The 72,089-nt window shown below is 37.6% G+C and overlaps 1 protein-coding gene and 1 non-coding gene across 2 annotated transcripts; one reads left to right on the forward strand and one right to left on the reverse strand.

Moving 5' to 3' along the window:
- Positions 1–6,528: 6,528 nt before the first annotated feature.
- Positions 6,529–56,058, forward strand: klf5l (Kruppel like factor 5 like). The gene is made up of 5 exons (XM_069893251.1): positions 6,529–6,844; positions 21,755–21,853; positions 25,393–26,266; positions 31,945–32,004; positions 55,714–56,058. The coding sequence occupies exons 1-5, from the start codon at positions 6,677–6,679 to the stop codon at positions 55,890–55,892; spliced, it is 1,380 nt and encodes a 459-aa protein (XP_069749352.1). The 5' UTR covers positions 6,529–6,676; the 3' UTR covers positions 55,893–56,058.
- On the reverse strand, positions 49,604–49,705 carry LOC138742177 (U6 spliceosomal RNA). The gene has a single exon (XR_011343968.1). It is a non-coding gene; the product is annotated as a U6 spliceosomal RNA (small nuclear RNA).
- Positions 56,059–72,089: the final 16,031 nt, after the last annotated feature.

Below are 72,089 nucleotides of genomic sequence, written 5' to 3' on the forward strand. Positions count from 1 at the left end.
GCTATGCCATAGGTACTTAAGGTGGCGTGTGTGTGGAAAGAAAAAGTTTAAAAAAAAACACTGTTTTCATTGTACCTAATTGACTGGTTATGTGCATGGTTTCATAACTCTAAAGAAAATGGACCAATCACAATTTTTCTCAAGCAAAATATTTCAGTAACAATTGGGTCTAGAGCAGTGATTCTCAGCCTTTTTTCCCCCACTCACATACCACCTTAAGCAATCACAGTGCACCTATGGTATGGGGATTACTTAAAGTGGTATGTGAGGGGAAAGAAAAAGGCTGAAAACCATTAGGATAGACAATATCGCACACACGCTGAGATAAAATTATCATACATTCCTCTCCTCCAAGTTTTCTCTCTGATTTTAATTGGTAAAATATACAGAAATGGCTGTCTTTCATGAGGCCAATCAACCTATGCTTGATCATAAAATCCTCAAGGGGATAGAGGAAAATAATACTAAATACCTCCTTCAAGCTTGGGGTTAGTTCCAGCCTTTTATTTCTTCACCATTTCAATACCTCAACAACTGACACAAAGATTTCAATATACATAAGCAATGTCAAGATAGATCAAAATCTGGTAACTGAGAATAATATTAGAGTCAGTTATGGGCATGATGGACAGAGTGACCTCTTACTCTGTTCTAACTTTCTAATCTTCTGTAGTTTTACGATTCTATCACATGCCATAGATATTAATGAAAGTAACTCTCCTTTGAGGACACCTCTGAGGTATAATTTTTTTATTATTGTAGACCCATTGCTGAGAACTTAGGCTTCCCAGCATCTCCCACCACGCTGACCCACTTAGGAACACCTGGCAGTGCCAGAACACCGATAGAGGACGGAAACCTAGAGATATTGCGGTTCAGGAGTTTCAAACATCCAAGTCACAGTGCAAGTATATGAAGAAACCAAACAAAAATCTCAAGGAAAAACAAACTCTGCAAGTCAAGCAGCCTCCATGGAAGGAAGTGAAGAGCTGACGTTTAGGGTCAAAACCCTGCTGCAGGACAGCTATTCGGAGTCTGCTTCCCTCCACGGATGCTGCCTGACTCAGATTTCCTCCAGCAGTTTGTTGCTTTCTCTAGATTCCAGCAGTCTCATGCCTCCTATTGAGATTGCCAATATGGATGCCAACTATTACTCCTTCTACCTTCCGACTGACAGCTAAATACCTGCATTATCCAACTGTGAAGTTAATCAATGTGCCCTGCTTCATTTTAGTTCCATGGAACATGACAAAAACAAACCTTGCTCAATGATAGCTCAGATTTGTTTAATACATTTGAAGACAGATGCAACAAATACATTCAATGTGAACTTGGAAGGATGCAGAGATATAAAGTTTGAGGAAAAAAATTACATTTATTCTGAATGACTGTGTGTATTTTCCATAGAGCATGTGAGGTGCAGATCTCAATGCAATAGATTGCAACTGCTTTCTTGTTGGACAAGAGGCTGGGAAGAAGTTCTTTCCACCACTGAAAGTAGGTTGAATATTACTGTTATTTATGAAATAATTCATAGCTGTCCGACACTTATTTCTAACCTTAATCATACTGCCTGGTATAAAAATCTGCAAAGGTACATTTTCATTGATCAAATCTTCCAAAGAAAATGGCTTCCTTCCCACAGTTGGGATGAAAACAAGAAACCTGGGCATTTAAGGCTTGTATGATTTTTTTTTCCACAGAAAGTGCTTAAGATAACAATGACCAATAAGCTCATATAATTATTACTTGCTGCAATCTACGGACTCAGTTCTCATCATGGCAATTTATATCTTTGGAAAACAATCTTTCATTTTCTTTAAATTGAACAAAAAAAGGTTTCTGCAAAGCAAAGGCATCAAATTGTTAATTAATTCTAAGATTCCATACTACAAATAGTGAGGCTCCGTATAATAAAAATAGTGAATGCCTAAAAGAAGTGATATTTTCGCTTTGCAATTTGAACTTGCAGAGGAAGAGTTAATTGTGTGTTTGTTGTTAGGCTGCCAAAGCAGAGATTCTTCTTCAATCCAAATGTAGCTGTTGATAGTTGAACACACCAGTCAAACCTGTTTTGTAACTGATATCACTTTCTAAAAAAAAACAAAGGTTTCAGTACATTTTTGACCAGTTCAGTACCACCCATTCAGACTGTCTTATTCCAGAGACTTGATGATGTTGTCCTCTTTAATACACTGACAGTTTATTGAAAGCACAAATCTGGCAATAACTTTTTTGACTGATGGTTTGTACTTCAAAGCTGTTGAATGATTTGTTTCAAGCTTGACATATCACCTTTTAAGCAGCCATTCAGGTCTTTTTTTCTCAACTCTGCAGAAATGGTGATGAACTTGAAAGTAATATCACCATAGCCAGCCCAAATAAATAATGTCTCCTCGTCATTAATTTGGAAGGTTTGCCAACATGGCCATTGACAATATTCAATGAGAGGCAGGAGAGGGGTCAATTTAGGTTGAATTTTAAAATTTGCACTGTTGGGACAAATTCTTGAAATTATTATTCTTATCACTCAGTAGAAGGTAATGGATTCAAGCCCAACTCCAGAACTTGATCAGTTGATAGTCACTGGCAATTCGGTGCAAAGCTTAAGATGCCATTACTCATATTTTAAGCTGGTTCCATTTCCCAGTTCTGCTGAAAACAAATTTAATTGCAGGAAACAAAAAAAAGCCATAATACCCAAGAGCAAAATTTTGCAGATGTTTTAAGATTGTAAAACAAAAAAAGCTGAAGATACTCAGCAAATTAGACAACATCTGAGGAGAGAGAAAAGTTAATATTTATGATCTTTCCTCTAAAACAAAATTAGTGAGAAAGACAGTTGAAGCAGTATTGGAATAGATTACACGCGGACTGAAGAACTAAAGCAGGGCTTGTACAATTTTGGGTGGGAAAAGGTCCAATTGAATGCCATTACCAACACAAAACTGAGTAGCAATTATGAAAGGCATCAGCCCTTTGATTTCAGATTTCAGATTTATTGTCAGAGTACATATATGGCATCACATACCACCCTGAGTCTTTTTCTGCAGGCAAGGCAGAATTACCACGTATTGGTAGTCCAAAAAAAAAACTGGTACACGGATGACGAATGTAAGCAATACAGAGAGAATTTTAAAAAATCAATAAAGTGCTCAAGTAAGAGTCCTTAAATGAGTCCCAGATTGAGTCTGTTGTTGAGGAGTCTGATGGTGGAGGGGGAGCAGCTGTTCCTGAACCTGGTGGGGCGAGTCTTGTGGCACCTGTACCTCTTTCCTGATGGCAGCAGTGAAAACAGGTGGTGTGGAACCTTGATGCTTTCTGCTGCTCTCCGACAGCAGAGTTCCCTGTAGATGTTCTTGATAGTGGGGAGAGTTTTGCCTGTGATGTCCTGGGCTGTGTCCACTAACTTTTGCAGGCCTTTACACTCAGGGGTATTGGTGTCTACGTACCAGACTGTGATGCAGCAGGTCAGCACACCTTCCACCACACATCTGTAGAAATTTGCAAGGGTTTCTGGTGTCATATCAAACCTCCTCAAATTCCTGAGGCACACTCCCAAGCAAACAGTCACTGTGAGTGCATTGTCATGTGCCCAGTCGACTACAGAAGATGACAATGTGCACAGAGTCATCCTTGAAGCTCTTGCTAGGGGTTGAGTGAATTCATGAGACCTTGAATTCCACTCTGGAGGCTAGCATCTTTGGTTGCAATGGTTTAGTAACAATATCATCACATAGATCCTTCTGGTTCAGCTACTAGCTGCTTCAGAGGTACAGACTGAGGCTCAATGTCTGGTCTTTACCACTGTGGAGGAACTAGAAGCTCTCAAGAAACAATGAGATAAAACTAGAGAACAATGTGATATTCTCACTGAGCAGCATAATGTTATCATGGACAGATTACTGCCGTCAATAGCCATGGTTGTTCTACTCGAGGAATACTGCACAAGAGAAGCTAAGGTTTTCTCAAACAGAAAGACTCTGCAATGTTATTTCTGCATTTACCTTCTCCTTAAACATGATAATTTGGCTCAGATTGCACAAGGAGCTGACTCTGAAGAGAAGGGAGCACCATCCACACACTTGTGATTTGGAATTTGGACTGAGCAGTCTGATTGGCCGCAAATTATTGCACATTGACTTTGTCCTTTGAGAGATTGCCAGGAATACAAGCTCAGAATATGGATGCTCCCACATCAAACAGCACCAATTCAATCGCTACATCTACAATGCTGATTATCACAACTTCAATCTACCAGTGACCTTCAGCAACAGAAATTTGCCACATGTTGACTTCAGAGTTACCAGCTGGATTTATCAAGTCAATTTCCACTTGCATTTTAGCAGCAGAAGAGTGCATAATGTTCTCTTTCTTGTGTTACCACCCAACAACTCTCCTACACAATCAAAAACATATCAAATAGTCATGCATGTATCTACAGGATATCATGTCATGTCTCAGTTACCAGCCAGTCTTGTGCTTGCTGCAGCACATGGGTTAATGAAGATCCAACTTGTAAACATTCTTGACCTGGATTCACAGATACTAAATGCCCCATCTTTGCCTATTTACAGCCCACTAAAAACACTGCATTATCTCGACTCCAATCTCTTGTGCACCCCACTTATTTTGATAGACTAACCAACTATTCCTTCAATAATCTTGCCCAGAATATGTGGAATTCCCTTATCCATTTCACCCTTTTAACCTTGCCATTCAATCACTCGTTCTAACTTTTCTTGTGAATGGGGAATACATTTTTTTTATCTTCAGCTGATAAAGCCACAATTGGAGCGTTATGCGCAGTTCTCATTGCCACATTGTCAGCGGATAATAGATTGCAGAGGGGATTCAGCAAGAGATGCTCAGGAGACTGCAGATGCTGGAATCTGATCTTAACACAATCTGGCTGGAGGAACTTAGAGGGTGAACTAGCATCAGTGGAAAAGAAAGAATGGTCAGTGTTTCATGTTAGAAGGCCTTGGTTGTGTTGATTAGAGGAATGGATTTAGTTATAGAGGCAGATGAAGCAGGGTGGGCTTGTTTTCCCTGGTCTGAAAGCTGAGGGATGTTCTGGTGAAGGAGTATAGAATTATGAAAAACATAGATTGAGTAGATAGTCAAAAATCTATTTTCCATTGTAATGGAAGGGAGCTTTAAAGAGGATTGAGGGTTTTTTTTTAATGCAGAGAGTTAATATCTGAAAATTGCTACCAAAGGAAATGTCTGAATCAGATACAGTCGCAACATTTAAGAGACTCTTAGTCAGACACATGAAAAATAAAACAAGGTATAGAAGAATACAACCTTATGGAAAGAAGTAAGATTATTTTAGATTGGCAAAAAGGTCAGCATGGATGTGTTGGGCTAAAGGACTTAATTCTGTTTGCTTCATTGCTTTATGGGAAAATTGTTAATGCATTCTTCTTCAATTCCTTTCCCTTAATGTATTCGTTTATAAACTCCTTGCCAGTGAGATCAATAACAAGTTCATCAGTAAGCAGAAACTGTACATTATACACTGTCAAAGCCATGCCAAAGGATACATAGATGCTCACTGGTTATTAAGGGATTACCTAAGATGTTATGTGAGTGGGAGAACCACTGACCCAGTCGCACTTCGACATCCATCCCATTTGCTTTAAATTCTCATATTCTTGTCTACTCACCACAGAGTCTCACACTCAAGGAACCTGGAGTATCTGGATGAATGGAGGGGAAGGAAGAATATGTAAATGGTTTTCTTGGGATAGTTTAAGGCAATGGTTCTCAACGATTTATCTCCCCACTTACATACCACCTTAATCCCTTACAAATCAGAGCACCTATAGCATAGGTGAGTGGGGGGGGGGGGGGGGGAGGGGGAATGTTTGAGAACCAGGGGTGTGAGGTCTTTGCATTATTGAATAGAATCTGCCTTAAATGAAGAACATCTCTTCAAGCATATCACTACTATTTGAAGTGTAGATATATTCAGTACAATTATAAAACTTAAGTTCCACTTCGCGTTCCATGGGTAAGTGCTTGTTTCTTGTTAAAACTGTCAATAAACAGATGACAAACCCTGTTAATATCCAGGGGAATTTGATTTAATCACCCTTTTCATGTTTTTAATCCAAGAGTTGTCTTCCAGCCAGACAAGTTCTGCGTGCTCTCACTGCCTGGACGAACGATAGTGGCCCCCTCACCTCCAGCGAACTGCTGCTGAGGCTTCAAAGTACAGTTACATTCATGTTCAGATGAATCTACTATTTGCAGAAATAGTAGAGCATGAGTTACGATGATGAGAAAAGGATATCGTGACCAAACCAAAGTCAAATCCTCTTCATTTCGCAAGGACCGGCATTGCTCAACGCACCTTTGAAACAACCCACCGCAACCCCGCCCACCTGAGCTGAGCCCGCCCCGCCCCCGACATGATCGACAGTGCGACCCGACCCTCCATTGGTAACTGTGCTGTCAATCACCAGCATGGAACGCAGGTATAGCTCAGGTGAGTGACAGATGAGATCAGAACCAGGGTAGCGGCGCTTGGTGCGGGATTGCTGCGGGGAACTTTGGATTCCATTTGATTTTATTTGCATTTTATTCATCCTTTTTTTAAAAAAACGTCCATTCAATACGTACCTCGAGGAAAAAGAGAAAAGGTGCAGAAGGCGATTGAAAGGGAGTGATGTCGAGCAGCGGGCTGGCTCTCAGCGTCCCCAACCCTGAAGAAAGCGCTGTTTTTGCTCAACTCAAACCCGTGGCCATGGCCGACGGCGCCTCGGAGGAGCAGTCGGTGTTTGAAGATATCAAACCGCCAGCCAGGATGCTGGAGACTCAGCATGATTTGGCTCAGGTAAGACCAGAGCAGCCCGCTTCATCTCTTCTTAAAGAAAAAGTGTCCAACTTCAGGACAGGTACACAACTGAGCACGACACACTCCAATAACTGGGGTGGGGGGGTTTCAATGAGAGGTTCGAGAGCTTTTCGTCTCCTTCCAACACGTTGGGCATTATGCACGGTCGTGGGGCGGGAGGGGATTCGTCCCCAGCGCCACCGGAACGGGCCAGGTACGGGAAGGAGGGAGGGGGAGGTGTCAGACTCCGGGGCACACCGATCAGGCGGCCTTTCCACCCATGGGCTGGTGCCAGGGCATTTGATTGAGACGGTGGGCAGCGTTCTGGCTGCCAAACAAAACCAAAGGAGGTTACTGAACAAAAAAGGGTTTTGCAAATGGGGTTTCCAATCCGCGGCGTTCGCCTCCTTCGTATTATTCTACAATTGTCTCTGTTCCGTGTTGTTGTTGCAAACCTCGTGGCAACTTGTATTTCACTTTATTCAACCCGAATTATTTGAATTTTCTCCCTTTAAAAAAAATGGAACGAGATTTAATACTTGAGTTCATGTTCTGTCAAAGGGAGGAAGTAGGAGAAAGTAGGTCACCCAGACATAAGATTGTTGAACGTGTTTGCTTACTCCGCTATATATTGTCTACACACATAATATTTTCATACTCGTTTAACATTTAAAACTGAGCCTCCAATTGGTTATATGATCCCACTGGAAATGTTATTTGAAGTCTTTACCTACAATCCTAGGAAATGGTCAAAGATGAATTAATAGGAAAATGAAACAAAGAAAAACTGAGGAATGTGTGTTTAAAGAAAGTTTAAGTCTCTGCTTTCTGTGTCTAGACTTCTTATCTCGATGCTGCAGGCATTCAGGTGGGAAGCATTAATGACTTCAAAAGTTTGCATCAACTCTTGAAGTTCGTTGAGCATTTCCTATAATTCGCATTGAATCGAGGTTTCAGACAATGAAAGTGATTTTAATCTTACTTTCAAAATCCTCCACTCTCGTGGTCCTCGATTAGTATTTAGAAAAGATTATTGGACAACTTTTTCAGATATTGAAGCAGGTTGGGGTTTTAATCTCCAATACTGAGCAAAATGTTGCTTTTAAAAGAAACAGCGAGATTGTTGTTGACATGGTAAATTGAATTGGGTAAATCTAATGGTTCAATAATCTCCTCGCTGGCCATTTTACAGTTGCTGAACATAACTCGTGTTACATTTAGTATGGGAAAATTATCAAGAAGCAGTCAAGATTTATAGTCGACTTGCATATTCACTTATCAGTGTTAGAACTTGTTTTTGCATGTTCTATTCAGAATGTCCTTGCTGCATTTGCTCTTCCTCATTTTAAAATTGCATATTTCCCCTGAACACAAATGGATATATTTTTATTTAACTAGGATTTTTTTTTAAGTAGCAGAGCACTCCATTACCTAAATTCCTCTGCATTCATCAAGCCAGTTGTTACGATTCATTATTTGGGAAACATGAATTGGCAGTGACCACATCTACAATCAAAAACAGGGACATATGTGTCAATCTTCCATTTGATCTTGTTTTTCATTAAATATTTAATGGGTGAACAAAGATTGAGATCTATTTTCAACAAGGCTAACAGGGGGAAAAAAAGCATCATTTATGATCTTTGTTTCATTAGAATCAATTTTGGACATGTTGCCTCCTAAGAGATTCAGTAAAAATTATAATAAATGCTTGTTTTTCTTTATTGTATCAAGGACAAAAATAGATTATTTGTGTATTTGTACAGAATGCAGATTTAGTAATATTTCAATAAAGGTTGGAATGTAAATAGAAGCATTTTTAAATTGTGCAGTTACCTGATAAATGAATAATTTTTAGATAATTTCTTTGAAATATTATTTTGGAAAGAAAGTTTCTTTTGATGCAGCATCAGGAATATATGATCCATTTACTGTATTTTTTTTACATGTACCATTTTCATTTTTGTATGTTTATATCTGCATGCACATATCACATATCACCATATACAGCACAGAACAGGCCAGTTTGGCCCATGCCGGAACAAATCCCCACCCTCCTCGTCCCATTGACCAGCACCTGGTCCATACCCCTCCAATCCTCTCCCCTCCATGTAATTATCCAGTCTTTCCTTAACTGTAAATAACCTCCTTGCTTCAACCACCTCTGCTGGAAGTTTATTCCATATCCCAACCACCCTTTGCGTGAAGAAATTTCCCCTCATAATTTTCCCCCTGCAATCTCAAACCATGGCCTCTGGTTTGAATATTAATACACCTACATTAGGAACAAAGTTTAAAAGACGAAGACAATACTGAGCTTACATGTAAAAAAACTTCACTTGCATGAATATATAAACTTTAAAGCATGCACCTGTTAAATGTGTCACATGTACACATTCATTTTGTACATAAACACTTCTGTAAATTAATGAAAATAAAGAAGTCACCTTGAATATATTCATAATATCAAACATTTTTATTTCAATTTGGCATAACATTAGGTTGAATAATAGGAGAGGGAGTTGTGCTATTAAGGATGTTATTTGGTGTGTTTCTGGTCAGGTGTTGTACTCATCTAATGTTAATCAGGCTGTAGTTGTGGAAGTACAGAAAGAAACAATTTAGGAATAAACCTCAGTAAATGTATTTGCATTATTTTTCAAGCAGTTACTACATAGTGGTAGCAAAACTGTTGAAATATAAAATGTATTATTTTCCAATAAAAATGCACCAACAAAGGCTTTTGCATTTTTATGTTGGAAAATTTGAGTGTAAAATTTTAATTCAGTATCGATAATTTATAATATTTGCTGAAAATCAAGAGTGTGTTTTCTTTTAGAACTGAATATTCTGTTGACTTAAAACATTCTAATACAGAAAATGCCACATATGCATTTTTATTTATTTAAAATAAGGCTATTTTGGATTGGAGATGTCTTGTATTTCCAACACATTATGGACCAGTTACATTATGTGCAGACTGATTAAAATGCCCTTGGGCACTAAGGTGAGGACATTTTTAAATGTTGTCTTGTAACATGCTTTGGAATATTTGTTTTTCAATGTAAGCACCACCTTCACATGCCAAATACAACCCTCTCTGTTAATCTTTTTTAATCTTTACCAGTCCGTAGACACCAGAAAGTCAAGATAGAAAATCCTGATATGTTCCAATAGCTGTATTTCTAGTAGCAGGAAAAGTATGATGTAGTCAAATCCAAGCTTCATTAAAATGTCAAAACTCAGAACTATTTCCATTATCTTTGCATTATTGTTTCATAATAGTTTTTAAAACATGAATAATGTAAAACATAATTTTAACATGCTTTCATTTTAATACTATGACTCAATTTTATGCATTTTATTGATATTTTTAAATTGATTATAGTTTATTTATTAATGCAACTTCAAATAATATAATTCCCACACTTTCTATGTTATTTTGTGCTTTTAGCTCCTGAATGACTTTTGAATGATATAGAAGTAGACTGCCAACACCTTAATACATCAGACAAGTTCTTTTATGAATTAAATAGTTTATTCAAAGATTTTGAATGCGAATAACTCTGCTTTCCCACCCCAGCATCATAATCCCTGGATCCAGATATTGGTTACAATATTTTCATAATCCCTGGATCCAGATATTGGTTACAATATTTTCATTGAGCCTTCCATTGCTGGAATTCTATTGAATGTTCTTTTCTGTACCCTTTAAATTATTTACTTGCAATCGTGAGCATTTTTCTAAGCATCTGATGTTCCGTAGATTAATTTTCCTTGTTTACTTTGTCATCAATGAATTTTTTTTACTCCATCTAATCTTGATTTTTTTTTTAAATGGAGTATTCAAATGGTTTAAATTTATTGAAACTTGAGCTCAGTAAATCACTGTCAACTAGAAAGATGCACCATCCTTCAGAGTCAAAAATAACATTTAATGAGCAAGGTTTGAGAGGGAAAATGTATATTTTGCTACACCTGCTTATATTTCTTTTCTTAGTTCATTAACTCCATTTCCTATCAAGTAAAATTCAATTGTTGGCAGAAAATACAAATTAGCTTTGTTGGAAACTAGTGGTGTTTTTGTTCAAAAGGCACTCTAACTTGCATTGCATTATCCATTTGATCCTTGTGTTGCCTGAGTTCATGCATAACTGCTTTTCCAATGAATCACTTTTATAATAGATCATACATTTGCTGGGCCTGAATCATGATTTAGCTTATTTGAATGTGCTGTATGTAATAAAAATTCTCTGTAATTGACTGAAATGTAGAGTTTTTAAAGGCTCTTTCATGGCAGTGAATTTGTTAGTGCAGATTCAAGCTAACTATATGGTAGGACACTAACAAGTCTTTGTCATGTTTTAGTGACAGTCCTAGTTGGCTTAATGCATGCACATTCCACATGTAAAATTTACAAATAATTGTTATCTCTTTACATTTTTTCTTTTGTAAAATTACAATTTATCTCTAATAGTCAGTTTTGTATATGTCAAATACCTCTCTATAATTTAATTATTTTTATCATTATATTTGGTTTGGTTCCTCTCTTCATGATGGTAGTTGTCTGACTTTTGAATAAAACTATACTAAATAAAAACTCTACTAAACTATACTAAATAAAAACTCTTCACTCAAACTGTAGAATTACCACGGCTGAGCTGATTCTAAGTTTCACACAATTTATACACATCAGCTCTCCATTTGGCATTAGTAATCGGGATGAAATCTGATCATCATGAGCGTGGGTTCACACACAGAGTGTTGGATATGTGGAATGAGCTGCCAGAGCAAATTTGTATGGTCAGGTACAATCATCGTCAAATGCAATTGGTAAAGGTTTATGGATTGGAAAGTTTCAGTAGGGCATTGGCCAATCATGGGAAATGGGATCAGTTCAGGTAACTTGGACAAGTTGGGCAAAAGGAACTTTCATTCTATATAGCTCAAAAAGAAAATAAATTTGACACAAGTTGAAGGCAACAACCTTATTTACAGATTTGGTTAAGGAGAGCCAAGTTAAAACATTGAACAAAGAAATTAACACGGTCCATCTTGATTGGTTTAAAATATTAGACATATTACTATCAATTATAAAATGTTCATATGCAGCATGAACTAATTAAAATTCTTTGTCATGTATTATCATTTTGGACATGTGTGGGTCAGGCAGGAAAAGTAAGCCATTACAACAACCCACCAGATAAATCCATATTTTGGGGAAGAAACGATTGTTGGGGGAGCAGGTGTGAGGGAAAAGTAGTCATAATCTTTACTCAGTGAAAATTGCATCAACAAGTTTTTTTTTGCAAATGTAGTTGAATGCAGAAATTTTTATGCCATTGATCCAACGTGTCCTCACAGGTTGTGCTATTTGCAGTCCCTTTCATTACAATTATAGTAAAAAAGCATGAACTAACATGATTATTTAAGATTTTTAGGTGCCAGACACAGTAAAATCCATTGAAAATCTTACACTGAGTTATGTGAGATATAATTGAGCTTAAAATGGAATATTCAGCTGTTGTTACTATCTTTATTTTTGTATGTTTATTGTAATTTCCTTACAAGTATATTTTAAAGTATTAGGAATTTTAAAAATAAAGCTAGCAACACATATCAACCTTTAAAATGTAATGTACAGGGGTGTAGATCAATTGTAGGTGTAATTGGGTGGCATGGGTTCATGGGCCGGAAGGGCCTGTTACTACCATGCTGTATGTCTACATTTAAAAAAAAAATAGATAAGATATCTTATTTTCTGCTTTCAACACATTTCAGTATATTTTTACTATTCTGTTTGACCTATGAAAAATTATTTACAAATTACTTTCTGGTCTTATCTGCTGGGGGCAGAGATATTCTTAAACTGAAGCTTAATAGTAGTGAAGGGAAGTTTGTGCCAGAGGTTGTTTGGTCTTTGCAGGGAATATTTTTCCAAGTGCTGTCACTTTATCTTGGCCCTATATTCTGGTGTAATATTTTCAATTGTCACAATCTGTTTGTATTTTTATTCTGTACTTAGCTTACAAGTAATATCAATCAATGTTCCTGGACAATTCAAACCAGATAGACCGCAGCAATCCCATCTACGTCCACTCATACTGGTCTTCCTACAACTATAAGTGCCTTTTGAACTTGAGAAGTGTTTGTTCGGAAGTCAAATATCAGCTCCTCAAACACATCTTTTCAAGTGGGCATGAAAAAGCCAAAAGTCATGAGGATTTCATAAAATATTTAATCTGAAACTCACTCAAACCTCTTTTGTAGAATTTGCAGGCTTACTCTAGGTCCTGAGCGCATATAATTTAAAAAAATATATATAATAAAGTATGTTAAATAAAATGGTCCACACCTTTTGCATGCACCAGCACAAAGATTTGAAGTTTTTATGTGAGATGCAGCATAAACAAGCTGTAAACAACCTGCACTTGTACAAAGTGCATAAACAAGCTGTAAAGTAGCCTCAACAAATTTGTGGCACAAGAACTCATTATAGTACCCCCTCAATAGCTTTTTATCTCCTTGTGAAGCAACCTAGTGAGTAACTTATTATTAAGAATCCTTGTCAATGAATTTTTTTCCCCAGTGTGACAGATTATTTTATATTTCAAATAGTATATAGATATGTTTTAAAGGAGATAAATTGTGGGTTTTTTTAAGTGTAGGTCACAAACACACACAAGAACTTCACAACACAGATCTAATTTAAAATGCCAGAGCTCTGCTCAAGCCAGACAGTCCAGGTTCCGAGTGCCTTTGCAAAAAACTTTGAAGAATGCCTATAGAAACTTCGCAAGTATTATTGCAGTGCACGCAAGTGCTGGAGAAACTCAGCAGGTCATGAAACATCCAGAGAAATTAAAAGACAGTCAATGTTTCAGACCTTTCCCTTTCTTCGCAAATGCTAAAGATCAGGCAGAATGTGGAATTTTAGAAAAAGGTGGGGGGGGTGGGGATGGAGATGAAAGGGGAGGAGCACAGTCTAATAGGTGGATATGGTTGGGATGAGGAAGAAGAAGTAGAGAAGTAATGGGGGAGAGAGCAGAGGACTGAAAGATTACTCTCTGATAAGATGAAGCAAGACCAATTGATGAGGAAAAGAGAGAGTCCAGGAGAGGGGTCAACATAAATTAGAGGTCAATATTGATGTTGTCGGATTGGAGACTGCCAAGACATATTCAAGGTGATTTTTCTGCAATTTATGGGTGGCCTCAACTTGGTGAATCTTATTTAATTGGCAAAATGTTTTATTGTAGATGCCTGGTACTACACATTGATAAATTATGCTTGACTCTCACCTAGGATGGCTGAGACCATTTGCTCTGCCCCTACTGCAGAGATCAGCTGAGTCTTGGAGCACTGTATCTATCCTGCCTTCACTGTTCAATGTCAGTTTTCTTGAGAAAACGTGCACACCCTTCCCTTGACTAATGAACTTTAAAATGAAAGGAATGGTGAAACTTCACAGCCGAGCTTGAAATCATTATTAGTGTTTCTGGAAGATGGTGGATTGATGATGCGTCATTTCTGGCAACATTCCTACAGAGTTACATGGGAATGGAATGCCTTTGAAAAGTCACAGATACACTTTGAAAGCATAATAGACTGTCTTAGTTAATTTTAATTTCTTCAATTTACCCACTGGAATGATGAAAAGAAAAAGAACAACAGATAATAGAATGATTATTCTGTTCTCTGGAAAGATATCTAATCAAATGAAAAACCATGAGACATGTAGAATGTGGACAAAACAATTAATTTCCGTTCCTTCCAAATGTATCCCTGGTTGCCTCTTGTCCATCTTTGGTGATGCATATGCAAATGTGATTATTAGCATTCAAATAAATCATTTGTTGGGGTTTTTGATTTGATCAATGGGAATGAACCAGAGTGTTAGGTTTCACTATAGGCTTGAACTAAGTTTTCAAGTTAACCCTTTGTGTCAATGTAACTATTTTTCAGGCACACATACTTTGATCATTTATATTTTGAATTGAACAATATAATTATGGCAGCATTGCAAAGTTATTCAAAGCTTAAAATCAAAATTTTTCATTCTCGCCATTCAGTTAGCATTCATTCTGTTGTCATTTAGTAGAATTTTTACGTGTGTTGTGAACAACTATGTCTAGCTAATGGGCAAATAGCAAAGCCTGAAATACATGGTCCAAATTGAAGGCCACTGTTATGACCCAAAAGTTTGTTTCAATGTTTTAAGCAATGGCAAATGTTATTATTACAAATAAGTTTTGCCTAGCTATCTCATAACATATTTGAAAATATTCAACTTATCATACCATATTTGTGTTTTGGTTTCATGCTTTGAATAGCTTTGTAATTAGTCCCATAATTATTTTGTTCAATACTTACTGAAAAACTATATGAATGTTAATATTTTTCCCATTTTCTGTTTGATATGAGTCAATTCATGGATGATTTTTGGAGCCAGGTGAATACAAATAAGACAACTTATACAAAGCATTTTGGCAGCATCCAATGGGCAGATTATAGGGTTTATCATTCTTTCTTTGGCTTGGCTTCGCGGACGAAGATTTATGGAGGGGGTAAATGTCCACGTCAGCTGCAGGCTGGTTTGTGGCTGACAAGTCCGATGCGGGACAAGCAGACACAGTTGCAGCGGTTGCAGGGGAAAATTTGTTAGTTGGGGTTGGGTGTTGGGTTTTTCCTCCTTTGTCTTTTGTCAGTGAGGTGGGCTCTGCGGTCTTCTTCAAAGGAGGTTGCTGCCTGCCGAAGTGTGAGGCGCCAAGATGCACGGTTTGAGGCGATATCAGCCCACTGGCGGTGGTTAATATGGCAGGCACCAAGAGATTTCTTTAGGCAATCCTTGTACCTCTTCTTTGGTGCACCTCTGACACGATGGCCAGTGGAGAGCTCGCCATATAACACGATCTTGGGAAGGCGATGGTCCTCCATTCTGGAGACGTGACCCACCCAGCGCAGCTGGATCTTCAGCAGCGTGGACTCGATGCTGTCGGCCTCTGCCATCTCGAGTACTTCGACGTTAGGGATGAAAGCGCTCCAATGGATGTTGAGGATGGAGCGGAGACAACGCTGGTGGAAGCGTTCTAGGAGCCGTAGGTGATGCCGGTAGAGGACCCATGATTCGGAGCCGAACAGGAGTGTGGGTATGACAACGGCTCTGTATACGCTTATCTTTGTGAGGTTTTTCAGTTGGTTGTTTTTCCAGACTCTTTTGTGTCGTCTTCCAAAGGCGCTATTTGCCTTGGCGAGTCTGTTGTCTATCTCGTTGTCGATCCTTGCATCTGATAAAATGGTGCAGCCGAGATAGGTAAACTGGTTGACCGTTTTGAGTTTTGTGTGCCCGATGGAGATGTGGAGGGGCTGGTAGTCATGATGGCAATACAAAATGATATGCCTTCTCATCCAGAGCCTAGATTTAAAATGTGCAGAAGTGTTACCAAGGCAGATCAGGGATTTTAAATTTGATTAACTGAATAATCTTAAATTTTAACAAAAGAAACTTGTCTCAGATCTAGTGGTAATAAATCTATCAGTTTGGTTCATTAATGGCCATCAATAGAGGAAATTTATTTCCTATATCTGCTCTGGTAATTTGATTGAAGCATAATCACCCACTGCCCAGCAAACTATTGTATGAAAACACAATAAGAATAAAACTGAAAGAACCTAGCACTACATTTGTCAATTTTGATGCTCCAGAGCATCAAAAAACATGGTACATGTGAGATTTACTGAGCATCTCCAGTAGTAGAACAACACAACCAAGAAATATCTGTCTTTATTGTCAACATCAAAGCAAGGGTGCAATGTTGGTTCGATAGGATGTCAATGGGCATTCTGTAGGCAACACCAGGTATAATAAAAAGGATGCAGTAGGCAAAGTAGGGCTATCCCATAACCAAAGGATGTGAACAAATGTCTCATCAGTCCTGCCACATCATCCTTAAATTGGAGTTTAAATTGAATGAAGTTCAATAGTCATTTACATCCTCAACACTGGTGAAGCCCACCAAGTCAGTCAATGAAAAGGTTGAATCGTTTGCAATGATCTTTATCCAAAAGTGCTAAATGAGTGATCCATCCTCATCATTAAAATAACCAATCTTCAGCCAAATCAATTTGCTCCATGTGACATCAGGAACTGACTAACGACACAGAAGCTATATTATGAAAGACATCACCCTGAATATAATGCTGTAGAGACAAGTTACCAATGTAGTTGCACTTCTATCTCATGACCTAGGAGTTGACTTGGGGAATGGGTGTACATAGATTGGACCTAACGTAAAACTCCTAAGCTACTGATATATGAACTATTTACAGCAGGTAGTTGAGGTCTCTGGAAAAGCACCACAAGCCCAGTTAATGCGAAATCCTTCAAATTTACTAGAAAGAATAAGCAAATGTTTTAGCTTCACCTCTGGCTGATGCTCCCAGAATTGAGGTCTTGGGGACTTTCGGTAGCTTATATCACTCACACCTACAGATTCCTGAAAGATATTCACTTCTCTAAGCTCTGCATGAGAAGAGGTTACTGGATGGGCAGAGTTGAATATTCAAGGATAGGTACAAGACTTCCTTGAAAAATAATACAATGTCGCCACTGATTGTTGGGAATCTCTGGCTGATGATTGCTCAAAATGGAAGCTTGCAGGATGTTTGTGAGTATCTCATGACCATGCATTTAATGTATGTAGAAGCTTTTCATTGGTGATAGAACAGACTGTGCCATTTCATGAATTCCCCACCTGCATGTCTGTTGGGCACTTCCAGCCCTATTTATCCAAGAGTCCATAATTCCTACATTGGGTTCAATAGACATAACAGCACCCATAAAACCAAAATAGAAGCAAAACATCTGGATGCTGAGAGACTGCCCAAGGCTTGTCTATACTTGATACAAAGTTGATGAAGTCATCTGATGCATTTGGATGGTGGAGATATTTTCCATCTTTTGAATTTGTAGCTCCAGGTGCTGTTAAACCTGGTATGAAATCTTACTTCCGGTTCCCTGCAATTATCCAGTTATATGATTTGAGTGAAGTATACTCTGAAGATTTCAATTCAATTGTATACAAGTCAAGTTGTTTATTTTTAATTTTAAACTTTCCTATGTAAACTATAGGACCTATTAGGGTAAGCTGAGATATTAGAGACATAGATACATACAGGTTAAAAACAGGCCCTTTGGCTTCAGGCTCTGTGGTTTGATTTTTGAATACTCCCAAGGGCAGAAGTAATCATTTTTAAAGTAAATTTTTAAATTTTAAAGTAAATTTAATTTTTTAGGCAGAGGAGTTCTGTCCAGTTGCACTATATTCACCACAGCAAGAAATATCCTAATCATCTTAGATACAAGCGAGATTAAATTATATTTTCCATCATTAGTGTTTAATATGGAATTGGCCTCCCTTAGCAAAGTAAGCAGACAGAATGCTCTGTTAGTTCTGGCAGGAAGTCATAGAAGTGCCTTATTATCATTGCTTGTACAAATATGAAGCATGTGTATTCTTTACCTTTCTTTTCACCTTTAAGTAGAGTGCCTAGGCCCCAGGCATCTGCCATTGGTGAAGCGATTTAATATCAGAAATGGTAGGTAAGTAATAGACTGGCGCAGATATCCTGAAAGTTTAGAAGCAGAAAGTCTTTTTAATTATAAAGAGTAAGATAACATTTCAGGTTGATATTCTGAAAATAGGTCATTGCTTCTCTGTTAATTCTGATCCTCTGTTCATTGATGCTACCTGACCTGTCAAGTATTATCTGCATTTTCTGGATGTCATCTTGTCGCAGGTTAGTGTTCTTCATCAGCAATTTGAAAGAGGATCTTTGTGGATAGTTAATACAAGGTCTGTGGTCGTGTATGCTTTAATGAACAAATTAGCAATGACTTGAAACTGGGCCCATGAACATGTGGGTATGTGGGATTTGTCCATCAGTGATTTAAGTTTGAAAGTTTTGGACTGGAAGACCCATAGGTTGATCAGTTCCCCCATTTTACTATAACCCTGGCAGGAAATGTATTAGAAGTAAGATGCGGCACAACTGTGATTAACATTGAGAAAGTTGCTGTGCAAATAATGCAGCTTTGCTTGACATCAACCTGCACAGTGATTGGGACTTTTCTGGGCTCGATAGTTAAGATCATGGCATGCTTAGCATCACGGCGCACAAGTAAGGTGAACCCATAATTCTGACAACTGTGAAATTTGAGAAGGATCCTCCAGAGTCCACTTCCAATGGAAGGAAATAATTCAAAGAGCTCCACAACTTTATGACTCTACATTGGCAAGAGTGTTCTTGACTTTATCCTGAGCTAAATCATCTACTCCAGCCAGGATGGAAAAGAAGCCTAAAAGGCCATATGTCCGCTAAAGTTTTAACATTTAATGGAGAGGAACTTTGGACAAAAATCTCTCTGGAAAGAAGTGGACATGTGATTGTTACTGCTTGAAGAAAAATGTAGGGAGTAGCATCAACCACAATGCATGGTATTTGGCCCAAAAATTAATTAATTTGAGGAAATTTCTGATCATCCATCATTTTTCATTTTTGTATATAGTTTCCCCTAAATTTCCATCTCTTCACTTTGTGCTTATGACCTCTGTTGTTTGGTATTCCTGCCCTGGGAAAAGGAACTGCCTGTCCACCCTATTGTGGTGATACGACCACCAGCCTACTGCAGGGGGTGATCTCTATACCTGCAGGAAGACCACCTAAGGGCTGACTCCACCTGGCCAGCTGTCAATCAGCTGACCCGAATATAGACCTGAGCCGGCCCCTCCTGAACCAGTCACATGGGAGCCACCAAAGCATGAACTGGTGTTCAGACTTTTATGTGAATAAAGTCTGTTGTACAGTCTCTTGAGTTTTGTGCTTGCTCGCTGCTACCTCAGTGCACCACACCTATCTATGTCTCCCATAATCTTGTAGACCTCTAAGTCTCCTTTCATTCTTCTATGCTCCAAAGAGAAAAGTCCTAACTCTGCTAACCTTGCTTCATAAGAGTTATGTTTCAATCCAGGCAATATCCTGGCAAATCTCCTCTATAGCTTCCACATCCTTTCTCTGATGAGGTGACCAGAACTGAACACAATTCTCTAAGTGTGGTCTCACCAGAAATTTATAGAGTTGAAACATCACCTCTTGACTCTTGAATTCAAACCCCCCCCCCACAACTTATGAGGCCCAGCATCCCATCAACCTGCACTGTGACCTTGAGAGATGAATGAATTTGGACCCCAAAGTCTTTTTGTTCATGCACACTCTTAAGTAACCATTAATCCAGTGCTCAACCTTCTGGTTTGTCCTCCCAAAATGCATCTCTGCACACTTATCCTGATTGAACGCCATCTGCCACTTTTCTGCACAAATCTGCATCCTGTCTATCTCCTTTTGGAACCTAGGGCAACTTTCATCACCATCCACAACTCCTCCAACCTTAGTATCATCGGCAAACTTACTGACCCATCCTTTCACCTCTTTATCTTGGTCATTTATAAAAATTATGAAGAGCAGGGGTCCCAGAACAGATCCTTGTGGAGCTATACTAGCCATTGACCTCCAGGTAGAATACTTTCCTTCCACTACTACATTCTGCTTTCCACATGCAAGCCAGTTTTTCAAAATCCACACAGCCAAGTGTAGATCCCATGCCTCATAGCTTTCTGAACAAGTTGCTCATGGGGGACCTTGTCAAATGTCTTATTAAAATCCATATAGACCACATCTATAGTCCTACCTTCATATAATGCTATCTTTAGATGAACTAATGGTGGAAAGAATTGCGGCTCTTCATTCTCACAAATGAAATACTGCCATTGATGCAACAAAAAGCTATTGTCAAGCCAAGAAAATAAGCCAGCATTTCCCCAAAAAATATTGAATAATGTCATGCAATCAAGGTATTGATCACTGCTGTAAGCAAATAATTTAAAACTCAGCATGCTCACTTGACTTCTTTCCATGACATAGTGTCCAAATGAATGAAGCTTTGGCTTGGAGGTAAATTCTTCATCCAGCAAGAAGAAGAATCTTAGGGTTGCATGTAATGCCATATATGTACTCTGACAATAGATCTGAAATCTGAGGTAGTCAAACTCATTCACCATTCACATTAATGACCACTTGTCTTTACTGAGAAAGATAGCCAGACAGCAGAGTGCAAATTAATGATGCCTTTCCTCTTCCCATGTCAACAACTCCAACCTCCTTGATTACTAACTCAAATTGGTTCCAAGAGTGTTGCTATTGAGAATGAATTACCATTATTCAAGACAACAGCTTCAGTTGTCTAGTCTTATTATAATACATTGCATTTTTATTCCACCTACCTGCAAAATAGATTTTAAACTCTTGCAATAAAGAAACCTTTCTATATAAATCACACTCTAAAAATCATGCATTATGGGGAAGAAATCACAAGTTCCAAAATCAAACAAGAACAACTGTTATTGAGCCATATAAAATTGGATTTTTATAGAATTTTTTAAAAATGAAGGCTTTTGATTGAATGGGTTATGCATAGCTAATGCTCAAACAATGAAATACTTCAAAGAAAATTTGGGAAAATAGAATGAAATACAATTGTAGACAGAAAAACCTTGGGATAGTTTTGCATTGTTTAACAAAAATCTTGCAAAGTCAATTTGGATAAATTGTTTCACTCTGTGCAGTAACTATATATGATTCTGTCATGGAAATTTTCTAGCTTTCAAGTGTGAAATGCCTTCACTCAGCTTGCTGCAGTGGGCTTGGACCTACAAGTGCTTAGCATGGGGTACTGAGAGGTCAACGAGAGGTGTAAGAGATTAATCCTGAATGTTTGTAATAAAACCTCCAAAACATTTGATTGCTCAGAAAATTTAAAAAATCTTTAAGCATTCCTTTTTTTTTTCTTTCTAGGCCAATATATTTCTAGGAGAAGACACCATTAAATCATCAGGTTTATTGAAATCACATTTATTGCAACTGCTGCAAACAACTACTTCATCTCCAAGTCCAGTAAGTTCCAGTCTTTTGTTTTATTTAAGTAATGATCAGATACATTTAGAAAGTGTTCACGTTGCAAACATCCAGCTCAATTTATCAAAATGATATGACAAAATTCCTTCCACTATGACCTCATGGTCCCGCAACTATTATGTTCAGCTCAAATATAAAATAATAAGCATATGGAAAAATGCAACTGAATCAAAAGAGATTAGAAATGATAAGGGGGATTCAACCAACATGTTAATCTGCGTCATTACAAAAGGTTTTATAGCAATACTCAATTGACTTTTTGAATGTTTTAAAATATAATTTCAAAAAATATAATTGATATAACTCCACTCAAGAATTAAATAATCTAATAACATTATTGGATTGTTGTCATTTACCTTCATTAAAAGGAAGTGGACTTTGAGATGAGAAATGTGTTTGTTAATTGTGATAAAGATTTGTTGACTAGGTGCATATCTCTGCAGTTCCTGAGTTATTTTCCATTACATGCCAATAGGACCCAACTTCATGAACAGATGTCTGGCTGTTGAGCTGTGTCATTGTGTACTTAATAGTTTTGGTAAAGTGCTTGGTGTTTGTTAACTTCTGTAAAATCCAACTGTCTACTGATTGTTCTTGATCTAAGAGAACAATAGACTGGAATTCACAGATATTGTATAGCTCCTCCATTTATTTCTTTCTCAGTGAGTAGATTAAAGTCAATTAAGTTATTTGATTAACTGGGGGCAGCACTGTTACAGCACCAGTGATCGGGACAAGGTTTTGAATCCCATGCTGCCTGAAAGGAGTTCGTACATTCTTCCTGTGTCCGCAAGGGTTTCCTCCGGATGCTCCAGTTTCCTCGCACCCTTCAAAATATACCAGGGGTTGTAGGTCAATTGGTGTAATTGGGTGGCATATTCTCATGGGCCAAAAGGGCCTGTTACTTTGCTGAATGTCTAAATTAAAAAAAAAATCTCCCCATCTTCAGAATCAAAGAAAATCCACTAGTACCAAATGGTATTTTCAAAGGAATACATACTTAATAGTTTAAATCTTGTGTGAACTACTGGGTCCAATAAATATGAAACACATTTTGTGATGCTATTCTGTTATTATGTTGTAAGAGTTGAGAAGAATATCAGTTATCATTCACTGGGTCATTTATTTTTACTAAATGCATTACAATATTTATGGAGTTCAGCTCATTTTTTTTCTACGTATAGAAACTCTGTTTATGGTGAATTGATCGGAGATGACAATTTTGCTAAATAATCCAATTCGTAATAAGGAGACATACGATCTGGTCTAAAATATAAAGAGGGCTACAAGATGGTCAATAATAAGTAAGGATAATGGTCCAGTTTCTTATGTTAAGATCTGACCTAAAATACTTCACATAATAAAAACAGGCTTGACAATGAATGCGAGACAACTTTCTTAAAGGATCTATGGTTCACAGCTATCAAGTTAGAATGTGCAGGGTGGAAGTCCTGCTTCGTTTAGCACTGATGAATCAGAATAAAAGCTCAATATTTACATTCTGGGTTGGCTTGAATATTGTGTTCACAATGCTTGCATCATGGCCTGCCAAACTTGAAAACCCTGACAATTATCGCTGTTCAGTGCCAATCATCAATTCCAATTGATAGTGCAATTCAAACAAGAAAACCAGAAAATTCTGTGGGCGATAATGTGTTTCTCTACAGGGTCCCTGTTGAAGTCTCAATAGATGCACTTAGCTCAGAATTAATATTATGTTAAATTATTGCAAAACCCATTAAATAGTAAGATGCTGAATGTGGTTTAAAAGTCTTAGTTATTGTTAAATAGCCTCTCTGGCCTGAAAAAACAAATCTTTTTAGTGTGTTTGGGATAATTAATAAACATTTAGATTTAAGTAATTAAAAATATTTGTTTGCATTTTTATATTGAAGTTTGTGATACAAGATTAGGATCAAAATATTTGGGTCCCAATCTTAATGTCACCTCTGACCGTGTGGCTCCCTCTCAGTACAGTGTTGTTTGTCTCTGTCGAGCTTTTGCAGAGACCATGGCTATCACTCAGATTCATCTGTAAGAGCACCATCAAGTTTATTTCAAGAAATTATGAGTGTATATCACACATTTCAAAAAATATATGAAATCTGCACACCAGTCCATATTAACAATTGTCATAACAAGAGCTAGTGATTAATTGGCTGATTTCTTTAGCAATTTTATTGTGTTCCAGAAAATGGAGTGTATGCATAAAATATTACATAAAAAGGAGTAACTATTACCTTCCCTGGTTTAAAAGAATAAAAGCTTATGGAGTGTTTTTTCAGTGTTAAGAGACGTTGTCACAGCTTATTGGAAAACATATTACTTGCTCAATTGTTTTTATTCAACAGAGCAGGTTCATTATTTATAGAAGTATTTGTGGTATGGCACAGTAACTGTGGGCTCCTGGTACGACCACCAAATGACCTTAAACTCCCTTTCATTAAGTTGATAGTTAAGCCTGGTAAAAATGAATGAGATCCAAGAGATGTAACGTTTTTGAATCACTCCCGATGTACAGAAGCTATTAAAATAAAGCATTCCTGTCAAACCAAGCCTGCCAATCATTTTTAAAAATGAGGTAGGTCTTGTTGGAAGAATATCTAATATTTCCCTTATTAAAATCACAATCTTGACTTGAGTAAGAACCCCAAGCAGCATATTTTGGCTGCTGAAGTTAAAGGCAACCGTAATTGTTTAATGAAGGTTTGGTTAAATAGACAATCATCTAATTATGAGAATGCAAGTATTCAATTGTTTTCATGATATCATGTACCAGCATACTAGTCAACCATGTCTCCTCACACTATATTTCTTCTGCAAATCTCAGCTGAGAACACAAGGTTTACTGTTGTATTGCCTGAAAGTTCTGACATTGAAAAATAAACAATTGTAGTTTTCCTTCACAAAAGTGATAATTGTGCTACAAATTCCATGCCCTCAGAAGACCTCTTACTGTAATTATGATATTGGAACACCAAGAAAAGAGAGTTAACAGAATAAAATGCAAGATTTGTCGGACTACCTATAGCAGTGTTAGTGAAGGATTGGTGGCAAGCTCTGGGATGCCAGACAATAATTCACACTGGTTCAGGAAAAAAGTCTTTAGCATCTGGAAGAGGAATTTTCATTAAAAATAAAAAAAAAAAAACAGGATTGACAGATCACTTTTTAAAGATCGATATTTTAATAATTAGGTAAGTTTCTATTTTACCGACTGAGCCCCTCTGTTGTGTTGGATAATGTAATTTGTAAGCAAGTAATGACCAATTTCTCTTACAGGAAAGTCCCAGTAGTATGTACTGTTCTAAAATGTAATCAATAGGAATAATTAATGATTTCACTTTTGGGGTGGATTTTAACATTTTTTTTTAAATCAGCATTGGGAGTTGTTTCATATTAAATTTAAAAAAAATTAATTTGAGCAATAGCACCATAGAATAAGAAGGTTTACCACACTGTCCTCTCCTGTTTGTCAATGCGCTCAAAACAAATACCTGTATTCATTTTTTTTAAAGGTAAAATCGGAAATGGACAAGTACCTGGCCCCACTAATACCACCAGCTCCAACAATTCTGGACCAGAAGAAGTACCGAAGGGAGAGTGCCTCAGTAGTAGATGAGTTTTTTGAGGAGCAGATTACATCACCATACAGCTTAAATATCAACCTGATTCTGCCTGACATCACACACCTGAGAACAGGCCTTTACAGATCTGCAAAACCAGCCCTCCCACAAGTAAAGACCGAGCAGGTCACTAACTTTACCCAATCGTGCACATCTACCACGACAAATGCCCTGCCTGAATTCACCAGTGTGTTCAGTGTGCCACAGTCTGTTCCTGTGAATAATATCTTCATCAAACAAGAAGCCCCTTCCCCAGAACTACAGCTCCCTGCCAGTTCACATCAACCCCAGATGTACCAAATGCCAATGAACACAGAAGTTAATAATATGCCTTTGAGCTCCACACAGTCACTTGGCAACACGACAGTTATTCACAGTCGTAACGGTGTTACCATGTCAACAGGCATGTGTAGACAAAACAATCTATGTTCCCAATCTTCAATTAAACACTTTCAACCTGTTGTATCCACACCAAATGGCTACATTGTGCCAGGCCAATTTTATCAACAGCAGACTTCTTACTTGCCACCTTCACCACCAAACTCCCAACCCGGCAGCCCAGAAAACCAGCCTGATCTTATCAATACCCTCTCACCACCTCCATCGTATGCTGCATCAGTGGCATCAAAGATCGTCCATCACTCACAGATTCATAATCTTCCGACCACTTTATCGCCCTGCCAACCGAGCTTCCAGCCAACAAAATATAGTCGACGTAACAACCCTGAGTTGGAGAAGCGGCGGATCCATCACTGTGATTTCCCAGGTGCTTATCAATGTTACAGCTTCTTTTGCTATATATTATACAGTATAGGAGTATGGATATTATGATTTTAATCTCATTTGTTTTCTCCACTTCCTGCTTGATTGAAGGGATTGATTCAAGCTGAGATGTAGTCTTCTGCATCTTGCCCAAGAGGCCGTTCTTCCAACAGTAACACATCAATAGAATTTGGAGACTATTTTCATGAACAGGAATAGATCATTGCACCATTTGAACCTGTTCTGCCATTTAACGAGATTATGACTTGTTTTTAACCCTATATCCCTAACATTTATTTTTCTATAAGATGCTTCCTAATTTCTTGAAAATTCTGGCTGTAAGTTTTAGAATTCCTCCCTTGGTATCAGACCTCTTAACAAGCAATAGCCTTTCACCAGCTATCTTGTCAGTTTGCATTCATAGTTCAAAATTCATTCAGTTTAGTTGATTTAGTTGATTTATTCAGTTTAGTTGATTAGTTAGTTTAGTTGATTAGTTAGTTTAGTTGATTAGTTAGTTTAGTTGATTAGTTCGTTTAGTTGATTTAGTTAATTCATTCAGTTTAGTTGATTTAGTTGATTAGTTAGTTTAGTTGATTTAGTTGATTAGTTAGTTTAGTTGATTAGTTATTTAGTTGATTTAGTTAATTCATTCAGTTTAGTTGATTCATTCAGTTTAGTTAACCAGTTAGTACAATGCATTTGCAGAATCAGCATCCTCGGTTCGAACCTGGCGCTGTCTGTAAGAAGTTTGTATGTTCTCCCCATTTCCTCTTGGCACGCCAGTTTTCCCCCACTGTTCAAAACGTATCAGGGTTGTAGGTCAATTGGGTGTAATTGGGCAGCTCAGGCTTGTGGCAAGGGCCTGTTTCATGGACTGCATGTCCATGTCTAAATTTTATAAAAATTTGAATTCCAAGAAATACAACCTTAATTCTTCTAAGATCTCCTTGTAATTTAAACTTTAGTATCCAGATACTATTCTAATGTACCTATTTTGCACTCAGTGGAAAATTTTGTACATCCTTCCTAAATTGCAGTGCCCAGAAACAGCAAGTAGGTCTCTTGATGTGACCTGAACTGAGGTTTACATAACTATAGCATTGCATCACATTTGCCTATATTACATTCCAGTTGCCTTTAGTATACCCTTTCTATTAATAGTTATTTTTGGTACCAGTTTAACTTTGCCTATCAGTGTAACTGGTCATTCAGTTTCCATCCCATAAATCATTAGTAAATATAATAAATCGCTGAGGCCCCATAACTGGTCGTGTTGATCATCATCAGTCACATTCTGAAAGTTAGATAACCTGCTCTTATCCTCTTTACCCCTGCCTCTCAATTTCCACATTGATTAATAATTTACTTTTTATTCCATGAGATTCAATTTTTAGAAACTTTTAGAAGTTGTGTCATGCCTGTTTTCAAGGAGTTGCTCTTCTTGTCCGTAATAATTGTAAAGTCATTGTGTTTATTTTGATATCGCTTGTGAGTTTTTTCTACAAGCTTATTTTTGGATCTCTCAGATTTGTCATTTGCATCAGCCCGAGTTGCCAGGACCTAGTCTAAACTTGTGCATTTTTGTATTTAGTTTCTGTTTCCTCTTCATATATTTGCTACTGCTGGCTATTTGTGGCAAGTAGAGCAAAATGAACAGTTACTTTAAAAACCAACTTCTGTTAAGGACTCTTGTCCAAATTTCTCTGCCATAATCTCATCTATATTACAAATATAAAATTTATTTGGAGATCCATTTTAGGTTTAGGGTGAATTAACTATGAAAGTAGCAATAAAATGCAATCAAAAGCACTAAACAAAATCAATGCTTCAAACATAAATTAACATTTTATTTTCCTGAGCATCCAAAATACCATTTTATAAACTAAATACGTGAAGTTGCACTGTGGATTTATAGAGACATGTTGCGATTTTTTTCCCCCCCCCCCCCCACCCCCCCCTGTATTTGGTTACTGCTCACACCTCTCTCCTTTTGCTAATGTTGATCTATCCATTTTGACAAAATGATCAGATTGGGGGAAAAAAGTGTGAGTGTTTTGGGGATAAATGTGAGAATCTATCCGCGATACACTCGCACGTCTTCCCACCATTCATTCTTTCCCATTGTTAGTTGATCGATGTTCTATTGAAGAACAGAATGCAGTGAGCTCAAAACCAGTTGTTAATTATACTGTTCAGAGGAGGATCATAAGGTTAGGAACATGTTAGGATTTGTTTATTTCTTTTCTAGCGACATGTAAACATACAAATCAGTTTTAGTAACCATTAAGCTGAAGTCATGTAACTATTCAGTCCTCTTAGTTGTCTTGTATGTGTTGACCTTGCATTGTTAAGAGCTTTAGTCATGTCAACATAAGGCAAGCTTTATGGTGATGGTTATGATTTTGTAAGTGACCAGAGCACCAGCCTGCTTATCACTCCATATTGGCCAGCAATTCTCCTTTGAAACAATTTAAATGAACCCTTCTCAAATAGTTAGTTTCTCTCATTTTTCATGCACAAGTTCTGTATGCAAAAGAAACCAAGAAAAGTGGAGCAGAGTAAGCCCTAAAGCCTGTTACATCATTCAATATGATCATGGCTGATCTAGCCCAGCCTGGCGGAGGTTCACCTTCCCTTGTGTCCCCGAGTCAACGCCCTACTATCAATACTCTGATCTTTCAAAAACCTATCTACCTCCACTTTAAATATTAATGAACCAGCCTCCACAATAGTCTGGCACAAAAAGTTCCAGAAATTCATCACCTTCTGAGAAGAATTTTCAACACAATTTGGTTTTGAATAACTAATCTTTTATCTTGAAACTATGTCAGGTCACTCATCGGAATGTTACTGGTAACATGTAACCCAGTACTACCTGTGGCATGGTCAGTGACTAAACCGGCTTCCCCCACCAGGCTTGCCTGGTGTGGAGGGTGGATAGACACTCTACAGGATGATAAACAAGACTGGCCAAAGGGCAGACAAACCCTCTCATAGGGTCAACGACCATCTAGCAAACACATGCCACGAAGCACAGAAAGGCCATCCCTTGCTTCAAAGCTTGGTCTGGCCATTCACTGCAGCAGATCTTTCCCCAGCCGTCTTGGACTTCACCATGCCACTGGATCAGGGAGGGGATGTCAGGAGGGTGGATCTGGACCTGTGCAACTTCTTCCTCACCTAAAATCCATTCACACACACGCTGTTCATTTCTGAGGAGTGGGGTATCCTCCTATCAAAACCCACAAATTGACTGAAAGGAACCATCATCATCCTATGGGATAGCCAGAAGAATGTCCGCTTACTGGAGATTCCCCACAACAAAAGCCTCTTGATACCTTTCCTGTTAGGATATTGCATGTTTCAGAAAGATCACCCTTCATTCTTCGAAGAATATAGACCCACCCTGTTTAGTATCTCATGGAAGGACAATCTTTATGCAGGAATTAGTTTGCTGAATCTCTTTTGGCTGCTTCCAATACCACTTGGGCAAGGGGACCAAAGCTGTGTGGAGTTTTTCCAGGTGTATCTTCAACGATACAGCTGTAACAATTCTTGCCTATTTTTAAACTCCAACCCTTTGGCAAGACCAATGTAATTCTCAATTCCAGCAATAATGTAGTGGACAGAGGGTTACCAGCAGGATGGACTTTTGGAGAGTCCCTCACACTTTAGAGAGTCCCTCATACTATAAATATGGGCTCCATATTTTCAAGAAAAAATTATATTTATTACATAGATTGTTATTTTCTCAAGTGGATTACAAGAACGCAATTCAGCATGCCATCTCTCCATCCCTAAATCTGTATCTGATTTCTAAGTAATGGCTATGCACTTCCTAGAAACAGCTAAAGCTAATTGTAAAAATTCAAGTTGATATATAGTTAGTTTTAATTTAGGACTAACCATTTTAATATTTTTCCAATAAAAATAGCATCGGTAACCCTTCATATTTTCTCCAAAAAAAAATTTTTTTAACCTCTAACCAAAAAGGTTTTACTCTGGAACACTCCCAAGTAGAATGGAAAAATGAACAAACTTCTGATCACATCTAAAACATGAATCTGATAATGCTGGGTTCAAATTTTTAATTTTTGAGGAGTTAAATATAATTGATGTAGAAAATTATATTGAACCTGTCTATAGCTACACTAATAACTTGCATCATATTTTCCTAACATAATTGCATCCAGTCATTTTCATCTATTCGTCTATTTAAATTAACCTCCCATCTTAATCTTCATCTATGAATTCTGCTTTTTGAAGAAATTTTAACATCTCCGAAATAAACTGTTTATACCACTTTTACATATCAATTTCCCCACATTTGTACTTGTTTTAGTTTTATTATGTATATATGAATGTGTTTTTTAAAAATTTTCTTACATAAAATGTTCATTTAAAATAAAAAGATCAATGTATTATTTGCTCTTTTAACAGCATGTTGCACCTGCCTGCTGACATTTTGTGATTTCACACATAGGAACAGCCAGATCCCTCCATAGTTCACTTATTTGCAGACTTTCTCCTTTAATCTACCTTTTGATCTTACGTAGTGAAGCCATAACCTTGCACTTCCACACATTAAACTTCATGTGCCAAATTTTCACCCCATTCGCTGAATCTTTCTTAATCCCATTACAGAGTCACAATATCAAAGTCATAAACTTGATCTTCCATCTATTTTTATAGACAATTGCATTGCTATGTTCTTCTGCAATAAAACCAAGGGCTAACACATTGCAATAATGTTAATTGTTACAAAAAGTTAACTATGCCAGTTTCCAATTGTTTCATGGCATTTTGAGGGTTAAGTTCCTCACAGATGTTACAATATTTAGAGGAGAGAAATGTATAAAAATCTGAGATGAATTTTTTCTTTGTGATTTTGGCAGAGAGCTGAGAAACTCTGAGATTTCTGCTTCTGGTTCATTCTGCTCATTCCCTGAAGAAGGCCTCAGGCCTGAAATGTCGGCGATATATCTTTGCTTTTTATGGAGTTCCTCCAGCATTTTGGTGTGTTTTTATTCCAAAAAAAAAATGGCTTCAACAGACCTTGTACTAAATTCCCCATGCTAAGTCCTGGCAGAGGTTCACCTTCTGCACTTCCTGCAAAAGGCATGCGTTTTGTGCAAGGAAGTTAGACGAGTGGAAAAGTTTTAGTTCTCAAGCAATTTGTTAATATCACATGTAATTTGTTGTAACAGGTGTATTTTGACCAGAAGTACATTTGTGACATTTTAACTGCCAATCTGATCTGCCCTCTTATGTCCATTTCTCCACACTGGAACATTTGGGTGTTTATCAATTTATAAAGATCAAATGTCAGAGTATTTGGAATTATTTATCGATGTTATGGTGTTGCTCCATGACTATTTTTGGAGAAAAAAATTAAATCTGCAAGCAAATAGAACTTCAATAGGAAGCATCTAAAGAAATGTTGCTTGATTAAAGTAACAAGTACTGGTCCATGCAGATCTTCAGAACTAGTACCACAGATTTGAATCTGGAGTGTTAGGTCTTTGAAGTGACTGTTTTGAGCAACTCAAAAATCTCATTCTCACCACTTTATTCCAACTCAGAAATTAGAAAATGTAATTTTTTTTCAGCATTTAGGAAGGAAGCTGAAATGATCAAAATCAATTTAAAATGGTGTCATATTCATGTTTTGTTTTGCAGGCTGTGCTAAAGTTTACACGAAGAGTTCCCACTTGAAAGCGCATCAGAGAACCCACACAGGTATTCTGTCTTGCTTGGCTACCATATAACAATATTCACAATTAACAGATTTATACCAGCAAAATAACATACAGTTGATACAATAAATTACAACCAGCTACTCATTGTTAAGTTGACTACTAAAATAGATCAACTCTCAGCACTTTGAAAGATATCTTCATTCTCTACAGATGTGAAAAATTGACTCGTTAGTTGTTAGAAACTGCATTACTCCAAGATTGTTTTAAATATTTGCACACTTAACCAGTAGAACCAGTGAGGAGCAGTAATAAATAACCATATGAAACATTTAACATGTTGTGGCATGCACTAGCAGATTTTGGCATAAACTTTATGGTTCTAATGGACCTTTGTACTGCTGAAAACTAGTTTTTTTTAATCCAAAATGCATTCCTTTTAACTTTTTTGGCTGCCAGTTGGCTGCGCGGAGTAGAAGAACTCGGTTCCAATATTTATGTTTATCTAAAACTGAGATTATCTCTGGTGTATAGAATGGAGAAAACACTGGATTTATCTGACATTTTCCTTTTTTTTGTCCTCTTGGATTGTTCACTGAAACTTTAAAGAAAATGTCATTATTTCTGATCAACTTTGACCTTGGGTGCTGCTTGCTGTCACAATAGAGGTAGCCCTAATGCCTGATTCAACAGCAGGAAAAGTATTATAGCAGAAAATAAATATTCTAAACATTTTAAAATGGATTTTGAAGTTGCATGAATCTAGTCGGATGGTGGTTTAAAACACTGAATTAAATATAATGTATTGAAAAAAATTCAAATCATTTTGTATTATCTGTTACTTGACACAATTAGACTGTTTAGAAGAACAATTTATCCTTTTATTAAAACAGAGCTAAATAATTCTGTTTACTACTTGTAGTATACTTGAAATTTAATCTTCATACTTCTGCTTAGAATTCCACTCTGAATATTTAATAAAAAAATAAAATGGGCAAAATAATTTTTATTCCTGTGGTGCAATAGTAAATTGTTCATTTTTTTTTAAAAAAAAGCATTTTTATGACCACAGAAAATAACCATCGAATTATCAATATGGTTGAGAGTATGTGGCACAAATTTAGAAGATCAGATCAACTACTATAATAAACTTCACATTTTCTGATATTTCACCTCAAAGCTGTAATTAAAACATAGTTGATGAAGCAAAAAAAAAAATTAATATTCCACACGTGTTTTATTCAAATATAGTTGCATAAAAGACATCAATATTCACCTGGAGGAAATTGTCCAAGTTACAAGCATTTAATATATCTGTTTGAAAATTTTCACCCTGCTACTTTAACAGAGACATTAACCCATTTATTATAATATTGTCTTTGTTTCCCATTGCAGACCTTTTAGAACTATTTTGTAACAATCCTTTAGTGTCAGAAACCAAGCAGCAAATTTTCTAAACAAATGGTTTTTGGCTGGTGGATTCAGATATCATATTGCTTAAAACAGATTGAATGTACTACTTAGCTATGTAATTCTAAATTCTGGACAAGTTCTCTAGTTCCTTCTAATCTCTAAATTATTTGTCTTTTGCATTTATCCTTTCCTTTGTTTCTCTTTTCTCTTTTTCCTTTGTTTAAAAACTAACTCTTAATCTCCCTTGGTCATTCCTTCCTTTTCAAGTTTATAAAGGTCCAAGACAAAGATTACTCAATGCCTCTGGTATATCTAACATCTTGTTTTCTATTTTGTTCTGTTGTTTCTTTACTGAGTTTTCTAACTGTAAAAATAGCTTTGTGAGAAGGAAATAGATGTCAAAAGATAAACTGTCTGCGCATATCCTTATCAATATTACAGTAAACTTATGGAGATCAGTATTGCAAAATGGAAATTGTTTTGTTGTCTTTGTTTAAAATTGGATCGATAGCCTTTCAATGGTCAAGGCAAGGTGACCTTCTTCTCATTGTTATAGAAGCCAAAATCCAATTCCTGCTGTACCGAAAGATCATTTATAAAACAGCATTGTAACTACACAGTTTTGTTCAGGAGTGTTTTCATTAGTATTAAATCAGGACACAATCCTTTGACTGCATCTGCACTCAGAGTTCGCATGTCCTATCTTGCTTTCCTACGTTAGATAAACAAGGCCACCCACTTACACACCATTTAAATCCTAACAAGCATAACTGACATAAGTAGATCTCAGAACCTGCTTTTGAAACCTAGTTTCATTGTCAAAAAATACTGTATCATCGAAATATGAATGCAATCAGGCTTCAAAATAAATTTAACGTGAATATAGATAATTGGTGGGAAACAATTTGCTTAATAAAACACCAAAATGTTAGAAGATCTTAAAGTTTGCAGAATGGATACCATTGTGTTTTGGAAAATTAAATATTTTATTTGCTAGGCTCAGGGAGAAATGGGTAACATGGTAAAATTTCAGAAACCCGTTCTGTAATGGTGTGGAAACAGAAATGTTTTTGAACAAGCCTACTACTTGTGCAGTAAATGTATGTCCTCAGACTTGTTGTGATAACGTTAGAGGTAAGGGAAGCAAGCTGATGGGAAAACAACTTTTATTGCATGTTCCATCTTCGAACTGAAGCTCACTGTTTTGCTTCTCTATGTATGATGTATTGGAGAAGTGAGATATTTGGAGTAGAATCCAGAAATTCAACAGTGCATGCCTCAGCACAACTTCACAAAATTTTCTCACACGTGGATGCCTTGTGCACTCACACAGAAGAATGTCTTCACTGCAAGCACTCTTCTGATATTTAAAGGGCAGTTGACTGCATATCTCAACCAAGAAAGTAAAACCTCAACAACATTTGGATAAATTCTCATATGGGTGTCTCTTGATTTCCCATCCTTCCCTCAGCCAATTTGCTATCTCACACCATACCCTAAACCAATTTTTACTCTTTTGATTTCCAACTGTCAACCAATTCCCACTGAAGCCACGTACCATTTCCCTCAGCAACCCTCTGCGGTCACACCCAGTCCTTTTCCTTTGTTGACACCACAATAGAATGCCCATCCTATTGCTTGTGGCCTCATTAACGCTAGAATGTGTTGCAGCTTCAGACCCTCATACATGCCATACCATGATCACCAGGCACCACACAAGGTACTTTTCCTGAGGCAAAGGTATTTCTGGACTTGTGAACCTTGGCAAATGGAACTTCAATCCATTCATGTGATATTGTGTCCAGTGTACATTATATCCACATCCAAGTCCTACAGTTGAAACCAAACTCTTACTGATTTCCAAAGATTGTGAGCCAAGAAAATTTGGTTGAATTCAAGAACTTCAGAAGTTTCATCCACTTATCTAATGTCATGATGTAAATAAAATTATGCTGTCCAATGAAGAAATAAGTGGGTCACACAAAAATTGTGATGTGTGAGTAATCCATCCCAGGTTGATCTGGAAGAGGTTGTGCACAAGTTTTGAATTCTTGTTCAAGATCATAAATGGATATCCACTCATCAATAGCTGCTCTGTTTAGCAGATTGCCCAACATCCATGATGCCATTCTTGGAATCACTGGTACCACTGAAGCTCAACAAGTGGTGATTATAAAATGACAGCACCTCATAAATTGCTGTTCTGCTCAAGAACTCTGAAGAAGCCTTCAGTAGGCTGAGTCTGTAGTAGGAGCCTGAGATCATGTATATGATAAGAGGATAGGAAATATAAGCAGGAATATCCCATTCAGATTCTTGTGCATGTTTCATTATTAATATAATGACATCTTTTCCCATGCCCATAGGTTCAAAGGGAACCTATGGATCTTTTTTTTAAAAAATACTTAGAAATTGAACATTCATTAATCCCTCTGCTAGAGAAGATTAAGGATTCACGACTCCCAGGTTAAAGGCATTTTGCCTCAGCTTGGCCCGAATGGAATAAATTTTGATACAGTGACCCCTAGTTGTAGACAAGGGAAACAATTTTCCTGCTCTGTAAGAATTCTGTACACTTCACTGAGATTGTCTCTCACACTTGTAAACTCAAGAGTGCCAGTTCAGTTTACTTAACCTCTCTTTGTCCAACAAATCCACTATCCTAGAATCAATATGCAAACTTTCACTCCAGTTTCTCATTCACAAGTAGGCCAAGTGGAACTGTGCAAATTGCTCCAGATGTGACCTCGCCAGGGTGATGTGAAATTGGAGTAAGATGTCTTTACTCTTGTACTCAAATCGTTTGGTCATGAAGACCAACATACATTTGCCTTCCTCAATGCTTCCTGTACTTGTATGTTATCTTTCAGTGACTTCTGAACACAAAAACTCAGGTTCCTCTGAACACCAACCCAATTTATTCTCTCACCACTTCAAATCTACTTGGTCATTCTGTTGTGTATGACCTTGCACTCATCCACATTTTCTGTCGTATCCAATCCTTATTTTCTAACTGCCCTTGTATCAATTATTTAACAATAGCATTGAACATTTTTCTTACTTCTGAAGTCAGTTTAACTGGTCTACACTTCCTTGATCTGCTTTTCTTCCTCATTTCAAGTAATGTGTATATTTTTTTTCCATTCAGTCTACAGGATTATTCTAGAATAATCAATTCACTATTCTTATAACCACACTTATCAAAGTGCTGGAATTAGGATCATTGGGTTCTGATGACTTTATAGCTTTTAAACCAATGAATTTATTCAATACTAATTTTTTAAACTAATCCCTACACAAAATGTAAACAAACACCTTCCCCCACCTGTACACAGCTTTATGGAAAGGCCAAAGTCCCATCCTTTCTGGTGGAAATGTGGTAGCCAGATCCAACTATCAAGCAGCATCTGGTGGAAGAGATTTCAGTATTCAAAACAGCACAGAGGTTCTGAGGGAGAGCACATATTCCAGGGATACACTGTGATTGTTAGCATGGAAAGTTAGCTATTTACTATCCAACTTCAATGTTTAAAGAGGCTTTGAAAATACTTCAGCACTCTAACAATCTAATCTAAAACAAATTAACGATTCAGATTCATTACAAGAGGAATTTCATGGAGAATGGTTCAACTGTCCTCTCTCACACCATCAGCAATAATAATTCTCCATTGCTGCTTCACTATTGGCCTTGTTCAGTTGTTCAAGAACATAACCACTCACATTATCGTAGTGCAGTCTGAACCTGACCATCAAGGCCAATAACTATTTAGTATCAACATCTGCAGAAAACATGAAAAGTAATTAAAGCTATTCTCTCATGCTCTTTATTTGATATCTGCATACGTTTGATCAGGGCTGAATATATAAATAGGATTTGGAACATTGATTTGATTGGTTCTTGGATGACTGTTGCATGCTAAAATAACCAGCTGCAGAACAAACTCTACTGCAAGGAGAAACTCTTCTTGCATTAATTGTATATACCTGTGGATCCAGTGGTTTATGATTGCCCTTAGCTGTTATTTGAAAGGGTGCTGGGCAACTTGTACTCCAGTGCTTGTGACAAAGAGTACAATGTTTTGTGCATTCTGACCAGGAAACAAGGAATTAAGGCATAGAAGAATATCTAATTCAGTAGGATGTGTGTCAGAGACAAAGTTGGAGTTGTGCCTATGTAAGACTTGGCCATTTCCTAGTGGAAAGAGGATGTGGGTTTTCTTTTGCTTGCTTACTATAAGCCACATTGATTGCCTGACTAGCAGTCAAATTGGAAAAGCAAAGCCAAAAACTGACCATGATATTTTCCTGTCAGCAGTCCCACCAATCAGATAGCACAAAAAAGACAGGGATAATGAATCAACTCATCCACCTGGTTAATTTGATTTCTATGTATCTTGATTAAGAATGCCCTTTGCAATAACAAATATGTTGGAGGTCATGCAGCCTCCATAGGAAATAAAGGGTAACTAATATCCCACTTGACCCCAGCATCGGCAGACTTTCGTATTTTATTCTAAGAATGCACTGCATCATTTCAGACTTTATTTGTTTTGTTTCAGGATGTAAACAATGTCTATGAGATTATATTTATGGCTCATCACTAATTATCCTAAGTTGAAATTGTGTTGGTGATAAACCTTTTTTTAACTACTTCAATCCATTTGGGGACACTAATGTCATAGTTTTGTTAGCCAGCATGTTCCTGGAATTTTAACCTGTTATGATAATTACACTTTTAATTTAGGCAAGTGTAACTTGGCACACATCATGGGCCAAAGGGCCTGTACTGTGCTGTAATCTATTTCAGTCAGGCTAGCATATTAACTCACTTTACTATCATCTTTCAGTTCAAATGACTGATGTGCAGGACAAAAGGAGAAACTATCTTAACTCCACTTATGGCAGAATGGATAAAAGAGGGGAAGGCATTTGTGGAAAATAGTTGCATTACCTGGAACTGATTTAAATGAACAGCCAGTTTCAGGTTGCGGTTTCAGTCCTGGAGTAATAATCAAGTTCCCTTTAGTCTGATGCCATTATCTCATACCATGCAAGACAAGCTGGCAAGCTTCACTGCAAAAGGTCCAGCAGTTTATTTTAATTAAAACAGAAAATACCGCCTGACAATCAGACCAGAACTTCTTTCTTCAGAGAGATGTTGAGAACTGAGACAAATTTCAGAAACCTGCTAAACCAGATTTTCATCTTGCCTCATTCATGTTATTTCAGGCAATGCTGCAATGTCAGTGAACTATTGACACAGGTAAAAAGAAACTGTTGAGCTTTGTGGAAATTCTGACTCACCTGGGAATAGAGGCACTGATTACCTCACGTTTTATTCTGTTGAGACATGTCCTGGTGCGTTACGTTCTTCTTGATCAGATATTGTCAAAGCCAAAATGCTGAATGAAACACTGATCTCAAGTTATGAAGCAATCTAATGAATCGTTGATGCATTGTCTAGAAATTACTTTCACAGAACCTCATATTCCAATCCGATACTGTCCCAGAAATAGAAAGTGGGAATTCTTAATAGAGTAGTATTAGAGCAAATTTGGAGAAACAACTTAACTTTGCATTTGTCATGGGGAATTGAAAAGAAAACAAATCCCTCTTTGGAAACGTTAGATGTGTTCAATTTCCATTGATCACACAGTGTTCTGTTTGTTGTAAAACATAGTGAAATTAGAGATTTTAATGGGAAGAATTTCTGCACAGTTAACCCTAAATACAAACTTTGAGTACAAGACTGGCAGACATAAGTTTATACCTTTGAAATTAGGAAGTCACTTCTTGTATAACACCCTGCAGATAAATGAAGATAAAACAAAAGCAGAATGTAGGATGCATGACGAAAGGTCAGTCAGTATCTATGGTGAGAACAGATGCACTTGTATTCTATTTTTAAAAATGGAGAAGAATGAGGGGAAAGATGTACACTTCAAAGCAGAATCTGAAAAGGATTGTAATTTCTCACCTTCATCACCTAATAAACAGAAGCATCAAGAGCTTTAAAAAAAGCAGAGGAAGTATAATGGGCACTTTATACACTCCCCAATTTGTTTTCTACAAACTGAATTCTATCAGCAGCTAATTTACAATTAATTGTTAACTAGGCCTGCAAAACAAAATTGCCTAGACTAAATTAGCAATGAACAATAATAAAGATTTTTAAATTAGATTTTATAAAGAAAATTCAATGCCTTGGTTTTCTCTTTTCAGGAACTAGTAGAATTGAGCATTTCAGTTTTAAAACAGTGATTTTCTGAAAGCATGAAATAAACTGTGTTAATTAAAACTATTTTTAACTTTCAAATTTGAGACCGATCGAGATGACCAAAAATAAGATCGGATTGGTGATGCCGAAACAAACACCTGTCGATGTAATACTGGTTTGGAGAGTCGGGTATATTTCCTCTGCATATCATTTCAGTTCAAGGTGAATAATGCACACAGCAGAAGGTTGAAAGGTTTTTGAGGGACTGCAGGAGAGGAAGCTTAGGTTTTTGGATGTGGCACTGAGAATCCCAGTTGAGAAGGTCCAGATGAGAAAGAAGACCTTTTATTACAAGGTGGTGGATGTGGATGAAAGGTTCTTTTTTCCCCCCTCCTCATCCTGACCCTTTTTACTGTAGCAACAAGGGCTTGCCTCCCAGGCTTCATCTCCCATTCCTTCTACATACCAAGAAAGATCCTTTGCAAGATCTCTATGACTCAGCATTATCATTTACATACGAAGCCTTCAGTATGGGTAGAAAAGTATAACACTTGCTCTTTTTAGGTAAAGTCCTCAAAACTAGTGATCGAGCTTCCATTACCATGCCAACCATACCAGCTTCCAAAATGGCTTGGGATTTGTGCTGAATAGTTTCAGATGCAAGTTGAATTTTACCTCATTAGGTGACTATATAAACAAGAGTATTATATTTCTACTAATGATTATTAATTTCAGCATTCTCCAGTTACAAGATTAGTCACTATAAATATCGCAATCACATTTGTTCAGGCTGAGGCACATGCCTAAATGCTAAAGAAAGTGTATGTAAGCAATAAGATGAAGACAAGACTCATTTAGTATACTGGAAAATTTTATTAGTTGGTGAAATAGAAGATAAATTATAAAAACAAGAAATTTCTGAAGCTTGACCATGTCCTTGGTGGAATTTTTGACTCTCATTATAAGTGGTCCATAATCCTGAAAATGTAAACTGCATGGGAGAATTGGGAACATTTATAACTTTAACAACAGTTTTCCCAATTGCTACCTGCATTTAGTTCGAGGTGAAAGGGTATTGCCACATTTCCTTTAAACAATGCACATGTAATCTTTGATATATAGAAGTGGAAAATTCTGAGCTCAAGAATTATTGTAATTCTGTATACTAAATTCATTAGCTGAAGAACCATTAATTATGGAGGTAATAATCAAATTCCTCAGGTTTTTGTTTCTGTCTTTTTATGGTGGGTACAATGCTAGAGTTAACTGTGGTGGGGAGTTATTATCAACAGACCTGTCAAAAGAAACAAAGTCTAATCAGTCCAAGGGATTCCCAAATGAATGGAGGCTCATAATGGCTTTGTAAGCACCTAATGAAGCTTTAATGAAGCCTCCTGAAGAGAGTGAATAACTCTTAATCACATTGATAGAGCATGACCCCAAGAGACAATGGAGGATTTTTTTTTGCAAAGCTTTTCCCCTTAGATTGGACTTCATAATTATCCCATTCTAGTTCAATCCAATAAAGGCAACAATGTTCTGTTCAAAGAGTATCAGCTGCAATTAAAATATTATTAATAGGTAATAGGTAGTGCTACAATACGTTAATAGTGGTGGCACTAAATGTTATAATTGTCTTCATGTTTGTTTCTTTAAGTACACAATTTGTTATTCATAATCTGTCCCAACTTACAATTGTTTTAATGTCACTTTAGTGCAGTGGAATCCTAGATGACTCGCTTATGAACAAAATCAGATTCCTAACTTCAACTAGAGATTCAAAATAAAATTACTGCAATTGTATAAATTATAATAATTCTAAGATAAAGCCCTGAAATGCCAAAAGGGGATGGAAAAGAGGGACAGGAAGATAGAAAGACACACTGAGGTTGTCCATTGCTGTGCTGTGGCTCATGGGGATGCAGGTTTGGGGACTGGGTGGTGGCGTCATTCACTGATGAACCTGCCCCACCTCCACCTTTTCCTTGACAATTTTTCATGTGGATGATCCTTTTAAACACTTCTGATGTTCTTCCTGGTGAACAAAGACTCAGTAACAACAATGGATTTCCTCAGTTCCCATTGGGAAATGTACAGACCCGGTTTCAGAACATCTTCAGGATGTGAACAATTCCAAAGGTGTTTTAAACCTCTTATTGGCTAATTTTATAGTCGTTTTTTCTTGGGGAAATTATTGCTTTGACAGACCAAAAAATTGAGGGACTCTATTAATTAAGCAATAGACTTTAAAAAAGCTATGTTTGAGATCTGAAATATTTATAAATGATGTTACGAATGAAGCTCACTTGATTCTTTACAGCTAATAATACAATGTAGTATTAAAAAGAGTAAGATTGTGAAGTAACCCCAGACCTATGGTCACTTACTATTGATTGGATCATTCAATTTGATATTTGCAAATCCCTTACTTTTAATTGTAGCTTTGTCCCACATGCCAATAACTCACAAAACCTGCCAAAACTCCAGTGGACCTTGAAGTCCTCACTCAAGAAAAATGAAGGCCACACAGGTTTTGTTGGCACTCATGAAATGTTGGAAGAAATCATTTGCAATTATATAGAGTTACCATTTTGATCTAGGATACTCAATTATTAGAGAACCTCAAAGCTTTCTGTGATTATCTGAGGAAGTCAGAGAGGTTTCTGAATGGTTTTTCTAAATTAATGGCAGCATTTTCTTCCCTCCTGAGGTGAGTGCAGTGAAGAGGGAAGGATGTTGTCAGAGTTGCACCTAAATTAGATTTAATGATCCTAGAAAATACAAAGTCAGAATTTGTCTATTCCACTGACAATGTGCCAGAAAGCTTTCCCCAAATCTCACTTGGCCAAGAGCCTTTGACCATCAATAATGCAGGTGCATTGAAAGATCTCAGTAGTAAACCCTGTAAAAACACATGGAAATGCTGGAGGGACACAGACTGGCTGAGTTCTTCCAGCATATCTGTGTTTTTACTACAATCTGTACATAAACCAGAGATTCCAGCACTGTGAATTTGAACAGTGACATTAAAGGCCATCCCATTTTTCAAAAAAGTGTATTCATTTGAGTAGGAGAAATAAATATTGCTTTGCATATAGAATTCTATAAATGTTGAAATGATCAATTTGCACAATTGCTACAGCCTTCTTTTAGAATTCAGACAAAGAACTAAAGAGTTCTTTGTACTTATGACAATCCTGGTGATTCTGATGGTCACAAAAGTATGGTTTTTTTTTCCCCCATGATTATATTAAACTACTTGATCTAAAAAAAAGTGGCGATTAGCTCCATATTCATGGTTCAGAACAGCCTTTGCAAAAAAAAATGTATGCAGGCTTCCCCAGAGTCCACTCTCGTGGCGCTACTGTATTGTTGGACTAGACAAAACACCTGAGCTTCTTGATTGAAACAGACAACTGTGACTTAATAATTTCTATTGCTTTGTTTGAGTTATGTCCCAGAAATTGAATCATAATTCAGCCCATGTAGACCAAATTCCGCAATTAACCAACAACCTCCATGGGTTTTGAAGAATGATGGGAAACCGGAACACCCAGAGGAAGCCCATTGGAGAAATAGGAAAATAGTACAAATTCAATGCAAACAGCACTGGGTTAGAACCCAGGTCGCTGCTGCTGTAGTTGCATTGTGCTCGGATAACCACTAAGCTAGCCATGCTGCTTTAATCTCTGTTTAGTTTCACTTTAAACTACTTGCTGTTATTTGGGCTCCACATCAATGCATTGATGTTTTGATATGACCACTCAGCACACCACCAATGCTCAATGTCACTCCAATCACCACCAATTACACATCTTGTATTCTTACTCTCATCAAAAGTTGATCATACCTCCTCCTAACTATTGATCTGACTTCAATTATCCAAGGGTATCCAACCTTTGGCCTGAACCTTTTATTCATCAGTCACTTCCATCCTCATCCTGGGTATTTCCTTATGCAATCCTTCAGATCCAGAGCTCGAACCAGAAATAACGAATTTCTCTGCAAGCTCTGCACAGGCAGAGGGTATGATAGAAAGGTTAGTTCCCTGCGTGGCTACTTCAGGATGTGGCATTTCTAAATTTACTGCCAATAGGCTGGTAAATAAAACAGGTCAACTCTTGCATACTGTCTCAATAACACAAATTTAAGAGGTGCCAATCAAGTTTAAGCATATGTATAAACCTTACAACAAACCCTTTAGTCGAGCTTTTGTGAGAATCTACCTCATAATTGATCTTCCCAAATAGTTTCACATAAAAGTTGTATCTTTGATTTTGATTCAAAGTGTCAACCACAAACTTCAGAGTAGGTTGCATTCTGAACGGCTGTCTTTATCTGCACTAAAATCTCTGAAATTTTCAAAGCACACGATACGCCTGTAATTTCCTGGACAGATTTGAATTTCTCATCTACTTTTACCAATGAATCCCGCTGGGTTACCTGGAACAATGCAGCAATAACCACTAGGGTCATCAGTCCTCCACAGAAAACAGCCGCCATTGCCCAGAGCTTTGGGTGAGAAATATGCTCCAAATACTCTCTTCCTGAGGTCTTGTTCTCAAGAACATCATCCACAGATCTGTAGAAGGGCTAAAGGATAAGAGAACAACCTTGATGTTGCAGAGAGGGGGTGAGGAGAGATGGAGAAGAACTTGGTATTTGGCAGAAAGGGGAGCAAGAGACCAGCAGTCATACTAAGTGTTATAGTCACATTTTTTGCCCGGTAAGTGCCTCTTGAAAATAAATGACTTAATTCAATAGCTATGATGGAGGAACAAGAGCATTCTTGTTTAATTTAATACCATGAAATCAAGCTTTCTACTCCCCATAATTAAACAGTCACATCTCCGAAGAGCCAATAAAATTCTCATTGAATTTAATAGGAGCTGTGCACATTCCTGCTGCTGCAGTGAAGTCACTGGTTAGAAATGAAAGGAACATAAATGATTTCTTAAGACTGATGACCAACCTATTACCCCAAGCCTTAGCAATCAGCCCTAAACACCATCAAAGCTGATGACAGAACCAAGCCCCTCCTTTTAAAACTGGGTCGTGTTCCCCTGACTCTTTTCTGAAATCCACATTCATTTCCTTGGTTTTGCTAATGTTGAGTGAAAGGTTGTGTTGTTGTACCATTCAACGAGCTGATCCATCTCCCTCCTGTTCGCTTCCTCATTACTGTTTGTGATTCTGCCAACAACTGTGATGTCATCAGCAAACTTGTAGATAGCAGTGGGTTAAGTATGCATCTTTGGGGTGCGCCTGTGTTGATAATCAGGGAGGAGGAGACGTTGTTTCTAATTTGTACTGACTGTGGTCTTCCAATGAGAAATGTGACAGCATCTTTCAGACACACTGTGGACCCTGTATTTACTTTTGTGAAGCAGATGAGCGCTGGTAATTCCCTTGAAGATCACCAGCCACTGCAGCAGGATTTCTCTCAATGCTTTTGAGAGCGGTCTGGACATGTCATCTGGCAAATATGTATTTAATGACACATAGAGTGCAGCAGGTTTTTACACAAACTAATAACCTTGCATTCACTCCCACTGGGGAAGTAAGAACGTCTACAACAATGACTTTCAGCTAATTACAGAGTTTACATTAACAAATACAGCATGGGTTCCACAACACCACATGCAGTGGCGCTTGGAATTGGGAGTACACCTGTCCTTAGTGAGATTTTGAATAATTTGGAACCCTTACTTTTAGATTTTGATTGTAAAATAATTTTAACTAGACCATCTTGCACTGAGATTCCATTGTAACGTATTGTTTGATAAATTTTTAAATAAATGGGCACATGCATTACTGAAATCAAATTGCACAGAATCTGAAGTGCCCACTCAAACTAGTTTGACAAGCTATTCTAATTCATTACAAGCCTAACAAATAGAAAGAAAAAAAACAAGTTTATTTTTCCCTCATTCGATACTTATTTATCGAGTTCAGTTTGCTTTATGTTCTGATAAGCCTTAAGTGTTGGGCAATGCTGATCCATACAGTCAAGTGTGTAGCACTTAGTTCTTGTAAAGTGCTTATCTCTCTGGTGTTTAAATAGCTCATTTTAGTCATGCTTTGATAACATTGCTGAAGTATTAAAGACTTCTTTATACCTCAACAACACATTCCTATTACAGAAAAATATCCAAGAATAATTTGGAGGGCAGTCTGTGCCAACTCCAAAGATTTTAATTCCTATACTCCCATGCTCAAAGTGAAGAACTATTTCCTGAATACCAGTAACCCTTCTGAATTTCATGTATAGTCATGTATCACATGACCTATGAAAGTTGATGTTAAGAATGTCTCAGCCTCACATGATCTTTTTGTCCATCATCAAGCTTTTTCCATTAGAGCATCATTGAATTGAAACCAAAAACAATTTGGCTGAAAACCCATCCCCAGTTAAAATTAAAAATGCCATGCAGTCACATCAGTCTATTCAACCCTGCCTCCAAAATTAATTTTGTTAGCTTCAGTGACCTGGGTTCAACACTGACTGTGTTGAGTTTGTTTGCATATTCTCTCTGGAACCTCGTGGGTTTCCTCCAACATTGGCAAACAGGTGGGTGGATAGGTTAGATGGCCACTGTCAATTGCTCGCCTTAGGCAGGTGAGTGGTAGAATCTGTGGAAATTGATGGGAACATGGGGAGAATAAAATGGGATTAGTATAGGATTAATGTTAATAGACAGACTGGATATGGGACTGCTCCTTTGCAGTATAACTCAATAACTCTATGGTGGAGAAGCAAAGTGCAACCCATTGATACAACTCTTAGAATGTGTTTAGTCCTCAAGATAGGAGCAATTTCTGAGCAAGTCATCTTTATCTGGTCCCATCACTAATTAATGAAAAATCAAATAAAAACTTGTGTTGCACCAGAGATGGTCTTTCTGTTCTGTAGGATTAGCAAGATAGTGGGTTGATTGCAAAGGTTTCATAGGAGCCAGGAAACAGGTGAAAGCCATTAATTTGCATTTAATGTTAAATTTTGGCAAAGTTGTTTCATAGGGGTGGAAAGCTAAATAATGGAAAGAAAGGGGAAGTAGTTAACCTTGCGCCCTCAACTCATTTCTGCTCACACCACAAATTAGGAATCAATCATGCAAAGGCACTCGCCCATCATCATTTGTGTTAAAAATGTGGTGTATTAGCACATTTTGATGAGCCACAATAATTCTGAGACTTTATTGTTCAGGGATTCATAAAAGAAAAAATGTTTAGGAGATACTATTTTGCACAAAATGGCTGAATGTCTCAATAAAGAGCCAGTGCATAAGTAAGTAATATGAAAGGATAATTAAGTTGCATAAACACAATATCATAAATATATGGAGTCCCAACACAAAAGTAAATGAATGCTTATCTATGTTTTTAAAGTTCTGAAGAAATTATGTATTCATCATATCCCTTTTAAGGCATAGGGATAAGTTATGGAACAGTGGGAAATAATTCCTTTAGGTGCATTCTGCAAAATGTCCTTGAGCTATTCAAACACTTGCGAATCTAACAGTTAAATATATTCCATGCTATATACCAGTCAATAGTTCATATTGATCTTGTATCTTTTAACAGGCTTTTGTTTTGCTTCCTTCACATTTTGTATTTACCTAATTCAATATGTAGCTTAATCTTTATTTTGTTGTTGAGTTGTTAAGATAATTCACGAAGGGTCTTTTTGATGTACTGATAAACTATGAAGAAGAACACGCCACAGAGCCAGGTCATTGTTCTGTTTAAGACCCATGTCAAAGGAATGAATAAAGAGATTCAAGGTCCAGGATTCTCCAATCATTAACTAATTAACTTTGCCTGGAAACAACCCAGTGCACAGGAAGCATTGTTGTTTCTTTAATCTAATATTTTGATTCAACCATAATTTTGGATTATATATATCTCAGGATGGAGCAGACAACTGAAAGGAAAACTGCTTGAAAATTGCTATATGAGAGCCAGCTTCATTAACATTGATAAACTTGCCAACTCTGAATGGGCATGGTAGGTTTGATTACAATGCCCAAAAGTGGTGGAGAAACTCAGTACATCACGCAGCATCTATAGGAGATAAAAGGTAACCAATGTTTCAGGCCTGATCCCTTTATCAAGGTATGACGTTGCCATTTGCATAACATGCTGAGTCTCTCCAGCATTTTTGGGCTTTGCAATTGTTAGGTCTGCTTTGTTCATGAATGAGTGAGACAAACACCAGGCTGAGTCGAAATCAGGGTTCTTTGTTCTTTATTACCGGATTGTAACACTTGCGACTAACCATGTTAGTCGGAGAATGCATTCTGCCGTTATCAGCAAAATGGTGATTTTTTATACCCTTGGATACATGCTTAGAACATCATCATATCATTACTTGTCCAATGACTAAAACTATTGCTATCCTTTCCCTGCTAGCTTCCTGCCTCTCAATCCATCAATGTCTTTCTTATCTTGTAAGTACAAGGATGCATTCACATCTTGTTACAGCCCTGTACAGGGTAACTCCTTACACATTCCCATCTCATGATGTTTTACCTTACACACTGCAACCCCAGTGTCTGCAGACTTTCCTGTTTAGCATTATGTTTGATTGTGATATTTGCTCATAAGACAATTAAATACATGATTTTTGATTTCCCATAGTGTATAAATAGCATCCACGAACTTTGATTTTGATAGTTTTCAATTGGAAGCTCTCACGGTTGAGTCGAGTCAGAAGGTTGTAGCGTAAGGTCCTACTTCTGTGGATTGATCATAAAACACAAGAACCTTTACAGAACTGAGAGAGTGAATTTTGAAGATATTTTGGATGGGAGTTAAAATAATCCTCTTTCTTTATTGTAACGCATCTGCTCATTATTGCAATCCTGTCTCTTACCTTATATAGCACCTTAGACATCCCTTTCAGAATATTCCAAAATCATTTCACATCCCTTGAATTTCTTCTGAAATATCATCACGGATTTTGAAAGGGATGTCAACAGTGTTCTATGATGTGCAAGTCATTGTTGGTTAAACGATTCAGGCTCCTATAATTGATTGCATTTATCTATGGTAATTTTTCCTATTGCAATGGTATTCATGAGTAGGCGAATGATATCTGGAGGTACAAAACTCGTCTTTGATTTTAGATTGATAGCAGCAAAACCTGAGTGTTACATCTACCACTTCTGGAGATCTCTGAACATCTTAGTAGCACACTAGCTATCACCAAAATACTTACTTCACTTAAAAATTTTTGTTCATAGATGATGATTAAGACTGTCATGAATCAGGTCCCTGCATTTGAAGGTAATTCAGGATGCAGAAGTCAACTCCATGTAAACCGAATGCTCTGCTGAGGAAGAGGACCAAAGCAAAATGAATTTAGTTGACATGGCGTTTTGATTTGCAGTTTAAAGAGATAAATTCTTGAGGTTGAATAAAGCACTATTGCTTAATTGTAAGGCCTGAGGTGATCTAATTGAAAGAGTTATTCATGAAAGCATGAGAAGGGAAAGAAAAGAATCATCTAATAAGGAATAGAATTAAGAAATAATTATATTGTTATTTATTAGCCTTTCATTAGCACCGGTTATTAAAAGTTGTTTCATATATTTGGCTTCAATAGTTTGGGAAAAATCAACAATTGCAGTCTCCAAAACATTTTGGCTCAATTGAGGTTTTAAAAAATGTTTTTAAAATACCTGCATAAAATAATTTTTTCCTTGACTAAGAAATATCAAGGGATATTAATTGATTCTGGGTAAAGAAAGCAAAGGAATAGATCATTTAAATTTAGACATACATACAGCACAATAACAGGCCATTTCAGCCCACGAGTCCATGCCACCCAATTAAGCTACAGCCCCGGTATATTTCAAACGGTGGAAGGAAACCGGAGCCCCTGGTGAAAACCTACACAGACGTGGGGAGAATGTACAAACTCTTTACAGATAGCGTGGGATCTGAACCCTGGTCCCAGTTTCTGACGGTGTAAAGGTGTTGCGCTAACCACTACACCAACCATGCTGCCCAAAACATGGAACATTTCACAAATCTGCATGTCATCCTTGCGTGGGGGTCATGCTAACCTCTGTATCATTCCAATTTTAGTTTATGTGCTGCCGAAGCGAACAAAAAAAAAGTGATGTTGTCAACAACGGAAATAGCAAAGGATGGTTACGATCCATTGACCTGTGTTATGGGCCCAGCACGCTTCTGCTGTGCCATTCTGCGACCCATTGAGAAATGAAATTTTGAGTCATTAAAACAGCATTCTCTTAAATGGCATCTTTATAATAATGGAGATTCTGTTTTACACTGTCATAACACAATTAGAACTTTAATTTAATTATTTAATTCTAGTTAGGCTTTGAATTTTTCTTCTACAACTGATGCACTATCATGCAACTTATTTGAGCATCTTCTGTAAAATCACATGCCTGAGATTAAATTAACAATTAATAAATCCTAAACCCCAAAAGTTTGATCGCTTCCTACACCAGGGAAAGCTCTGTGCAAGGTTCGTAAGTGTTATTTATCCATCTTCAAACGTTTTTGATTACTTGCATGGTGGAACAACGAAAACTCGCACTCAAAGCATTTTTTTGTGAAGCTGGGTGGTAATTGCCAATGGGCTATTCTGCAGTGGCTTCTTTGGCATTACCATTTACTTGTGGGGAAGTGCTCAGCAACATGAAGAGAATATGGATGACTTCCCTCACTCTTCAGTATTTCCTCCCCCCCCCCCCCCCCCCCAATCTTCTTATCTTGGGAGGCACTGTCAGGGATTTCCCAATGTTTATACCTCTCGGGTGTGTTTATTCATTGAGCCATTGAGAGAGCTGAAAATTCCATGTGATTCCAAGTCACTACCACTGATTGTCACCATACATTTGTGTTTCACTTAACTCAGACTCTGCCCTGCAGCAACTCGTATCTCTAAGTGGTTATTTTGTGTTTGAAATTCTAAAGTACTTATTGAAAATGGCATTCATTTAATAAAGGAAATAATGCAAAGGGCATTTTTAAATTAGTCAACACATAAAGTAAATATTTGAGGTCAAGGTGTCTGAATAATAAAGTAAATTCACTCAGCTTTATTATTCGTACTATCAGGAAATGTGTGCTAATATTTAGACCGCACCCTTGTGCAAGAAGCCATTCAGCTTGGCAACTTCTCCCACTGATAAAATATTTGTTAACTTGTGGAGAACCTATCCCAAAGAGACTGATTATTTGACCCTTGTGTAATGGCCCCTCTAAGTAGGAGGCAGAAAAGCCAGCTAGATTTACTTGCTATTGTTCTGTTCTCAGGAATTTCTACCTCTCAGTGCTGAGTCGCTGGCACAAACAGTCATGATGAATGGGGGAAAATGTAATTGTGTTGAGGGAGACTAATAGTCAACTCAAGCTGTGAATACAGGGGTTTCTAAATGTGATATATGTGAGAGAGAGAGGGAGAGAGAGAGAAATGTGATGTGATCTATATATATATATATATATATATGAAAGAGAGAGAAATGTGATATATGTGAGAGAGAGAGGGAGAGAGAGAGAGAAATGTGATGTGATCTATATATATATATGAAAGAGAGAAATGTGATATATGAGAGAGAGAGAGGGAGAGAGAGAGAAATGTGATGTGATCTATATATATATATATGAAAGAGAGAGAAATGTGATATATGAGAGAGAGAGAGAGAGAGAGAGAAATGTGATGTGATCTATATATATATATATGAAAGAGAGAGAAATGTGATATATGAGAGAGAGAGAGAGAGAGAAATGTGATGTGATCTATATATATATATGAAAGAGAGAGAAATGTGATAAATGTGAGAGAGAGAGAGAGAAATGTGATGTGATCTATATATATATATGAAAGAGAGAGAAATGTGATATATGTGAGAGAGAGAGAGAGAGAAATGTGATGTGATCTATATATATATATGAAAGAGAGAGAAATGTGATATATGAGAGAGAGAGGGAGAGAGAGAGAAATGTGATGTGATCTATATATATATGAAAGAGAGAGAAATGTGATATATGAGAGAGAGAGAGAGAGAAATGTAATGTGATCTATATATATATGAAAGAGAGAGAAATGTGATATATGTGAGAGAGAGAGAGAGAAATGTGATGTGATCTATATATATATATATATATGAAAGAGAGAGAAATGTGATATATGAGAGAGAGAGAGGGAGAGAGAGAGAAATGTGATGTGATATATATATATGAAAGAGAGAGAAATGTGATATATGTGAGAGAGAGAGAGAGAAATGTGATGTGATATATATATATATATGAAAGAGAGAGAAATGTGATATATGTGAGAGAGAGAGAGAGAGAGAAATGTGATGTGATCTATATATATATATATATATGAAAGAGAGAGAAATGTGATATATGAGAGAGAGAGAGAGGGAGAGAGAGAGAAATGTGATGTGATATATATATATGAAAGAGAGAGAAATGTGATATATGAGAGAGAGAGAGAGAGAGAGAAATGTGATATATGAGAGAGAGAGAGAGAGGGAGAGAGAGAGAAATGTGATGTGATCTATATATATATATATATGAAAGAGAGAGAAATGTGATATATGAGAGAGAGAGAGGGAGAGAGAGAGAAATGTGATGTGATATATATATATAATGAAAGAGAGAGAAATGTGATATATGAGAGAGAGAGAGAGAAATGTGATGTGATCTATATATATATATATGAAAGAGAGAGAAATGTGATATATGAGAGAGAGAGAGAGGGAGAGAGAGAGAAATGTGATGTGATATATATATATGAAAGAGAGAGAAATGTGATATATGAGAGAGAGAGAGAGAGAAAATGCTGAATATTCCATCCCCTTGCATATAAATATTTTGTTGAAACAGATACTGAAAGTGATAACCTCACATCGCCATCAGGATAATATGAGTAACACCTAAATTTCCATCTTGGGACTCTCCAGTTGGACGGCATTAACGCTTCCTCCCCATTCTTCCTCTCGCTTCTCTTATCCCTCTGCCTTCTTTCCTCAGTCTCTCTACCCCCCCATCCCTTTTCTATTCACAGAGCCATCGCCCCCCCTCCCCTTGTTTGCTGGTGTGCCCTCCCTCCTTTATCCACCTATTATCTCCTGTCTGTGGGACTGTGCTCCTCCCCCATCTTTTTGTTCGGGTGCCTGCCCACATTTTGTCCATACCCTTAATGGAGTGCTCAAGCCTGAAACGTTGGTTTTGTATCTTTATCTTTTCTATATAAAGTACATTGTTTGACCTGCCAAGTTTCTCCAGCATCATGTTTTTACTTTTAAATCCTTGTTCGTCTTCATGGTACAAATGTTGGCAGGTCAGCCCTTGTCAAATGGCTCATGGCTCAGGCACAAAACATCGGTTACTTTTACTTCCTATAGAAGCTGCAGGACTTGCTGAGTTTCTGCAATACTTTTGCACATTGCATGGCATTAAATCAACCATCTACTACATGCAGCAATCATGTATTTATTTCCAAAGAATGCAAAATAAATATCTACACTGTTTCGGAGGAAGCAGCTGGATCATTTTGTAACATTGCCTGCAACAAATGGCTCACCTTGGTTTGAAGACTTTATCCCTACCACAGAAGTTACCATTGTGGATAGATGAGGGTGACCACAGCAATCAACCTGAAGGATCTCTCTGTTGAATATTGCATAATGTTATCATTAGTGATAAAATAATTCCCTTGTTATCATCCATATAAAAACAAAGGTTTTACATAGAAATAAAATGTATATCTATAAATGCTTAATAAGCTTGTGATCAGTGTAAAACCTCAAAATAATTTGAAATTAACTTTTCCAAAATCTTTATTTTTAATAAGAACCTCTTCAATTATTTCCATACCATATTGTTTTCATTACCAAATTTGGAAAATGACATTTGTCTCCTTTAGATGTGTTATTAGTATAGATTGTGAATGGCAGGGCACAAATGCCAATCTCCCCAGTCTTCCACTGATCAGAACCAGCATAAGTCTGTTTATTCCCATTCTTGATTTCTGTCTGATGACCAATTCTCAATGTATAATCTCTATATTCCCCCTATACTACATTCTCTCACCTTGTTGACCCATCTCCAGTGTGGCACATTACTGAAAGTGATCTGAAGGTCCACATACAACACATTCAAAAGTTCCTCTAAACTTGCATCCTCAGAATATTGGACAAGCATGAAATTCATTTCTTAAACCTATCTTAATTCTGCTTATTCCTGTTATTCTTTCCAAGGTGTTTTTTTTTTAATCACCTTCATTACAAATTGGAGACATGAACACCATACATTTAGTTCACACTGTGGTTTCAACAGAATCAATTCATCTATGCCTAGTACTGTTAGAACTTCTCCTTTTATTGCATTTATTTTTGGTAAAAAATAATGGTGAAGGAATCTTGTGTCTGATTAGTGCAATGAAACTCCTACAGAAAATGCAAACTTATTGATCTTGGTGGATGACAGGATCAGATATATCCAAATAGTCTTTTACTTGCCAATACCTGGTGCCAAAAGTTAATTCAGTACATTATCTTATTCAGATGTAAAGGGTTAATTTTTTTTTCCTCCAGTGAAACAAAATGGTGGTGAAACTGAGATAAATTCCATTCCTAAAGTAGTTGCTTCCACTTAGATTTCTTAGCCATGTGTTTCCATGCATAGGGAAGAAGAATATCAATGGAGAAATTTTGGGCGGAACAATCTCTGTGGCAGGTGTCAGAATTAATTTTGGGTTTTCACATCCATAGTTAAAAGTTAGCAGATGATTAATCCAGGCAAAGTTGCCTCTTTATCAAGGAAGCTAAGGTGTCACGAACAATGGATCACTGAACTATTTCCTACCCAGTTAATCAGAATCAAACTCAATATTGTGTGCATTTTAGTCCTATTGCATCAGAAGAAACTGTTGCTAACAATCATATATCAAATCAATAATTCCTAGTGTACATGTTAAAGAAATACTGTGGGAAGACTCTGGACTATATTAACAGCATGAAATGGGTGATAGTAAATAATCAGGCCCCAGACAAAAATCATGGAGTCTATAAAATCGGGTGCCAATTCATCATTGTTCCTTTTTGCACTGCTATGGAACAGTAATTTTACCTTCCATGCCTTCTCAATATTAAAACCAACCAGAAGCTAGAAAACAAACTCGACCATCCATTTAAACCCTACAATTCATTTGGAGTAGGAAGAATGTTCGTCATTACTCATCATGACCATTGATCACAGCTCCCATGGCATAAAACAATGTTGATCTTTTGGGAGTGGATCAATGATGTCAATCAAAGTGTACCAAATTATAAAATCTGTGCTTTCTGTTTTACGCACGTAATTTTAAAAATAGAAGCTATCAGATTTCTTATGCATAAGGTAGAATGGATAGTAGCCCTTCAAAAATTGCAAAATATAATCATTCCTTATTCTCATTCTTTGCTACTCTTCCATAGCTAACTTGGTGACTCAGGCAACCATCCAGTTTGTAAAGGAGCACAAATTCAAAATAATAATCAACATCCTAGGACTCAAGATTTCGAAGGACAAATATTCTGTGCAATGTTATGAGGGATTGGTTAACACATCAAGTAATTCTTAGAGTTATTGGAATAATTGGAATAAATGAACTTACATAGAAGATTTTTTTTAAAGAGCCAGGACTGTGCTAACAATTTCTCATATTGAAATAATATCCTGTCCAAAAATAATCTGTGATCAGTGAATTTTTCAGACAGTATTTTCAGTTTTTGTTCACAATTAATGAATTGCAAGTAGTTTCTATTAACTGGTTTGTATGCATGTAATATACAGAAGCAAGCATTAGTAAAATTTTGGTAGATGCTGCTTTTTTTTGAGTTTGTAGATCTTTAAAGTTCAGCTGGCCTGTAAAAGAGGCTGGACTGGGAGTCAAGGTAAGATGGTACTAGTTCAGGGGGGCAAGAGCATGTGGAAACAATGAGGTTACCTGGATAATTGGGTTTATGTATCTTGGGTAAGAGGTAGAACCAGGTATATCTTTGCTATTTAAAATATGCTTTTTTACCTGTTGAGTTTATGTTTTTACTGTAAAGGAGATGATGTATTCACATCTATCTGTTTCAATTGCAGGTGAAAAACCATACAAGTGTACATGGGATAGCTGTGATTGGCGTTTTGCCCGTTCTGATGAACTTACAAGACACTACAGAAAGCACACGGGAGCTAAACCTTTCAAGTGTATTGCCTGTGGTCGATGCTTTTCACGTTCAGATCATTTGGCTCTTCACATGAAGAGACATCAAAACTAGACCAAGTGAGACAAGTGTGACTGACCGATTTCTAAAATGTACAGATGAACAAGTACTGCCATTTCTATCTCTTACACACACACACACACACACACACACACACACACACACACACACACACACACACACACACACACACACACACACACACACACACACACACACACACACAAAATAACTGCAGATTTTGTGGTTCAACTGGAAAACAATAATGCAAAGCATTCAATTCACACAAAAAATTGTATTATTTATTCTGTACTTCCTGAAAGCAAGAAAGAAAACATGAGCATCTTGGGGAAAGGCAATACATTTCTATTCAGAATGTCAATTAAATTAATATTGAATGTGAACTTGGAATTTAATTAGGTGAAAGTCCTAGTTAAGCAGCTAGATAATTAAGGGAGGGAAGAGCACACAAGGAAGGATGAGTGGGGATCTTGTAGAAACCTGCACATTTATAAAACTTTTGGGCAGATTAGATGCAGGCAAGATACTTCAAGTTATGAGTGGTCCAAGACCAAGGTCACAGACTAAGTCTGAGGGGTAAGTAATTAAGAACCAATTTTTTTTTCCTCCCATTGAGGTCTAACTAAATGGAACTCTCTGCTACAGAAAGTAATTGAAGTCATAACATTAAATATATTTAATGAAGAGTTGCATATTATTCTTAGTGTGAGAGGGATCAAAGGATATAGGGAGAAAGCTGGAATAGTGTACTGAATTTGAATGATCACTTGTGCATATAATGAATGGTAGCAGAAGATCGAAGGGTTGAATGGCCTAGTTCTACTACTATTTTGTTTCTGATGTGATCTTGGGAATGGCCTTCCTGAAAGGAGTACTACTTTGAGAGATAGTGCCAGTGAATTATAACTACATTCATGCCTTAAACTGTCATCACAGAGTGCACCAGATTGCTGAATTTCCCCTCAGTTAATAATTTTAGTGAATACATTAAGCATTCATGCAGTAACATCATTCACAGTCATTTTTAGCTTATTTTGGCATCTAGGTATGGAAGCAGATGCCATTAATAAACTCTTCATTGTAGAATATGGCATTGCAAACACTGACAAGGTAAGCCTGAAACGAATGTACGACAGGCTGATACATGAAAGCTTCTCGTTTCAACGCTGAATTCTATCAAGAGATTTCAATGGCAATGTGCATTCCAGGCCTTACAAGCACATGTAAATCTCAATTCCAAACTTGTATTTTAGAAAGTTTATAAGTTTCTCCAACAATGATTATTCTGAACAACTATTGTAGATGTTGAGAAAGGTCTCTCAGTTTGTAATTTAACTCCCGGATTAATTCACACTAAATATTTTGTGCCAAGACTCCTGATAAAAGTACGTTGTGACTTTTTTTTATTATGTTGGTGTACATGAATATTGACTGTATTGACGAGAGGCATTTGAATATCCATATTTTGCCTTAAATTCACATTTCATGTTCAGTACTGAACATTGTGAGGTGGATCATTGCATTTGCTATAATGCATGGTAGTTTTTTTTATACATATATAACTACGAGTGGCCATTGGCTTATCAAACTATTATAACCTCATGACCTGAACAATCATGTGGGTTTTGCATTCAGCTATTGCCCTCATTGAATATCTTAATAACTGAATCATTTTTGTATCCTGATTTTAAGGGATATGATCACTTGAAATGTCTCTGCGGTTTTAAATATCAATTAGCTTCCATATTTTTCTTGTGGTTTTGTCATGAGACTGAACTGATCACCATTGTGACCATTAACTTTAGACACTCACAAAATAAAGCGTGTGCCCTTCAAGTAATCTCAGCATTACTTCGATAAGGATTTAGTGGATTCAGATTTATTGTCCAAGTACGTACATGACCTCACAGTCATATATTCTAATATGTTTCAGCATTTCATTTAAGGAAAAAAAATAATGGAAGATATGAGAAATTATATGATCTATGGAAATCTATTGAATTACAACAAATACATTGAAAATAAATTAATGATATGCTTCTATCACAGTGAGTTTTTTTTAAAGTAAATACACTGTAGATCCTGTTTAAATGTATATGTGTAACATACTGTGGTTAACAAAGTTTTTAAAAGGAAAAAGAGTTGAAATGAGATACAATGTCAGTAAGAATCAAAACAAAGGGACTTTTCATTTCTTGGGGGGTGAAAACAATAAGACTCGTTTTCACGAGTCATTTCCCTTCGGCAATTGCAAATGGCCCTCATTATAAGAAATTTATTGAGCAAAAGCAAATTAGCCACTTTTGACTTGGACATGAAAGTAGGCTAAAGTCAGGTAGGGACTTCACTCTAGTGCAAGACTTTCAAGACAGGAAATGAGAGAACTAGCCAAGAGACAAGTATCAATTTCAGACAACAATTACATTAACAAATCTTAGAAAGAGAATTCACCAGTGTGGATGAGACAACTTTGCATAGAAGGTGTTTAGTTGAGACATAGTCACAATGTTAGAAAAACACGGAGAACAATTTTTGTTAGCATGCTTTCAGTTTAGATGATTAGCAAAGAGAAGCAGAGCTTGCACTGTGAGGGAGAAAAGAGCCACAATTCCTTGACCCACCTGAAAGACGGTAAAAAAATGAAATTTGGGAACATTTAATTAAATAAATCCACATCCATTCTGATGTTACACAAGAAGCAGGCATCGTGATTATAAGTGTGTCAAGTTGTGTACAGTTGGATGAAAAGTTTACACTAATTTGTGGAAAAGCATTTATAATACGTTTTGTAATCAACTACCCAAAGAAACAATGGCATGTAAATAATGGGATATCATGTTTTGTATATAATTTTTATAAGTTGTTAAAGTAATGTTTATATTCAGAACAAAGGGGAAGAAAATGGTGGTAGTTTTACTTTGTCACTTATTTTTATAATGTAGCATTTTTCACAAATTTGAAGAGAAAAATCAAAAGAATTAATGTTTTTAAACAAATCTGATATACAGTGATTTTGGATTTTGTTAAAAAAACTATATTGTATAATATGAGAAAAAGAACAAAATAAAAACTGTTTATAGATTAAACCATAATCTATTGATGGTCTTTGAGTCATTCATTCAATGTTGATTTTTGTATGTGAATAAATCAAATTAAAGGCAAATGGCATTCAGCACAGCACTTTGTGTTCATAACACTGATATTTAGTTGTCACAGCTAAACTTTTCAAGATTCCTTTATTGTCACGTAATAAAAAATATGTAATATTACACAAAATTGCATTTGGTCTGCCAAAAGGGAGACAAAGATTCGCCATCAGCTGAAATTGCCCAACATCCCTTGCAGTGAGAGAACGAGAAGCTAAAGAGAGTCCCTTCAGAGACACTGAGTATCCGTGGATTTGCCTTTGGCACGCCTGTAGCCTCTGCAGCCATGTAGACTTCAGCTACAAACTATCAGCGACCGGAGCTCCAGATCCAAGTCTCCAACATGATCAGACTATATCAGTAACATATTATCCTCCAAAACCAAGAAGAGACTGATAAACCCATTGATGGGAGTAAAGCATCATACCTTCACCTCCTCAGTGCATAATCACTTGATTTCTTTAATTCCACAGTGTTCTAAAATTTAATAATCTTATAAATGACACAGAAAAAGTGGTAGAATTAACTTATTTCTCAACAGCTAGCTTTCCTTTCTGTGGTTTCCGCACAACTTTTATAACTCCATTTTCTGTACATCTTACAAGATATGAACAGGTTTTGGATTAATCATCAGAAATTTTTGCTCACAAAATGGAGGCAGTCAAAAGTCTTTTGGGGATTGAAACTTACAATAATGGACATCAGTTAGAATAACAGGCCTGGAGCTTTGAATAATTACAATCAGAATCAAATGTGCATAACTTGGGTCAAAGCAAGAAATGCTTTTGGCATGGGAGAATGTAGAACAAAGGGTAACCGTTTAAAAATAAAGGGTTAACAAAGGAATGAGATGATGTTTTTCTCTCAGAGAGCCACGAGTATTTGGAACTCTTCCTCAATGTTTTCAATATTTTTGCAGTGGATGGGAAGGTGGGACCACAAAGACCATCTTGCCCTTTCAACTCTTCCTCCTGCAGGAGGTTCGCATGGATTTGAAGGGCTGAATATTTTGAAGGCCAAGGTACATGCGTACTTGATAATCAAAGACTTGAAAGATTACCCCGAGTCAGAGGGGACAATGTCTGCACACCATGAAGGCAAACGCTGCCTTAAATTTGGTGAGATTGCTAGTATCTTAAGAAATTGTGTCACATGGTTGTGCCACGACTGCTGTTCTATTTGGACTCACTGCAGCTAATAAAAGTTCAGATTACTTGCTTCTTCATATCTTAATGAGCACCTGACTAATTGTGATATCTCTATAATTCCAAATAGATCTAAAATGCACACCAGGTCAAATGCCATCGATGGCGAGGGAAACAGTGTTAACATTACAGGTCACTGATTATTCATGAGACACGCTGCAGAGGTTTACTAAATAACTTCTAACATATCCTGCCATCCTGTTAAATGGTCCTGGCAAAATTCAGATGATGAAACAACATGCAGGAAGAAGAGTTGAAAGAACAAGATGGTTTACCCTTTGTTCTCTAACGTTCTTCACAAGTCTTTGGAACTTTTCAGACTTCAAAAGTTTATATTTTTTAAGCCACATTCTCCTCTGAGATTTGATTGAGTGGTTGGTGCAAGAGACAATGCAACCATATGCTGGTTAGTGACCCATCATAACATCCTCCTTCACTTGGAGGTAATGATGAAGCTGCAGACTTTGAAAGTAGGGTCAGGGCATTGATCAAGCACAATACTCTGATTTTGGTGGCCTTCAGCTTCTTTAGTCTGACTCAGATCGGTGAAGTCACAATTTGCAATTGCATTCAGGTTGTGACATTATTTATAATGGACATGCATCGAATGGGTGAGAAGATTTTCGCGCAGATCAATCCTGTGTGTTGTTTGGTGGCCTAACTATTGTTATGGGGCACTGATCTAATTACTTGATTAGGGGAATGAATTTGAATCCTAACATGGCAGTTGGGGAACTTAAATACTAAATGAATTTTTTTAATAATTAGCTTCAAGAACAGTGACAGTAAAATCATGGATTTTCCTTCAGGAAATAATATCTTCCACTTTTAATCAAATCATTACTTTAAATTCACTTCATTTACTCTAAAATAAACCAACAAGCAACTGTTCAGGGTTAAATTAAGGTGTTCCAGAAATAACCACATCCCGTGATGCAAATCCAAGCTTCCATTCATGGCTAAAGCAGAGGAAGAGGAGATTCGACTGTCTCATCTACACCAGCACTCCACCAGAGTGACTCTTTATATCCATTCACTAACCTTCCTCCAATTCTTGCAAATTTTCTCCATTGTATGAATAATTAATCCTCGCTAATCTCAGACACTGTGTGCCATGCAGAACTTGCCAACTACCGTCATGATGCGATCCATTCATCACTTTCTTCCATGATGATATTATACCTTAGATTAAGTCAGAATTCATCAGAACCTGAACTGATCATGTTAATGAGTGAACTCAGATAACACAATGTTTGTCTGGAATTATGGTTTTGCTTATTTTGTAGATACACTGTGAAATTTTCAGTATGCTCAAGAAAACACTCCTCTGCAGCTTGGCTTTACAGGTCCTCCTAGTTCTGGTGCTGACAAGTCGATCTGATGCACCACAAAAGACGGAGGTTGTGAAACTGATAGGCTTTTATTGACTGGAGCAGCAACCAACCTCATCGACTGATCATGGCAGGGTGAACGGGGAGCGTGCAAAGGGGCTATGGGTAGGATCAGTCTCAGGAGGAGTGTCCAGCTAATCACAGTTTAACAGTGGTTTACCATATGATCTTTCCTGAAAATTTTCTATTAAACAGCTTCTTTCAGTAGAATAAAAATTTCACTGCTCTGCCACTTGGCTGCATTAAGTTAAGTTTTACCAAACAAGGGCTCAAATCTGCACCCCTGGACATGTTAATAAAACTTAAAAGCAAACAAGATGAATGCCAATGGGGTTACTAAATTACTACTATTGAATGATCAATATTGTTTTGTTGAAACTTCGGACCTAATTCCTCACCCACAGATAAGTTGGTCAGCACAAAAGCAGGTTAATAATAAAAGTGAATAGGAACATTATCTAAAAAGAAAATTATATTATTTACCAAGTTACATGCAATTAATACAATGATGGTATAGCTGATATTCCTGCTGTTAACAAAACTGCCTCACCTGGCTATGGTTTATTCCCTTCATTTCGATGCAGCAGCTTAATTTTTGAACAGTACTCTCCACAATAGTATCAGTTCTCCAGTTGGAAAATCATGGAGATACTTTACCTTCAAGAGTAATTTGGCCAGGAATCCAAATGGATTATATTTCACCATTGTAGAAGACTACATTTAATCAGCTTTATCATTACGTGTCATATTTAAGATTCAGCGGTTAGATTGCAAGAAAACATTTCTACATTCACATCAGTAATTTTAGCCTTTTTGTAACCTCAATATTTTCTGACCATTCATTGCACATCAAATTGAAGCTGAATGATTGACATTTAAATCTGGGTTGCTGTTCCCAGCTTTGTAGATATTGGTGCCCATAACTAAAATGAAAAGAAAGGCATGAGTCAGAAGGTTGTAGTTGCAGCATTTGAATACACAAGTTGAGCTAGCTAGTGAATGAAACATTGAGGGAGGTTTGAAATAAGGAAGTCTGCAAATTATGTGATTATAGTTAATAATACAAAATTGCTGGAGAAAGTCCATAAGAGGTAAACTAATGTTTCAGGTCTGAGCCCTTTAATTCATAAAGACTGTGCAATATTACATGGAATTTGTTTTCATTTGCCGTAAGGCAGACAGATTCACCGTTGGCGGTAAATGGCTGAAGAGCCTCTTTGTCAGAGAAAGAGAAGCAGAGGAGAGTCTCCTCGGAGATACTGCGAGTTCATAGATTTGCCTCCAGCCCTGTCGCAGCCCCCACACAGAGTCCAGTCCAAACCATCAGCAGCCTGAGCTCCGGATCTGAAGCTCTGACAGGATCAGGAATCCTTCAGAGCCCTAGGCACCCTCTCGCAACCAGTTCCAATACCTGGTACCCCTTCAGCCAGACCTGAGCCAGTTTCCAGCTGTCCGCAGCCCAGTGTGGATCCCTTGACCACAGTTGCCAGCAACCCACACCCTGCATGTGTTCCTCGCCTCAAGTCTCCAACAGCCTGCCGCTTGTATGTTTCTTCAACTGCAGAGCACCTCACTGGCCCACTGCCATGGTCACTGTCCCGCAAGACATTTCTTCTGCTTCTCCTTCTCAGACGGGGTGGGGTGGGGGTGGTCTCCCCATTTTCTGGTGCCTTCTCTAGTCTTCCACTTTTCTGGAGTTTGTGTCCCCTCGTGGCTGCTGCCAATCCTAGGTGCAACCATCTTGGCCACAGACCCTGCCGTCGTGGGATTTCCAAATAAAACCACTGTCGGCTCTATTCACAGGTTACCCAAAGCCTGTACAGAACTGATGGCAGTTGGACCCAGCGGGAGTGCTGTGACTCTGCTCCCCGTGGGTCCACACCAGTGGCAGCATTGCCATTACAGCAGCACTGCCATCTTTACATCAAGGCATGAGCAAAAAGTAGCAGGTGTCAATTCTCAGCTTTTCTCTCGTGTCCTCCTATTCATGTGTACCTGCAGCTTTTTGGCTGTTGATCTGTGCTCTTCCCTCCGCCCTTTCTTCCCTCCATATGCAGAGTAAATCAGGTTAAACAATTGGTGGAAGTCATATGTGAAGTGACTAAGATGCCACTAGAATAGAAAATTGATGATTCCAAAATCAGAATACACCTCCTGAAATGCAACACAGCATCATTCAAATGTAAATTGTTTTTGGAATTTCACCTCACTTCATGAGTTTTGACCCAGTTCTATCATATATTTTCAGTTGCACCACCAACCTATGTAGTCCCCATTCGTTTCTGAATGCTGCAGGACTGTGGAAACTGCAGAACAAACTCCAAGTCATTATGGGCTTGGGCCATTCCCCCAATGCTACATTTTTTATAACTGACATTGCTACTAAGCTAATTGGAGTACAAAAGTGCGAAAGCTCTGGAGTTTAGCTAACAGCAAGTGTTCCTTATCTTCTAGCTCCAGCATTCAATGATGTAAAAGGGCAAACATTGTAGGTGCTCCAACACCTTGATGAAATCATGGCTTTAAGTGGAATTTTGTCCACCATTATCCTAAATTAAACTCCTGATAAAGCAGTGACTGAGAAAAGAGCAGACACCCATCTGAAAAGAAATAGTTGTGAGAATATCATACTTCAGTGGGTTGATCTTGTGACGTGGGTTACATTGATTTCCTCATTCCTTTGTAAACAAACTAATCATTTGTAATGCCTTTCAAGTTATTGCAGGACCTTAACTACTAGACAAAACAACTCTTGTAGAGAGAGTGGCGATTAAGTTCCTTAGATTTCACTCAACTAGTGACCTATCATGGACACACAACACCTCACTTGTCAGGAAAGCGCATCAGTGACTGCACTTCCTGAAAAGACTGAAGCGGGCAAGGCTACTGACCACCATTTTGTCAACCTTCTACAGGAGCTCTATCAAGAGCTCTATCAAGAGCATGCTGGCTGGCTGCATCACAATGCATTATGGTTTCTGCAGAGAAATGAATTGGAGATCAATACACAGGATCACAAAGGTGGTAGAGAGGATCACTGGAGTCTCCCTCCCCACCCAATCAACATGATCTACTGGGATCATTGTCTGAAGAGGACACACTGAGGATCCCTTCCACCTTGCACCCAGCATCTTACACCTGCTCCCATCAGGAAAGAGATACAGGAGTATAAGACCAGCACCACCAGGTTGAGGAACAGCTTCTTCCCATGGGCAGTGAGAATGCTGAACAACCAAAGGATTTGTTCACACTAACCGTCTGAGACTCTCATACTTATGAAGCAATATTTATCTGAATATATGAATGCTGGTACTGAATATATATTTTTGATATATGGATAGTCGTATGATTGCACGTTTTATACTGAGGTCCAAAGAACAGCATTTTGTCAGGTTGTACTTGTGCAATCACAGTAAACTGTGGATATCAAATAAAGCAGAAGACCATAGCTTTAGACATTCAAACACTGCCAAAAGTCCGTTTCTTTTGAAAGAAAAGTGCTGTTACTAATTTACAAATATGTGCTTCATGGTAGGTATATTTGACCAAAGGACACAATACTCCCAATGATTCAGGAAATATTTTACTCAATTGTTTATTATTGTCACTTGTACAATAAAACTTCTGGTTGTGTGTTATCCAGGTGAAACAACCCACAAGTACATGATGTCGTGCAAAAATAAAGGCAAGTGCAGAATATAGTGTTAGAGAAAAATGCAGATAGGGAAGTGCAAGTGCCATGATGAGCTAGGTTTGTGAAATTAAGTGATCATCTTTATTGCATGGTTGGCCCATTCAAGAGAGGTCCCATGACAGAAGGGAGAATGAGGAGGACAGGATGGGCCCTACTTTACATTGGCTGCTTTCCAAAGACAGCAGAAAATATAGAGAGGGTGTCAATGGAAGGGAGGCTGGTTTGAGGGATGGCCTGAGCTTTGTTCACCACTATCTACACATTCTTGCAGTCTTGGGCAGAGCAGTTTCCATATTAAGATGTGATGTATTGGAACAAGATCATTTCTCTGATGCATCTATAAAAATTGATGAGTTTTTGAGGAAAACTATTGAATTTGTTTCCCTTTCTGTGGAAGTAGAGGCATTTGAAACATTGATGGTGATACTTATGGTGAGGAACTTAAACCTTTTTGCCAGCACCATTCATGCAGAGGGGGATGTGTACTCCATCCCATTTCCTGAAGTCAATGACCAGCTCCTGGGTTTGGTGATAACCTCTTTCTGGGGGCTAAACTCTCTGGCTCCTCCCTGAATTTGGCTACATATTACAAGGAGCATAGCAAGGGGCTGCATACACAGCTACAAGGATTATCATGGAGGAGGTGTAAATCAGGAAGTTGAGGAGACAGTTGCAGAGTCCTAGGTCAATGAGTTGGGTTAGAAGATATGTTTAGTTGGAACTCTGGTGTTGAGGATGGTGATCTCAAATAACAAGTCTGACAGAGATGCCTTTGTTATTCAAATGTTACAGTGTAGGGTGAGGAAGATGGCGTATGGTGTGAACCTGCTGCCGCAATAGGCAAATTGCAATGGATCGAGGTTGTCTTGGAGACTAAAGGTAACGTAATTTATGAAGACTATTTCAACATTTCTTGATAGATGTCAGAGTCACCACACAGTAACCAGTAAGGTGCATTATCTTGTTTTCCTTCTTAAAGCAAGTCAGGACTTCAAACGGAGAGATTAATGATGTTCATAAATATTCTCACCAGCTGGTTTGCACCAGTCCGGAGAACATGGTGAGGGAACTATCTAGGCCAGTTGCTTTCTGCAGGTTCACTTCCTGCAAAGGCTGAGGAAAGTCCATCTCCCACCCTGCATCCTCACTATGTTCTACAGAGGATGTATTGAAAGCATCCTGCGCAACTGCATCACCACCTGTATTGGAAGCTGAACCACCTCGTACCGCAAGACTATGCAGAGGATCGTGAAGTCAGCGGGAAAAGCCCACTGGGGAACCGTTTCCTTGTATGGAGGACATCTATTACACTCGATGCAGGCGGAAAGCGATAAACATAGTGAAAGACTCCATGTATCCCGCATGTAAACTGTTCTTCCTTCTGCCACCTGGCAGGAGGTACCAAAGCACTTGGGCCCTTATGCCCAGAATGGGAAACAGCTTTTACCCCCAAGCTGTCTGGTTTCTGAACTCCAAGTACAGATGTAGATAGTGTGCCATGGACTATTAATATACATGTATTAATACTTAATATTTTAATGTGATAACTGCTTTCCTAACTTGGATATAAATATGCTCCACGGTCCTGGACAAACAGCATCTCGTCCTACCATGTGAGCATGGTATGAACGATAAATAAAGTTGACTTGACTTTCAAGTCATTTTACATTAATTGTGCAAATAATTTTGTTTAGAGGAATATATCTAAATAAAACACGAATCAATAATCCTTAAGGAACCCTTCCACCTTTCCTCCTCTTAACTTGGGAAATACTCTTGACTCATTCTCCAGATTAATGACTAAGAATGACTGTGCAAGCAAGATAGAGGAGGGATGCATTTCACAACTAAATTTTATTAAAAATCAGAATTTATTGTGTCCAGAGCACATGCAGAGAATTTATTTCTATTGATGCAGAATGATATGGCAACAAAGTGCAGTGAAGTCCTGGATAACACATGTTTGTTTAAAAAAAAATGTCACCCACTCAGATATTTAAAAATCTATTACATTCATCTGGATTGCAAGTTTCAAATGCAAGGTGATGATCTGTATTTTTCAAATGCTTGGAGATTTGGAAGGTACTGGGCACATATCCCACTTCATCTCAAGTGTGCCATACTATTCAAAAGAATCAGAGCTACTCTTCAACTTCAATTCCATTTTCCATATTAAATTTCAAATTTATTTTCAGAGTACATACATGACATCACATACAACCCTGAGATTCTTTTTCCAGTGGACACTTCATCACCAAGCAAAATCGCCCTTCTTGCGACTGAATTATTGCTGTTTGTTTCATGTTTTGTTTGGAGAAACCTGGAATGACCTGATGGCAGAGAGGATAGAACTAGTTGTAAAATTACCTGTCAGTGCCCTCTCTATGGAAGAGACCCAGGAATTATAGTCTTCCTTGTAAATTCTTCCTCATAATTCCAGCAAGCTGGGCTTTACAGTTGCAAAGTGATTAGTGCAAAGCTATTAGAGCACCAGTGACCTGGGCTCAGATCCGAAGCTGTCTGTAAGGAGTTTGTACATTCTCCCTGTATCTGTGTGGATTTACTCCAGTTTCCTCCCACCCTTCAAAAACTACGATGATTATAAGTTGATTGGCAGCATGAGCTCATGGGCTGAAAGAACCTGTTACCATAAATTTAAAAATTAAATTAAAAATGTGATCATTCTGATGCTGTCATTCTAAAAAAATGTAGAATGTACAAGGAGGACAGGATAAACAGTCTTTCATTTACCAAATATTAATAATGTCAAACTTAGCCTTGTGAACACAATCTATTTCTGCTAGACCATGATGAAACTGCAATAAAGCTCCTTGGAATTTATATGTAGCACACATGCAAAATGAGTCACTGCACCATTTCACAGTTACCTGTGAACAATTCTACAAGCAATCTGGAACGAGAAGGAGCGATGGAATTCACCTCACTATTTTATTCAATTACAATACATTTTGTATCTGACTGTCCACAAAATGTTATCTAATTTTTCAGAAAACATTCATTCCATTTCAGCACCCTTAACATTGCAAATTTTCCAAAGTATCACACAGCTAGTTTATTTAATATGAAACTCTTGATTTACAGTAACTAAAATTTTACCTGGCAGTAGTTGTTAGTTGGTTATCCTGTTAATCAAATGGCCTGTCAATGTTTTGTTCAATCAGCTGTGGTGCAGGGACACCTTGTGTAGCATTCATTATAAAAGGTATTCTTAATTGCATTGGACACATGACACTTATGTGCCTATGCCAGTCTGAAGTCACAGTAACCAGTAAAACAAGTGTGATGTTCTAAATGTATTGAAATTGAGAGAATTAACTGTTGGAGTTGGAATAGGCTCTGCTCTACTGTATAAACCTGGTACATTAAGCCTGAGAAAGGCTCATTTTACAATCAGTGATTTCCCTTTAAAGTATAGTCTCTCTTGTCTCTCCTCAGGTAGTCCGTCAAGATCCAGGATGACTTGCTGCTACTCCTTTCCTCTGGCCCCTGAGCCCAGCAGATTCTATCACTAGTGCCGCAGAAGATGGCTAGCTTGAGAAGTGGTGTATTCCTTTTGTCTGTGTTCCTGAGATGCGATCCAATGTTTTCAAAGCCATCAAAACCATTCTATTTCTATGTTAAATGGTCCAATAGGCAAGACTTTTTCATTGAAGATCACAGATTAGAGAGCATTGGTTTCGACATTAATCTGTAATCTCTTGCTGTGACAGAAATAGGAATAGGGTGTCTTTTAGGAATCTGATAATGATGTGGGAAAGACAAAAGATGCAGAGGCTGAAATCTTGAGCAGACAAAGAACTGCTGTAGAAACTCAGCAGGTCAGACTGCGTGCACGAGTAGAAATGATCAGTCAACATTTCAGGTCCAAAATCTGACTTCCCATCAGAACCAGAGTAGTTAGGGCCTGGGTGCCGACTGGGAGGAAGGCCGACATTGGTTCACATACTTTAGTAATGGGTGTTGGCATATTTTGCAAAAGATAGTTTAGATGCCATCTCTAATGTTTTGTTTTCCTTTTGTAATTAATACAAATAAAAGCTCAGATGTTACCCTGGGCAGTCGTGACCCTACATGTATCTTGGTATGATATTTAGACTTGCACATTCATTAGTTTCGTCTGCAGGGCCTTTCAATCTTTGTAACTGGCATCAACTTCTGATACAAGCATAGCCCTCAATACAAAACTGGTGTTCTTGGCAGAAGAGAGAGCAAGGCATCTAGATGAAGATTCATTGAAGGGCCCGGAATGGACTGGTGCTGAGGTAGATGCTTTCGACTTTTTCCGGACTCTCTTAGAGTGCAGTAAAAGGCCGGTATAGATGTTGCCCTCGTTTTTTACTTAGGAAAGCAAATTGGCAAATTTTAGATTTTAAAATCAGACTCCTGATTATAATATCTTTGCCCTAGAATCGTAGATAGTCATACAACACAAAAACAGGTTATTTGGCCCATCGTGTCCACACTGACAGGTGGAAAACTAAGCATTATCGATAGCGCTCCACCAAAAACAGGTCCATAACAGATGCCACCTCCCTGGCTCTACACTCAGCTCCAGAACACCTGGATATCAGTTTAGCAACTACAGTTCCAAACAAACTGATCCCAAAGCGATGTGACCTTGGTCTCATCACCCTTCTCTGCAATTGGATCCATGACCTCATCCTGTAGGTTGTGATCAGTAAAGATTGATGGTAATACCTCCTCCATGTTCATCCACAATATTGGGGCACTGAAAGGATGTGTACATAGTCCTCTACTAGGTTTCCTCTACACCCTTAATTGCATGGCTAAACACAGCTACAACTCTATCTACAAGTTTATGGATGACATTACCATTATAGGTGGGGGGTCTAATAACAGAGCACAGAAGAGAAATAGAGGGACATGTGGCTTGGTGCCAGGACAATAATCACTCCCTCAATATCACTTCCATAAAGCTGGTTCTAGACGTCTGGAGGAGGAATTAAGCTCATCAGCCAGTTCACTTCAATGGTGCTAAGGTGGAGAATGTTCCTTGGGATTACCATCTCCAGTAACTGGCCCTGGGTACACCCATGTGGATGCAATGGCCAAGCAAGTACATCACCACCTTGATTTCCTCTTTGGCTTGTCCCTTAACAACTTCCACAGGTGCACCATTATCAGATACCTGAATAAAACCCCAAATACAAAATTACATTGCCTTTAACAACTGAATTCTTTCTGTAACTCTGCACCTTAGTACTGTATTTCACTGTAGCACAAATGAGATGTCAGCTTCCAAAACAACTTTCATCACTGCATTTCAATTCATGTAATGAGCCCAGAGCCATCTATATCTGGACAATTCGAGTGCTCATATGGACATGGCTTAAGTACTGTCAGTGACTTTGTTTCGTCGCTCATTCAGGCAGAATACTCCAGGTATTCACTGTTCTTTGTGTGAGAAAGGTCCCCCTCTAAATCTCTTACCCTAAATAGGAGGTCTAGTTTCCTGCAGTCTACTCTTTCCATACTACTCATGATTTTAAATAACTTAATCATCCCTTCTTAACCTTCTCGACTCCAAGGTAAACAGAACTAACCTCTCCACATTCCCTTCATAACTGAAATGTTTCATCTCAGGTGAAACCCGAGCGAATTTCCTCTTCAAAATTCAATGTTCAGATTTATTGCCAGAGTACTTGCTTAATGTCACATACAACACTGAGGTTCTTTTTCCTGTGGCCCAGAAGAATTTCTACTTAATAGTAGGACAAAAATAGTAGTACTCAAGAAAAGGTAAGTAAACAAAAGAAATGTAAACAAACTGACTGCGTGGAGAAGAAAAATATTCAATAATCTAATATATTTGTGCATGCATGCATGTTTTCCATGCAAATCAATATGGAGCACTCTAGAACTGTCCAATGAGGTTCATTGGGGGTAACACTGGATGTTGAATGTCATGACCACATTGAATTTAACCTTTAAGGTCATATGTAGTTCAAAAGTTTTAAAATGTTTATGCTACATCACTGTGCATCAATGAACATCAGAATAAAAAAAGAGACCAAACCCAGTTCAATATTGGCCCAAAAAAAAGTGAAGCAACATTGGCAGAAGCTCTTCGCAAGTCTGTAGAATTAGACAAAGGAGAAAGCAAGAGACAGCAGAGGAACATCAGTCTCGCCCCTCACTGTTGATGCTTCCAGACATACAAGGAGCAGGCAGCAAAACAGAACAGCAACACAAGGCCTGACTCAGTGCTCAGGCCTCCAGATAAACAAGGAGCAGTAAACTAAAGACAATGCCAAGCCTGCCCCAGTGCTGATGCCACCAGGCATTCCATGAGCAGACAACAAGAATCTGCTGAGGAAGAACAAGCAAGACTCCAAGGAATGCAAACAAAAGCCACCAGCTGAAGGGCAGCACCATTTTCAGTAACAAAGACTATAAATGTTACATTTTAAAAAATATATTTATGCAGAATTACCATGAATTTTTTGGGGTATTTTGTTTCAACCATGTAGTTAATAAGTGAGTGTTTTATTTCTCAGGGCAACGCCAGGTATCCTGCTAGTAAATAATGCACAAAGTAAGTGTCCCTAATTGAGTCTCTGAGTTCGTTGTTGAGGAGTCTGATGGTGGAGGGGTAACAGCTGTTTCTGAACCAGGTTGTATGAACCTTGTGGTGCCTTCACCTCTTTCCTGATGGCAGCAGCAGGACAGAGCACGTCCTGGGTGGTGTGGATCCTTGATGATTGTTGCTACTCTCTGAGGGCAGCATTTCCTGTAGATGTTCTCGATGGCGG

Source organism: Narcine bancroftii, chromosome 8 (genome assembly GCF_036971445.1).
Source record: "Narcine bancroftii isolate sNarBan1 chromosome 8, sNarBan1.hap1, whole genome shotgun sequence".
Classification (NCBI taxonomy): Eukaryota; Metazoa; Chordata; class Chondrichthyes; order Torpediniformes; family Narcinidae; genus Narcine; species Narcine bancroftii.

Excerpts from the sequence above, each read along its gene's own strand:
- klf5l (XM_069893251.1), top strand. The coding sequence starts at position 6,677 with ATGTCGAGCAGCGGGCTGGCTCTCAGCGTCCCCAACCCTGAAGAAAGC. Across the intron at positions 6,845-21,754 it reads CTCAGCATGATTTGGCTCAG|GCCAATATATTTCTAGGAGA; the intron begins GTAAGACCAGAG and ends TTTTCTTTCTAG. Across the intron at positions 21,854-25,392 it reads CTACTTCATCTCCAAGTCCA|GTAAAATCGGAAATGGACAA; the intron begins GTAAGTTCCAGT and ends TTTTTTTTAAAG.